This window comes from Raphanus sativus, chromosome 5 (assembly GCF_000801105.2).
Source record: "Raphanus sativus cultivar WK10039 chromosome 5, ASM80110v3, whole genome shotgun sequence".
NCBI classification, from domain to species: domain Eukaryota; kingdom Viridiplantae; phylum Streptophyta; class Magnoliopsida; order Brassicales; family Brassicaceae; genus Raphanus; species Raphanus sativus.
This window is the reverse complement of record NC_079515.1, coordinates 21,483,488-21,551,218: the sequence shown is the minus strand read 5'-3', so window position 1 is coordinate 21,551,218 and position 67,731 is coordinate 21,483,488. Positions and strand designations below refer to the sequence as shown.

The window sequence follows — 67,731 nt, the reverse complement described above, 5'->3', positions numbered from 1 at the left end:
GGGATTTGAACCCGGATTCACCTTATTAGGTTTTTTAAATCTATCAAGCGCCACTAAACCACCACCATCGATTTTGTTGCTCTCACTTACATTCACGTCGAAACAAGAAACTAAAATAGACATATGATAAGTTTTATATAGAGCTATTTTATTTTTATTCATGATTTTTTAGGTTGAATTCGTATTCTACTTAATTTATATTTTATCCAAGTACATATAAAATTGAATTTGTATTCTACAATATGTAATCATCATACATAAAATATATCAATAATCTAGTAAAAATAGTTAAATATATCTCTATAAACTTTAACCAATATATAATATCATAAATGAAATATTATTTTCATTTTCTACATTAAAAATATTTTTAGAAATATAAATTCAAATTTTTTTTAAAACTAATAACTTTACAAAATTACTAAAGTCTTGAAATTCCAACATTATTAATTTATAAATTTGTAGTGTATCTAAATATAAATTTGAATGGTTTAAATAATAGAGGAAATTCCTTGACAAAAATGTATATATATATATATATACATATATATATATACATATATATATATATACATATATATATATATCCGTAAATTAGAGCATCAGTCTTAAAAAATTTAGAAAATCTTAGCCACATTCATTTTATTGTTCATTTTTTCTCAAAAAAACATGAAGCATATCAAAACATCTAATCTATTAATTCCCTGTCTTTTTATTTATTTATTACACAAAAATTGTCAGTTAAATTTGAATATACTCTAGAATCATCATTTGTATTATTAGATCCCTATATTACATTCCTAACATTAATGCGCATCTATTTATTATAATTTGTTATCTACTCTATTATATCTAATTAATAAATATTATTCTTCATCTCTCTAATACTACGTAACATCAACGTTAACATTTTTTGGGTAAAATTAACATTTAACATTTTATTAGTTATGTTTTATAGTATAACATATAGTTTATAGTTTGGTTTAAAATACATATCTCACTTTTATATACATTATTGTATTAACAAATGGAATTTATATTATATGGTTTTTGTCATCATTATATGGTTATATGTACTTTATTATTTATAAACTAATGTTTATTATATTTTCAAGCTTTAGTCTTTTTGACATTTTAAACCAATTAAAAAAATGCATAAACCTCGGTTCCATCATAGTTTATATTATTACTTTGTACTGAATTATATTCATCATAGTTAATATAATTTTTTATATATTTTATGACGTATAAACAAACTAGTTTTCAAATTTCTGATTTTTCATATATAAACTAATCAAATATTAACTGAGTCCTTTTATTAAAGACTAACTAAAAGAATATACTTTCAGTTTTTTCTAATAAAAACTAAAAACTAACTCTTTATCCCGATTTACAAAAATAGTTTAATAAAACACTGTGTATCATTATTTTTTTTATTTTTTTTGATTAACCTGGGGGTATCCCGGGCCTATGGAAGGGTCCAGACTAATCCCCAAGGGGAGGTGCAGCTCACGGATAGACCCTCTCTCCGGGTATGCAAATGGGCCATAAACCATAGGCCCATATCCGTGTTGGTGTCCAGAAATCATGACTTAATTCCCTCCAGCAGGGTTCGAACTCACAACCTAGATGCAGGAAGGAGCCCGTCCTTACCATTGGGCCATGATGTTCTGGACATAAGTTTTTATTAATCAATAGATAATATTAATTTATCGAATCATTATTTAGATTTTACTTTGTATAGAAATATATTCATCATAATTAGTATAACTTTTTACACCAGATCTATAAAGTAGTTTGAAATGTTCATATTTCAATTTCTAAATAAATCAAATGTTAACTAAATCATATCAATAAAATTATATATAAGAGGATATACTTCTACTCTATTTAAATAGAGTTTTTAGACTGGTATTTGACTATTATTAAGGTTATCATTAAGATTATAATACTCCAACTAAAATGAACACCACTATTAATTATGATTCAATAGGTATATATCTACCCAGGTATCATAGGTTAAATTTCAACTCAATAAGTTGAAAGGATATAAAAAGAACTCAATGAGTCGTTTTTTTTTATTTTCCATACGAGGAAAATATAGATGGAATAGACTAGCACATAAAGTGTATTTGATGAGTTGATCTAAATCAAATTTCACATTTTATAAAGAGATTTCTTTAAAATTTGAAACATAAGAATAAAAATCACAATCATTTGAACATCTCAAGGCTAACAAACCCATAGATTGGGGAAACTGACACACACACAATGTCTTACCATATTCTACAAACACTTTAATCTAGGGTACATATTTAAAAGGTTTTAATCTTAGGGTACATATTGAAAAGATTTTAAAGCAAACTATGAAATATTTTAATCTTCACAAAATTTAGATAATTTGGAAAACAAGAAAAAAAATTGCAAAAAGAAAATCCTGAAATGACATCTTTGATTATTGACTTTTACAAAAAAAAAAATTCATATAAATGCTAAAAAGATGGTTGATTGAAAAATATATTATGTGTTTAACGGGGATATCCAAATTTCTTAACTACGAATGGTGATACGAGTAATATATTAATCACTGGTATCCAATTCACAAATATTGAGATCTATTAAGTTTGAGATTCTTCCCATGCATGAGATATTACACATAACACAAGGCGAGAAAAAAACAATAAAGGCGAATCCTAAGATGTGGATAGCTAGGTCCATGCATATTCAACCAAAATTACTGAGCAATTGTTCACTACGATAGATATTTCAATGATGATAAAAAAAGAGAGATATCTCAGTTTTTTTTTTTTTTTGCTAAAATTTGGTGGAAGAGAGATATCTCAGTTAACCAAGCCAGATATATCTATACTATTAAAGTAATATCCTTTATAGTATCCTGCCATTTGTTTTAGAGAAAATTATAAAATTATGCCACTCTTACATTTAAGGCTAACAACATTAATAATTTTTAATATAATTACCATATATTAGAATATTTGCATTCCCTACACACCAAACCTTACATATTTGCACTCCATACACTAAATCTCCACAATTTTCTTCCCCCCATCACTACCATTCTCCCCCCTCTACACCCCCCTCTATGGTATCTGCATTGTTTTAGAGTATTCAGCCAATTAACTCTATATTTTTACTCTCATAAATCGTCACTTTCCAAATTAGCTAAACTACTTCATTATTTTCATATATACCACTTTTCCCTTGCTATATTTACATGATCTATGTTATTTAAAAATTATATTGTAGTTAGTGATGCATTCAACAATTTTGGCCATACTAATTATTATAAACAATATATTTTTCATATACTAATGTTGTAGTATACATAATGCCTTTGATGTTATTATGTCCATTTTGTAAACATGTGAGGAGACAAGTTTTCTTTTAGATGGTCCTTATCTATTTAGTTACATGTATTTTAATAATTAAGTAATTAAAAGAAAAAAAAGTTTAGTTAAGCATAAATTAAATAAAAACTCACGTAAACATTTACTATGTTTGAACTTTGGAAAACATTAAAAATAACATTGTGATCTCTTTGAGGTTTTCTATATTTTTAATTCATAAAAATATAACTTATGAAGATTCAGTTATATATTTATAAACACCTATAAATCTATTTAGTTATTTGATCACACATAAGAATTTATTATACTAAAAATTCCAATAAACTAATGACATAGATGATTTACGTAGAATATTCCTAGATATTATTCTAAAAAATTATATTATTCCATATATATATGAGAATATATATATCAAAATTTGATAGTTTTGTTACTGAAAATATATGAATCATTTAAATTTAACAAAATTCTAACATATAATATCATAATATAAATACTGATCTTAAAATAAGATTGATATTATTTGATAGATTAATATAAATTTAGAATGTATTCTAATAATAATTTTGAAACTATTTAAATATTTAGAAGTGTATAGTTTGTAATTACTGTCATTAACATATTTTAAATTTATTAGAATTTACATAATTATTTTTTAGAAAGCATTATAATATATAAAATAATAAACATAATTAAATTATTATATCAGTTAATAAATCTAGGTAAATAACTTAATATACAAATTACTTTATAGATATAAATTGATATCACTAGTTATTATTTTTTGTCTACTAACAATAATTATACATAAAATAACAAAATAATTCATATTCACTGATTCACATATCTAGATCGAAAAATCGTATTAGATCTTATAACTAAATTAGTGTAACAAGTTCAGGTTTTAAATTAAGTGGCTCCTAAATGAGATGGGTTTAATAGAGTGGGTTACTTATCTTATATATATTTTTATTATATTTTTACAAAGTAGAAAATTCTGTGTTTTGAAAGTACAGATCAAATTCTAGTAATCTTATAAGAAAGCATAAGATTATATATATTCGATCTGTGGAAGACTTTAAAAGCACACTAACATTATCTGTTAAGCAAGCCTACGGTTTTTGGCGCAGGAACTGAGCAAATTTCTTGTCTTATACAATGCAAGTTGGTATAAATTAGTGCCTGCTTTTAGGCCGCTTGTCTCCAATTCTCCCTGGCCAAGTATATGTATATATGTTTGTGTGACATATGTGTGCTGCTCACATGTGCCTGAGAGAGAGATAAGTCTAGATATATAAAAGAGTCGATCGTGTTTTACTTGCATATGATATGTTCTTTTAAACAATCATATGATATGTATATAATATACATATTGCCTTTAATTATGTTGTTAAATGATTACGGTGTAAAAGTTACTCATCAGCCTAATTAAACTAATACATATAGTTGACTGAAACATGTGATGTAGCATATGCTGCAAAGGCGAAAATGGAGAGTTTTTACTTCAACCTTCTCAACCAATGATTTTTAGCAGTCGTTGGTAGATGTATCTCTAGTCAAGTTCAACTTCTAGCTCATCTGGTTACCCTTATTTTAATTTTTGTCAAAATAAAAAATTGAATACACTTCATAAACAATTAAATCCATATATCTTGAAAATTGATGATCTAAAAAATTGATAATCTTATTATATTCAATATATTATAATTTTATGTTTTTTGTTAAGTGTAGTATTTAAAATTCAAATTATTTGGATTAATTGTATGTTCTGTGAGAAAAAATATCTAACTTATAATAAATTAAAGTATAAATTCATAATTTTATAGTGGTGGTTTACAGTTTGAAGATTAAGATTATCCGCAGTGAGGATGGCACAAGCTGGAATAGCTCAGTTGGTTAGAGCGTGTGGCTGTTAACCACAAGGTCGGAGGTTCGACCCCTCCTTCTAGCGCATTTTCTTTTATCATCTTAACTTCTTTATCAATCAAGTCTCCTGAACGAATCAATTTGAATGCATTTCACTTTCACAAAAGCTCTGTCCTCAAACTGTTTGAAAGTTGCAATTAAACAGACGAAGAGCATCAAGAGAGATCTTCTCATGGCTTTGCTCGTCGTGCATTCTTGATTGTGTTTGTGCTTTGTTCTTGGCCACATTTGAGTTTTCTTGATAATATGTAGAAGAGAAGGATGACGCAGAGAAGAATGAGTTGTTAATGCCTTTGTTTGATCCTAACGAGAGAACAACGCCTAGCAAAGACCAAAGAGCTACCCAGAGCTTACTTGAAATCTGCAGCAGAGGCTATGAAAACGATGAGGTATTCACTAAAGACAGTGCCAAGTTTACAAGAATTCTGATGCTGCCAAGGATTGGATTCGTGATTATTTGAGCAACTGGAGAGGGCAAAAGAGCGTAGCTGGAGAAGTAACATTCTTCCTCTTTTGTTTTCATCTTTTGGCAGTTGATAAATGAAGCTGAATGATATTTATAGTAATTTATCTAAATGCACCATGTAGTTTGGGATTTGATCAAATAAGCCTCCTCTGGTGAGGAAACTGATCTAACTACAAAGAATTTACATTGAAAAACTGAAATATTCATGGGCCAACGGAATATACAAATGAAGCCCAAAATTGTTTATTTCTATTGGGAAAATAGGCTGTGGTTTATGCTTATGTGTTTTAACAAAATTAAAATGTCCACGGGCCAACGTAATTATTATGTCTCATTTTACATAATCACCTTCATTTTATTGTTTTTTCATACCTGCTATGTTTTAAACATTATATACATGCTATGTATGTTCGTGTCATATTAATAAATCAATCCCAACATTTACCTTCTCCAATATATATATATGCTTATGATGAATAATTAATTGTAGAACTGGTCATTGTCATTTTTCGAAGGGAAAAAAATCAACGTTTTGTAATCCTTTTTCGGCATATATTAATTATTCATAATCAAATTAAGCAAAAATGTTCAACTAGATGATTAGTATGTGACTGAATTTGTGTTGACTATCTTTTCCGAACGCGTATGGAAGAAGAGAGAACCAATTATAATCCTTTTCCGGAACATATTAATTATCCATAATCAAATTATGCAAAAATATTCAACTAAACGATTAATATGTGACTGAATTTACGTCGACTACCTTTCCGAACGCGTAAAGCCGTAAAGGAGGAACTATGTATTGGCTATCAGAGAAGGCAGAACACTTGATTCATCTGTAATACATTGTTTGATCAGTCAAAGATATGTAAAATGTGAAATGATGCGGAAAAAAAATCAAATGGTTATCAAACGCCACTAACTCAGTGAAAGTATCATTGCTTCTTGTCACTGCTGGATTTCAAAATTTGAAATTAGAGATTAGAACCCAACAGAAAGGAGAAGATAAAATCGAGTTTGTAGGAAGTTTGGTAACATATGTTTATCAAAAAAAAAAAGTTTGGTAACATATGAAAGAAATGTTTTGAGAATGAGAAGAAAGAAGTAAGAGTCTCGAGGGGGTCACGTGAGTTGTTGTTGACATAATGCGTCAGACCAACTTAATTATAATATTTCCAAAAGTGGCTAAGTCAATTATTACTGTAATAATAATGCCACCACTGTTCAAAATCTATAATTAATTCCCATTTGAACAGGTTAAGATTGTAATTCAGAACTAGTCGTACATAGTTGATTGTTTGTACTTTTAACTGAGGTGAAATTCAAATTTTCAGTTTAAGAAGAGAATGGTCTCGTTTTGCCTATTTATTGATAAGTCATAATTTAAAATAATTAAATTTCAAAAAATACTATCAAAATAACATTAAAAGAATTATCATTAAATAAATTTAAAGAACCGGGTGTTCGTGATCTAGTGATAAATGATTTACAGTTATAAATTCTGTCATTTAGGTTTGAATCCCGTCAACATCGATTAAAATGGGATGAAAAACAATTTTATGGATACATTTGGCTGACTTTCCAGCTTAACTCCGATGGACGGTTTATCAGGTGATATTTAAATCTGTTTCAAGAACATCCGGATATCATGGTCATAAAAAAAACTTAAAGAAAACAGTTCATGATTAAAAGAGTTTGGTCAACAATGCATACAGATTTATTTGAATTAAAGGTTATTTACAATCGTCATTAAAAGATAACCACACTTAATAATACTACTTAAATGCAATAAGTGTGTTATAAATGAACATACAAACATAATCATGTGACTTTTCATGCGATTGATAATGAAAAGTTTGAAACTAACTCAAAGTCGTCGCATTGTATAATAAATAACTTCCTCCTCCCATGCAGATTATATTTTATTTATAATCCGCTCTTCCATAATATGGGTAAATACAAACAAAAGATATAAAAGTAAATGGATCACTCATGAATAATTAAATATGTACTTTTTATTTTTTTGAAAAAATATGTATGTACTTTATTTGATTTAAGTATGGTTTTATTTTCATCTAACATATATTTTGATATTCCATTCAATTATTTGTTCACGGGCTTCCTCTTCTTTTCCTCCAGCTTTTCATCTCTGTACATGCCTCTGTTTTCTTATTGATTTCCAAGATGAAGTTATTAGTTTTGATCAAAAGTAAGACTTCTATCTTTTTTATTTTCTGTTAAGAAAAATTGGGACATTTGTTTTTGAAAGAATATATTATAAAGAAAATATTTAGTTTATAAAACAAATATGCATCTATTATCTTGAAGAGGAAAGAACATTTTTTAAAATGTCGAGGATGTGAAGAATTTGACATTTTGCTATTTGGGTGTGACACGATTTTGTTGAATTGGATGATCTCCATCATTAGGATAATATTTTACTTAATTTCTAATTTTTCATCATTTATATTATAATTCTCTTTTTATTCTTTATTGGATAATTCGGTCTGTTTCGTTGAAAAAAATACTTAAGTGATGATTATTTACTTAGATTTTGGATTTTGGTTTTTATTTTTTTTTTATAATTTCTAGTTTTTGGATTTAAGTTTTTTTTTTTGATCTTGTAGTAGTTTTTAGTTTTTTCAAAAGTATAAATGGTGATTTTAGATTTTAGGTTTTAGTTTCTGATATTTGTTTTTAATTTAATTTTAAATTTTCTGTATATTTTTTTCTCTAAATTTTTGACTAGTTGTCTATTATTTTTAAGAACTTGACTTAACTTTACATAAAACTAGTTTTAATAATTAGTTTTATTTTATTGACAAGTTTTTTTAAAAATGTTCTTATATACTAAGTATTATATTGGTTATATTTTATAGGCATGAAATAGTAAAATGATGAAAATTATTTTTTCTAAATAATATTTTTTATTAAAACTAATATTTACGTATTATTTTAATAGTTAACTTTGAATTATTAAATTTATTTTATTGATAAGTTTAAAATTGTATATGAGTTTATTTACGCACTGTCACAATAAAACACAGATTTGAATTTTACAAAACCTTATTTTATAGTAATTAGCATTTAAATTTATTTTTCCTATATTAATGGGTAATATAGGAAAAGAAAAAAAACTGAAACCATCATAAGTAGTGAAAAACTCATGAAAACTTGTTTTTGGTTTTTATGTTAAGAAAACAGTTATTTGAAAAAAATAGTTTTCCTATAATTTAGGGAATTCATTTCTTAAAAAATCTTGATTGGATGAAAAATAGATTTTAGAAAAACAAAAACCAAAAACTAATCCAAAAAACTACAAACAATCAACCTCTAATGATACATAGTTATTGATTATCACACTAACTAATACATATTCAGAATGACTTTTGAGTTTTGACTAATGTGAGAGAGACAATCAAATCGTTTGTTACTAGATTATCATGTAAATGGTTTGAACCAAAAATCCATACTGAAACTTTGTTGCCAGCATAAATAAAAACAAACAAGAGATTGTTTACGCGTGTCTAAGTTGGTATTTACCATTAGGCTATCTCTATTTGGTTAATCTTTTCATATTTGGTTAGTGAAGTTTGAAATGGTATGGATAAGGACAATCAAATGAACCAAGGATTATGCATATGAATTTTTATGGCCAATATGAATAAAATACAAAACTAAACAGAAGCGAATGCCACTATATTCTTCTTGAAGGTACACCTTTGCTGATACGAATATTTGATTTGGTGCTGTTGGCTGTCAAAGACATAGACTTTTAAACTGTCGTTTCCACTTCCTACTGATGAACCTTTGTATTCTTATCAAATACTTATCTTTTTTGAGAAAATATTCTTATCAAATATCACCAAACTTTAATTTTATAACTTGGACCGTAGTGAATTGTACGATATTTTATTTAATAACCATGTGTAAAGATTGTCCATGCCGTGCTATCACAATTTCACAAGATAGTTATTGGTCTCAATTTTCAATGATCTCTTTATTAGTATCATTTTACAAGAGTCTCTTATTCCAATTTTATAAGAAAACCACCAGACTTCAAACTATATTTGGTGGAGAAAACAATAGATCGATAGAATCAAATGATAATCTATACATTATGAAAGCAGAGTTATTACGAGATCAGATAAGCTCGAACGTTTTATTATACAAGTTGGACTATATTTTAAGCTTATATATTAAAACAGAATTTACAAAAACATGTTATAATCATTTCTCAAGTATAGACTTGAAGTATAATTTTTAGATTCGCTTGATGAAAACAATAGATAATTGTATATCACTAGTTAATTTCAAATAAAATATCAATAGATTAATATTTTAATATCAATACTATTAAAAGGGAAGCAGTCTTGAAAAATCTACTTATGCAAGTTGTTTGGACATATTCATTTTGATCTAACAAATTTAACTAAATATATCTAAATTATTAATATGTCGTTTTTTCTTCTATATCCTATTGTTTTTTATCCTATTTTTGTGGACACCATTATTTTCATAAAATATCCTAATAAATGCATGATATCTAGGATTCATATTTTGAATCACTATTAAATTAAGGTTTACGATTCCAAATATGATCATACACTATTTTCCCCTTTATTAAATAAAATTGACATATCCACTTCAATTCAAGTCTTTATGCTAGAGTCCATCGAACAGGTATATGCAAATCAAGCATTGCTCTTTTCTTCCACCTGCAAATAAAAAACATGAACAACTGATTTTAGAGCTGCAACATTAAAATGTTATTAGTAATTATTCAAAATGTCATATAAGAAAGTTTTGCGTTGTAAAAGAAAAAAAAAAGTTTTGATGATGGGACAAAATATTATTACTATTACACGACCACGACCATACTATAGAGTTATTTTATCTGAAGGCATATCATATTAAATTTGGTATACCATATATGTTTGAATAAAATATTTAATAATAAAAATCTTAATTGATCTAGGTTGTTAGAAGATCTCTTAGGATTAAAAGGAATATTATGAAAATAAAATGGCAGTATCTTACAAAATCTTATATTTTTTTCAAATTGATCAAAAATATTTATACAACTAAAGCAGATGACTATTTATGAATCTACCTTTGAAATTTCTAAGTAATTATAAAAATTGTATGTACTTTTTTCATCATTATTTGCAACCAATCAAAAGTCATTATTTTGCAATTACATTAAAGAGTATTTAATATATTCAGTTCTTATCCTTTCTGAAAATTTTGTTTCCTAAATGTTTACACCATATCTTTCTAAAAAATCTTTCACATTATTAATTATTTTAAAACATTTATTAAATGAAACTTCAAAATAAAATCAAGTTGAAATAATAAATGATTAAATCAACAAAATCTTAATACGGGTCTGAATTATTTCAACTTCTTAAAAAATAGTTTCATTTAAAATAAAAAACTAAATCATATAAACTAAATTTAATAAAATTATAGAAAATGTTTTCAAATACACAAATAAATTTTCAATACAAGAGTGTTGAAGATAGAAAATATTTTATTTAAATTAAAAAAATCAGTGTAAAATAATTTTAACTTCAATTTAAATAAATAAAATCATATTACAGGTTAGAATTATTTAAAGTCTTCTAAAATTTAGTCATATTAAAATTAACAAAAATAAATCATATCAGTAAATTTAAGATAAATTTCATAAAAAGTTAAAATATATAATTTATCATATTTTTATTACGTAGAATAATTTTTCAACAAAAAATATACTCGCTCTTTTTAAGGACGTGTCAAAATCTAGTATTTTCTTAATACTTTTGCAGGACGCTTGAAATATCACAACCGATATTAATTGACTTTATTTTACTTTATTTGGTCCGATGTTTGCTCTTTTGATTTTTTTGTCGTTTTTGTTGTTTCTTTAGGAGTGACAAAGTGATTGCATTTAATTTCTTTGAAGATTAATAAACTGAAATTAAAAGTAAATTGTAATGTTAAATATGCGTATTTACTACGCCGGGGACAAAAGTGCTGTGAATTAAATCCGATTCATAGCACGAGATACATCTGCCAGTCAACCTATGGAGTTGACCCTTTCTTGTTTCCTCCTTAAAAGTATGTGATATATGTATATCTTCACATGTACTACAGTACTACGTATATCATCAGTGTATATATATCAAGACTATGGCATTAATATATTTTTTTTCTGGTAAAATGGTGTTAATATTTTTCTTGGTAAAAAATGGTTTTAATAATTTTTTGGTAAAAAAATGGTTTTAATATTTTTTGGTAAAAATGGTGTTAATATTTTTCTTGGTAAAAAATGGTTTTAATATTTGTAGATTCCTTCCCGTTCGTTAGCTTTTACCGTCTTCATCCATATAATGTTATTTTGATGTAAAGGATACTTTCATAAGAAATAGCTTGTGTCTGAAGCAAAGTAACATGTTGATTTAAGATACGATACGATGTTATCGTTTCACAACCAATGAAATAAACAATTGTCAAGTTTTGTTTATATGTCCATGCGAGACAAGTTAGCTAGTTCAATCTGATATAAATATCTATTTTATTAAAATTGAAGTACAAATAAAAATTCACCCTTAATTTTTCTTAATATTTACCAACTTGTGCCATTGATACTAAATATTTTTTAATAAAATCGAAAATTAAGTGTAATTAATGGAATATCTTTTTAGATGTTAGTTACCTTAAATTTCAAAACAAAATCTCAATAGATATGCACAATATCTGACAATAACTAAAAAAATAGAAAATCATTTTGCTAATATTAAATCACAACGTATTTTTGTTACATGCATAAATAAATCATTGATTAAATTGTAGTCTATTTATGACCTGATTGGCTGATTCCACTGCATCTATAGTTTTTATTATAAACGGTGATTTCATAACAATATATAGGAATTCACTATTATTAATTTATATTATTAAAATTGAAGTATAAATTAGAAACATAAATAACAATTTTTAATAAGATGTTTGTTTGGAAACTTGGATATCAATTTAAAAAACATAGGTTTTTTTGAAAACATGAATATCAATTTAAAAATAGGTTTATTTGGAAACATGAATAGCGATATAAAAAATATAATATTGTTTGGAAATATAGATAGCATTCTATTAAAAAAGAATGAATTTATGTTATTAAGAAAAATTGGAAATCTTTTATATTATGAGAAACTATATATTTGTGTCAATTTTAAAATATATGAAAATGAGCTTATCTAATAATCTAAAAGTATCATTTGTCTAAGATAATCATAAAACCAAATTTAAACTTTATGTACATATTTCAAATAAAAATAAAAATTTAAAGTTGATTTATATCAAAAATTGATTTAAAATATATATATATATATATATATTCAAAATTATTTTTACTAAAATATTTTCCAACAACCATTATCAAAAAAATGTTTTCAATATATGTGATTATTGAAAATATAATATATGTGATTATTTATATGATAGTACATATAAAATACTATTAATTATATGTTTGGTGTGTTTTAAAGGAAAAAAATAGATTGTGAATTAGGGGTGGGTATTCAGGTTCGATTTAGGTCTGTTTGGGTTTTAGATTTTCGGGATCAAAGATTTCAGTCACATTCGGATATTTCTAAAATTTTGATTCGGATGCGAATTCACATCTTTGCGGATTTGTTCAGATTCGGATAACCCATTTAAATTCATTATATACTTTAAATTTTTCAAAATATTTAAACAAAATAATATAGTACTTATACATTTCAATAACATATTAGAATACTCGAACTCAACATATAAATTGTTTTGATTTAAATATTTGGATAGAGAATCAATAGTTATGTTAAGTATTTTTAGTGATTTGAGTATACTTTAACTATTTTAGATATTTATATATATTTTCAACTATTTCAACCAACTTATAAGTACCATATATATATTTTGTATGTTTTATATACATTAAGTCAAAAATATATATAAGTATATAAATCTATTTCGAATACATTCAGCTATCTGAAATACTTCGGTTAGGAATGAATTCGTTTTAAGTTATCTAAATACCAAAATTTTGATATTTAATCAAATTCGGTTCGGGTTTTATACTTCTTTTGGATCGAGATCGGTTTATTTTTTAGATTCAGATTTTTGCTCAACTCTAATATTGACATGAAAAACAACATATTTTATAAAAAATATACACCCGCACGGGCGTGCGGGTCAAAATCTAGTATCTGGTTTAAAACCCCAACAATAATACGTTGGTTCTAGACTCGTAGTATACTATATAGAATATACGTGGGAAAAGAAGAATATGTTTGTTGTAGTAGACAGACGTCAACAAAAAGAAGAATATATTTGTTGTGCTAACAACAAGATTCATCCATTTCAAAGGGAAAAGGAGAGATTGATGTGATCAAATGTTATTGCTTTTAGAAACTACTACTATTGAAAGTTCAACGATTTTAAAAAGTAAAGTCGAATCCTTGTAAAAATGCCTGTTCCAACGGGCAAGCAGCTGTTATAAACTCTTCCAGGCCGTTTGAACTCCTTTTCCACCTTCTATCCTTTTAAAACATTGATATTTTCTTACTCCCTTTATATCATGTAAAAAAAATGATTCTATGTTTTCAAATAAAATAATTAAAGGGCTCTGAGTAATATCATGTTAAGTCTATTCACTTTTGTTTTTGCTTGTTAACAAAACAACATTTGAGGAGAAAAAAATTGCTAATTAGATTAATATATCAATAAAATATTCAAGACATGACCATGACATTGTGCTAGAGTACTTTTAACGGCGTCAGCTGCCGTTAACCTCAATCACCAAGATATATACAACAAGGGAATCTCTTTCTCTCTCTCACCATTCTATCACACTTCCATATTTTCAAAATCTCTTTTTCCCACACACACTCTCTCTCTAGCTTGAAGAACAAGCTTGGAATATTTGTTGCAACGGGCTAATTTATCAGTCTCTTTCACAGATAAGGAAGAAGGAATAAGATATCTTTGGGGGTTAATATCTCGAGAAAATGGGGAAGAAAGAGCAGAAGGATCATTCAACAGTAGAGAGCGACAACAAAGTTGAAGCTGTTCTTCATCTCCTTCGTAAACATTCTCCTCTCACTCTTAAACAGGTTTGTTTACTAAATTCATTAGTCCACTAATCTCTTCACTAATCTAGCTACTAGTTTTAATTTTATTGTTTATGAGTTTTGTTTTTGTTTTTGTGGGGTTGAAAATATTGCAGGAGAAGTTCTGTAACAGAGCTTGTGTCAGTAGATTCTTGAGAACAAAAGGAGACAATGTGAAGAGAGCAGCTAAACAGTTAAGGTCTTGCCTTTCATGGAGAACTTCTCTTGGCATCGGTATATTCTCTCTCTTAACATGTTCGTATGTATTTATGCACGTATATTTGCAGTCTTTATAAATATATGAATATATTTTGTATGTTTTTTTTCCTATTCCTGATGTTCTTCTACGTATGTTAATATATTTAAATACACGTATATATTTTTATTCGTGTACTAACACGCGTACGTTACATTTTCAGAGGTCCAAAGCTTTATTTATTAAACGGTCAGAATTGAAAAAAAAACAATGGATAGAAACACATAAACGTAAAGTAAGCATGGTGTAGTGTATAGATAGATGATAGATTTGTTAGTGGCTATAGTTTTGATATTTGTATTTCTTTTGCGTAATTAGAACGGACGTTTCGTTACTTTTTCTCGGGTTTTGATGTGTCCCATGTTTGAACATCGAGCGTTAAAGTGAATATCCACTCATTATGACACCCACTTATTTTAACCTCTTCTATTTGATTTTTCAAGATTCTGTTTTACCTTTTTCTTTTAAAATTTATTATATAATCAATCAATATTATACTATTACAGAGAGCTTGATTGCCGACGAGTTCACGGCGGAGCTAGCTGAAGGTCTTGCCTATGTCGCCGGTCTTGACGACGAGTGTAGACCCGTTTTGGTAACTTAATGTTTCTCACCTTTTAATGATTTTGTTTGTTATTTATTACCAAAAACCTAAATTAATAATTTGTTTTCTCTTAGGTTTTCCGCATTAAGCAAGATTATCAGAAGTTACATACGCAGAAACAGTAAGTATAAAGTACACATATACAAATTAAAACATCAAACATCAAATATAAAAAAAAAATCAAAAATCAAATATAAGAAATTCTCAAAATTAATCTGTATTGCTGTATATATATATTTATTAAATAGGTTGACTCGTTTGGTGGTCTTTACGTTGGAGGTGGCAATCTCAACCATGTCCAGGAACGTCGAAGAATTGGTCATCCTTTTTGATGCTAGTAAGTTTGATATCTATCTTTTGTCGTAGAAAATTTATTATTTAGGAAAACAAGGTTTCGTCGTTCAAAAAGAAAAGGAAAACAAGGTTTCTAAATAGGGAGATAAAGGAGAAAAATTGAATATTTTTTTAAAAAAGTATAAGTAACTATTTTGGTTGTCTTTTATCCTCAATGATAATATTGTCACGGTGAGTGAATATGAAATACAAATGTCTATTTTTAACCAAAAGAGGTTTTGTAAAAATTGGGGACCGGAACATGTCGGAACTCCGGCAGGAAAGTAGGAGAGATAACGATATGAAAATGTCCGTAGTGTCCCTGTTTAGTCACGGCCACACGAATCACAGTCTCAATTATTGGCATTAAGTTATGTTAAGCTTCTACGGTAGCTGCAGTACTTCACAACTCTGAATAGTACTCTTTAGCTTTTCATTAAATGTTCCTCTTCTGATCCTCTGCAACTCCCATAGTACACCATCCATTTTTATTATCATTGTTACTTTTTAATTTAAGATTTTATCAAATATTGAACAAACTTTCTACACTTGTGTTCATATTTATAGCCATCTTTTAAAATGATTAGCTAATATTTCTTCAACATTTTGAAATTGCAGGCTTATTCAAATCAGCATCAGCCTTCATGAACATACTTGTGACTACACTAAGAATAATTGCAGAGTATTATCCTTGTCGTCTTTACAAAACTTTCGTCATCGACCCTCCTTCTCTTTTCTCCTACCTTTGGAAGGTAATTAATTTGACATAATGGTTAACTTAGCTACACATCTAAATTTTTGAAAATTTGAATATACTTAGCATAAGTCAAAGTGTTAGTTCACCTATCTAAAGTAACGTAAGTACGTAGCATCGAGACTTTTAAGTTAAAAGTCAGTAATACTGATCCTCTGCGCTCACGTGTAGGGTGTTCGTGCATTCGTGGATCTGTCACCGACCACGACGATTGTATCGATGCTAGACTTCCAAGACTCGTTTGACTACGACGACTTCTCTTCGTCTTACCCATCACGAGTCTCCTCCCTCCGTTTCGACAAGTCACCAACAAAACCAACGGACAAGATCAGCTCCTCCGCATCCTCTAGGTTCGCCTTCACCGTGTCCCGCGACGGTCTCGACACAGTCAAACCATGGTGCCTCACGCTCACCGACACGTCCTCGTCTAAACTCGGACACACGAGCGCGTACATCTCACCGCTAAACGCGCGTTCTTTCTCCTTCGCGTCACCCGCGGCTAGGCGCGAGCCTATCGATGGACCTAGGAGAAGCTTTTTCGCCTCCACGCCGATGCCAGCTAGGACGACGGACCGTCACTCCAACCGAACCCTCCGTGACCCGCGGATACCTCGCCCGTCCTTCTTCCAGTCTCCGGCGGTGTTTTTCCGGCGAGAGTCGCATGTTAGTAAAACTGAGAAGCCGCGAGATTCGTTCGTCCCTTTCCTCAAGTTCTATCGTAGACCGTACGATGAGTTGACTTATAGGTCAAAGATGCGGCCCCCACTCGGTGGTCTTGTCTCTATTGTTTCTAGCCAGATCAGACGTCGCCACGTGTCTTTATCTCAAAGGTTCTAACTCATGAAGCTATCGACCAAGTTAAAGAAGTACGTAGTAGTATATAACTTTTGTTACCATTTTGTGGCCATTTTTATTATAAAAGTTATCCATTATTGTTGTTTCTATCATATGTATGTTTTAGTTCGTCAAGATGTATTTCTAATAATTTTGATCAATTGTTTATTTATTCAGCAACTTTTTTACTGGTTTGATTTCTACAACTATCTAAATTGTTCCGATTATTTATTTTTGGTAAAAGTTCCCATTATTTTTGAACTTTGAATGCGTTGTATAAGTTTATGATTTGAATTTTAACACTTTAGTAGCTTTTTCAATACGTGATTATAGTTAATAATTACCATGGCCACATTTCGGGATAAGCATGCAAAAAAGTCTTCGTTTTGAAGAAAAGACAACGTGGTCGTGACGGAGAATGGCTCTTTTGGGGAAATTCAAATGAGAAAATGCGATGTTGCCGTTGTTTCTTTATTTGTTAGAGGAGATACAAGTACCTGCATGTGACCCCATTATTTCCTAATCATAAATAAAATAAAAAGCAAACCGTTGACAAAACAATTGACAGCACTACAAAGAATGAGAAAACAAATAATCTTATAGTAGTAAAAAAACTGGAAATAAAGAGACATTAAATCGTCCACTCACCTTTGTTATTTTCTCAGAATCAGTCCCAATGGAGAAAGACTTTGTAAGAAAGCTTTGAGCTACGCATATGTACACATAAACGCTTAGGAATTGTTACTTTGTATCTTTGCTGGATTAGTTTTGTTGTTGTTGTTTAGTTAGATTCTAATCTGCTACTAGTTACTTTGTTACCTTCTGTCAAAAATGTGAAAACTGGTAATAATACTTAACATTTTTACCACAAAATAAACTTTGTTTCTATGTCAAAACCATTTAAGTTTAACGAAAAATGAAATACATACTTAAATGTCATATAAATTAAGAGTGACATTACTTTATACAACTAGTTTCGATATTTGTTAGGAGTATGTGTCAAATGAGCAAATGAATACTAGCTATAATTGATTGGAAAGGTCAATGTGGACTTCCTTCTGTTTTGTAGTAGTTGTGTTTATATGCATGGGTGTTGCTTCTATTATAATAGTGTACTATTGTAAGCAAAATTGACTATTAATCTTAGCAAGAAAATACTTTTATATCTTCATAGAGAAATGCGTATTATGTCTTGGAGCAATTGGCTTCATTGCATCAAGGTTTATAGAGAATCACATTTGTGAAGCGATATGACGTAACCTGGGTTAAGCATTTTCTTTTTGGAATTATGCATATGTATTTTTTATCCAAGTATATTTATTTTTCAGAAAGTTAAATTGTAATGGCCTTTACTTGCATAATTCTCGGGGTCATTTTCTATTTGTTTAACTGTTGATATGTGTGTCTTCTTCGCATGGGGAAAATAACCTAAAGACAGATGAACAGTTTCTTTTTGTTACTCTCTCGACTTTTATTCTTTGTCGATTTCTGCAGTAATGAGTTCTCATTTGTCCCTTTCGTTTGTTACTTTATGTAGTATTTTCCTAAAATTGATTTCTTCTTTTAAACGAAACTATATCTTTGAAGTAAATTGATTTAGCTTGAGGACAAACTCATTAATTTTGTTAGTCTTTTTTTTTGTTATTACCATTATATATCATCATTGGTTAAATGATGATTACTTTTCAGTAACTTTGTCTGCTAGAAAAAGACTAACAAACACTCCTTATTCCGAATTAAATAGAAACTGAAATCCAAGTAATATTGGGAGCATTATATGGATTAGCGACCGTACCCGAAAGTTTCTTCATGATTTAACATATATGCATTTTAATCTTAGAGCTTTTTGTTGATCAATTTATTCCTCAACAACAAAATAATAATCTTATGTTGAAGAGACTATGAACATAATTAATTTATATTCAACGGAAACCAAATCTCTTGATAAAAATAGTTGAAATAATAATGATAAAAGCGAACCTACCAAAAAAAAAATAATGATAAAAGCGATTCTATCATGAAACAATCCACAGTTAGAACTATTTTTAAAGTCTCAACTTTTCTCTTCTATGTTTTCTTCTCAGGACACATATTTTTTTTTTTTTCTTTGGTTCTAAGATGAAAAAAGCAGCACAAGCTTATATGGTTTCTGTAGAAAAAAGAAAAAAACAAAAGTTAGAAATTAACAATGAACTTCTTGGACTAATTAGATTTCTTTGAGACTGGCGGCGACTTCTTCTTGGTCAAGGCATCTAATTCTTTTTCTTGTTGCTTCTTGAGGTATCTCTGCGCAGTTGCAGTCACAATCTGGCAGAAGAAATTCAAAAGCATCAGCCACACGACTCCATTCCACACCGATGCAAATGAAAGATCCCATTTCTTTACCTGAGAACCAAACACAACAATCATCTAATAAACACCTCAAAACACAGAACAACAATGCAATAAACGGTAACTGCTTAAAAGCCAAGAGAAAAACAAGAATCTCTTACATTGATATCAGAAGTCACTGGAGGTGAAGCAACCAAGTACTTCTCTTTCATTAAGCGGAGTTTCGCTGCGAGCGCAGGCAAAGCAGTAGCAAGACCAGGCACAAAGCTCAATATATATATCAGCTCGTTCTCTACCCAGTCAAGAAGCTGATTGTTACAGACACATATAATGAAGACCGTCTGCAAAAAAAACCACAAGAGTTTGAGATCAACCCTGTGTAAGGAGGAGAGTGCCACAAAAACAAAAAGTACAATGGAAACGCTCACAGACCTGTATATGCGTTTTGATGATTGCCTTTCCAATCAACGTTGCAAGGAAAAACTCCCAAAATGGTTTCTCGAATTGTCCACACATGATTCCAGCAAGGTCAAACAATGGGTTAGGTACCTGCGTGTAACGCATATTGCAACAAGGGAATCATAAGCAGTGTTCAAAAAAAAAATTCAGTGTAGACGTCTGGTTAACCAATAATTTCCTATAAATAGAATATGCAAGAAGCATTGAGTTGTTCAGAAGGCATATCAAAAACATACCGAAGCAAGAACCAGAATAGTGAAGAAGTTGAGGTATTGTGAGTGCGACAATAACCAGCCTTTGATCTGATTTACACGTCTACCAATGAATCCAGTACCGTCATCACCACATGTTTCCAGTTCTTCCATTTTTCCACCGGAAAGACTTGCTGCACAGAGACAGAGTATTAGCAATCAATCTTGGTGCTATATTGCACAAACATAAAGAAACAAACATCCAAGTAAGTTTTAGAGTTTTTCACCTGCCCTTGAGATAAAGTAAGGAGGGAGTTCTCCTAACGCGGTTCCTAAACCCCAAAGGATGGCTTCAATCTGAATCTGAGGCAGTATGCTGCTAAGCGGAACTCCTGAAGAAAAAACTGGGGAGCCAAACTCGTGGCAAGGTTTGTCAAGCCAGGAAGGGCTTCTCTTCAGCTGGATTGTGTCATATATTGCAGTTTTTAAATCAACACGCCCGCACGTCATTGCTTTTATGGTGAACAATGCAATGTGAGGACCCAAATAAAGAACAAACGTATGCAAACCAGATCCTGAAAATTCATCAAAAATTATGTTAGTATCCATCAAAACATTCATGCATGTGAAACAAAAACAGCTTTCTATCAAGATCGATACAAACACCAAAAATAAGAAACTGATATCGAATGAGTTAAAACATATTCTTACCAAGACCAATAGAGGATGCAACACCTAAGAAAATCCACCATAGCCCAAATCTAACGTACTCAGAGAGTTCTTCAAGGTGCTGCACGTGGAGAAAAATAAAAGAGATATAACCATTTGTTTCATCTAAATAATGTAAAAATTCAAATAAAGAAGCTCAATGAGCTAACAGCTAAGATCCATTATGGATGTTGATATGTTGTTCCAAGTTTCAATAGCAGTAGACTTAACTAACTCCAACGCAGAGTTCTATTTCCTTTTATAATCACTTCCTTACCTGAAAGCTATACACAGAATTTTACCTTGACATGTGGGCCATCGAGGGTGACAAGCAGAGCTGAAAGTGCCGCAAAAAAGATAACAAAGAGCATAAACAAGCCACCGTTTGCAAGAAGGTAGGAGGCAGATCTTCTAAGATAAAGAAAAACAGCAGCCACAAACAATCTAAACGTCTTGAAAGGCTGCGAGGTCAATGTTAGTTTCTCTAGATCCTGTTGATGCTTCTCACGCAAACCTGTCCAATAAAATAGAGACAGTCACCTAATTAGAAAAACACTCAAAACTAATGAATCAATCAAAACACCAATGATCTGTGTCTAAATCATATCAATCGGATAATCATGTAAGAGAATCGATGAATCATATCAATGGGATCCAATGTAAAGTTTCAAGCTTTAGGTTAGTTAATAAAAGAGCTACAATCGTTCAGACAAACACTATGATGAATCAATTAATAAAAAACCCATGATCTGCTGTCTAATCATATCAATCGGATTCAATGTAGCAATTTTAACCTAAAGTTTCGAACTTTTAGGAAGGAGAGGGAAGAAGGGCACCTGAGATTGCAGGATTTGTTGAAGAAGCACGTTTTCCAGAAGAACCCATCTTTTGCAATTTTTAAGTAGAGTTCTACTGAAACTCTGGGCGGGCTATGATGATGATTCAACGAAATTATGACCGAGGAGACGAGCAGTGGGGGGGGGGGAGCTTGAAATTGAATGGAAATCAATGTCGGATCTGGATGTGGATGTGAAAGTTACGTCTTTTATTCCGATTCCTACTTTCTCCTGTGTTTACGGTGTGTGCGACCCAAAAATATTCAGGTTCCAGTTTTGTTGGGCGTCATGTTTTAGTTTTTATATAATAAGATAATTCAACCTCACATTGGTAATTTAACGGCCGATAGGAATACATAATGGGCTTTCTTTAGGGCCCATTTGGATTTGCAACTTTTAAAAGCCTCTTTTCTCGGTCAAGTTTTATATTTTTTTTTTGTTTTTCCCTTTGCGAGTGTAATAACGTTTTTTTTGTCTTAGAAATTAAAAACCCTCTGTACAACACCTCTAGAGTTTGTCTTTGATTTCTCAAACCAGCATCGCAGATTTCGCAGTGCTATTTGTTTCATCCTAAGAGAGGTGGGTGGCATGGAGGTTGAATTGAAAGCATTGCTGGATGATCTCGATGTCCTCGAGAAATCTCTCTCCGATTCCGCTCCGATCCACAAGGTGTTTTGGTTTTTTTTGCTTCAGATCTCGTTTTTATTAGTGGATTCGTCTATTTTTTAGTGTTTACGTGTGTCATGTATTATGTTTTTCTTTCGTTGTCTTAAAAAAAAAACTGAACCTTTTCACATTCTTTGGTGTTTTAAGAGTTATCCTTGTATTGTGATCTGGATTCTCCTAATTGCATTGCAATCAATCTCAATGCGAATTTCGATTTTCCTTGTCAAAATGTGAAAAGCTTTTGTTGGTGGTGTGTTCTTTGTGTTTTAGAGTTTTAACATCATTTTTCTTTTTTTTTTTGGTCCGGCTCTGCAGCTGCGATCACATGTTGAGAATCTAGCGGCTCTGTCTAAGTGTAACCCTCACCGGCGTTCCAAAGTGAAGGTCTCTGCTTGCTTTTATATAATTCTTCTAAAATTCTTCTAGTTTTAAGTTTGACTGTATATAATCAAAATTCAAAACGTTCTGATCTCAACGGAATTCTATATGGCAGGAGTTAAGTTCGGAAGTGGTAGATAGTAATCCTTACAGTAGGCTTATGGCCCTTCAGCGGATGGGTATTGTTGAGAACTATGAGAGAATCAGAGAGTTTTCAGTCGCCATTGTTGTATGTATCATTCATTCTCAATCTTTATTTCCATGTTTTTCTCGCCATTGCCATAGATAGCTATGGTTATTTGAACAACTTATACATTGACAGGGAATTGGTGGTGTTGGAAGCGTTGCTGCTGAAATGCTGACCAGATGTGGTATAGGTCGCCTTTTGTTGTATGACTATGACACTGTCGAACTTGCTAACATGAACCGTCTCTTTTTCCGACCTGATCAGGTTCTCATTTTTCACTTCTAATTTTGCAATTTAGTCTGTGATTCTGATCTCTGATTAATGGTGACTCTAGGTTGGTATGACAAAGACTGATGCTGCCGTCCAGACGCTTGCTGAAATAAACCCTGACGTAGTACTTGAGGTTGGTGTTTTTGAGATACCGTTTATAGGTCGTTTGTATCATATTTGCTTGTATATGAATGTTTGAATAGGTGTGCTCTATTTGAATTCTCTACTTATTAAGTTGGAGGTCTATGATTTGTATGATTTCGCTTCTTTTTGGCTCTTTTCTACTGTCAACTTTTACTTTCAACCCACTTAACAGATGTCATAATTTCTGCCGTTTCCATCTTTCTCCTAGAGTTTCACAATGAACATAACAACAGTGCAAGGCTTTGAAACCTTCACGTCCAGCTTGAAGAACAAGTCTTTTTGTCCTACCAAGGCCGGCAGTGGCGTGGATCTTGTCTTGAGTTGTGTCGATAATTATGAAGCAAGGATGGCTGTCAACCAGGTATGTGTCTTTTTTTTCTTTCTCCATAAAGGGCCTTCTTTTTGTTACAAATTTTCCACATAGTTTTTACTTCTCCATCAAGCTTTTCCGATCTTTTATTGTAGATGATTAGTTACTTACATAATGATTCAGTTACAACTTTTGGTTTTTGTGAGTGGAAAAGATGTGACAAATGTTCTAGATCAGCTTCTGATTAGAGTTTATCCTTTGATGTATAGGCATGCAATGAGCTAAGTCAGACATGGATGGAGTCAGGTAAATAGTATGCAAAAGCTTATAATTGCATGTCTCTGTGGCTCTTATGCACAAATGGATTATGTTATCTTTGAGCTAACAAAGAATACGATATTTTTGTGCAGGTGTCTCTGAAGATGCCGTTTCAGGTCACATACAGCTTCTGGTACCCGGAGAAACTGCTTGTTTTGCTTGTGCACCTCCTCTGGTATGTTATTTTTTCTTTCTTACATCACTCATACTGTACAACTCGTAGCTTACTCTGCATAAATGCTCGAGGAATCTTATAAGTAGAATATTGGTAGGGTGTTGTTCTTAATTCTACACTTGCATCTCTTCTAAATAATTTATTTGCTTCTGTGGTAGGTCGTGGCATCTGGAATAGATGAACGGACACTTAAGCGAGAAGGAGTCTGTGCTGCATCTCTGCCTACTACTATGGTAATTTTCAATCACCTTGCAGTGCGGTTGAAGAACATTTTGATATCTTGACTAGTTATCATGTAGCAGCCAGTGCTTTTGTTTAGAGCTTTTTGTATATGCTTTAAGACTTGCTTGATTGTCAATTCAGGGTGTTGTTGCGGGGCTTTTGGTTCAAAACTCTCTCAAGTTCTTACTAAATTTTGGTGAAGTTTCTCCCTACTTGGTAAAAGCTCCCCTCATGCATACCACGACCACATATATTATGGTTTATACAAAATCATTTGAAGTTTAATTGTTTTATGGTTCTGCTACTTGACCCCACAGGGTTACAATTCACTGAAGGATTTTTTCCCAACCATGCAAATGAGACCAAATCCACAATGCTCTAACGCAGCTTGTATGGAACGGCAGGTGACTTGAGTAAAATTAACTACATAACCCTCTCAGCTCGTCTTTGTTTCTATGTTGTAAGGTTAAAAAAATTGGAAAACTAAAAATGCAGAAAGAATACTTGCTTGCAAAACCAGCAAGGGACGCTGCTGCTAAAGCTAAGACGGAAGCTGATGCGTTAACAGCCGTTGATGATGGCCCACTCCATGATGATAATGAGTGGAACATAAGGTAACAACAACTCAGTAAATTTAGTTAACAGCCATAAATGCAACGAGAGATCTGATGTGGTATCTCATGTCTTTTTTGTAAGTGTGGTTGACGATGAAAATGAGAAGGATACCGCAAAAGCTTCCTCAAGTTCAGGTAGTTTAAACATGGGGCTCTTATGTACCATTTGTATCAAACTTTTAAGTTTTCTTCTTCTTGTTCTGATAAATCTCTAAATCGGTTTTGTGGTGTTTATATAGATACATTGCCAGAAGGGCTTACTAGGGAGCTTCCAGTCGCAGATGAGTATGAGAAGGCAGTAGATATAGGGTCTGGAGAGGCAGAGGAGGAAGAGTACGACCTTGAAGATCTCAAAAAGCAGCTCGAAGCTCTTAATGCTGCTTGAAGGTCTTTATGGGGTAACAGACAGACTAAAGTTCCTTAGCAGTTTTTTTTTTTAACTTGAAAGAGGCGACAAATGCAATTGTGTGAAAGCAAAGTAAAGAGTGTTTGATGTTTGATAAATTGGATCTCTTAGGCATATAAACTATAAACTTATTTTGAATGATGATTTCTCCTTTTTACTATTGGCTACCACAGATGAAGTTTATACAATTTTGAAGATAGACAATGTTATGTTTTCCCTTAAGAGAGGAAGAGAAAAAGTGGCCTTACTTGGCAAACATGAAAGTGTTAATAATAAAAACGATGGTAAAAGCAAGAAAACACACCAAACCCAAACCACAAGAAATCTTTCATACATAAAAAGAAGAAAAAAAACAATGACACACCAAAAAAACAATGACACACCAGTAAGAATCTTCAATACTTTTTACCAAGAATGATACCTATAATGACAGACACAAGAGCAACTCCAAGTACAATCTTCAATGTCATGAGATGAGATGTGTCAGCTATCTGTGTTGTAACGTTTCCTGAAGAAGACGAATGTGAAGCAGAAGCATCTGACTCCTCCTTGCTCTTACGTTGCTTTGAAGTTGGAAAAGAAAAATCAATATCTCCAGACTTAACTTCTACTTCTCCTTTTCCCATAGTCTCAGTTTCCTGCAAAGTTTGATTTCTACATAAACAGAGTATTTGTATACCAAAGAAACAGTTGAAAATGCGGTTTTGTCTGCATGACAGACCTTAGATTTAGCATCTGCAAGCTGCACTTTCTGTTCAAGATCTTTCAACAGTGATTCGAGATGAACGATCATACACTTCTTAGCTTCAAGCTCTTCTTGTGGACTAGCTTCCAATTCTGAATGCTTCTTAGAGACCGCTTCTTTCTACATCCGCCACAGAGAAATAAAAAGAAGAATCAGAACTCATATTAATCACAAGCTTGAAAGAAATCTGTAACAACAGTTAACCTCTTCAGAAGTAAGCTTGTTTGTTAATTTTTCTACAGCTTCCGTTGAAGCCTCAAGCTCTTTTGCTGTTTGGTCTTTCTCAGCTTCTAAAGCAGACAACATTTCCTGAAAACCACTGGTGTCTGACCCATGATTGGCTAGCTCCTGGTTCAGCTTTAGATTCACCTCAGCTAAAGATCCATTTTCTTTCTCAAGCTCTTTGATTGTATCTTCAAAAGTCTTGAGTTTTAGTAGAGCCTTTTCAAGCTCCATTTTTCTAGTATCAGCAACTTCAGATACTTTTAGAACTTGGCTTTTATGTTCTTCAATTAGGTTTTCATGGGATTGTAACTTTGTAGCCAAGTCTTTAGCTTCTATGTCTCTCTGATTATACCTTTCAGTAGCGGTTTCCTTCTGAGCATCCAGAAAGCCTTCAAGTTCTTGAATCTTGATCTTGAGTTGATTGTTTGTATCTGATAGTAACTCATTCTCCAAGGATGACTTATCAAGATCGTGTTTTAAAGAAAACGAGTGAGCAGATGCCTCAGCCAACTTGTCTTCATATAATCTTATTCTCTCTTTCAGATGTTTCGATTTCTCGGTCAATGACTTGGCCTCTGTGTCTATGATGTTGAGGTCCTTCATCGCCTTCTGAATGCTAAGATCTGAGTGCTTATGCAAATCTTTGATCTCTGTGCTTCTTCTGTTAGCTTCATCTATTTCTCTTGCTTGCTTCTCAAGTCTCTCTTCAGCTGATTTCAGCTTCTCCTCTGATTTCACCAGCTCAGACTGTGATGTTTGAAACAAACCTTCAAGCTCAACACTGCGCTCAGTACTCATTTTTCCAAGATCTTCGTGCTCTGCACCTTTCTGCAAAGCAGTTTTCAAATCTTTTTCAAGATCTGAGATTCTTGCTGATGATTGGTTTAGAGAAGAATCCAGTTTAGTTAGCTTTTCTTGGTACTCTTGCATCTGTCTAGCAGAATCTTTTTCCACCTCTTTAGACACTGCCAAAGCAGACTTTAGTTGAGATACTTGCTCCACCAGAGATTTCAGTTTCTTTTCAAGATCAGAGTTGTTGGACAAAGCTTGGGACAGTAGAGCATCTGTTTTGCAGAACTTTTCATCTGAAATCTTCAGTTTCTTTTCAAGTTCATTGCAGGTCTCTTTTGTTTTAGCTGCTTCACGGGTGATCTCTGCTACAGATGTTTCATGAACTTCTTTCTCTTTCAGCACTTTGGTCAACTTCTCATACGCAGTTCTGATGATTCCTTCTTGGTCTTTAGATAAGACCTTCTCTTTGAGTTTTTCCCTTAGCATTAGATTAATGCTTTCCTGTTCAGAGACTTTACCCTTAAGATCTTTAATAGCCAATAACTCTTGTTCAGACCGGGTTTCAGAAGCTTTGTTCTTCTCAAGTTCCTGGTTCAGTTCCACCTTGAGTGCTTTCACCTTTTCTTGCAATTCATATAGTTCTTTTTGTGAACTTTCACTGCTTGAGCTCCTTTCAATAGGAACTTGCTTCTCTGTTTTCTCACCATCCTTAGTGTCAACCCCTTCTTTGTCAACTTTTATGAACCCACCATCAAATGTAGTATCCTCCTCTTCTTTCTTCATAACTTTATCTTCCTTGGTCATTTCTCCCTTCACATCCTGTAATCAAACCATCACAATACTTAATCTCTTATGCTAACTAGTAAAAATAAAACAAATGATACATTAGATCTTAAAGGCATGTTAAGAACTAAAATATTTCTTTGCCATATCTTCAATCTTACTTAATGTCACCGATACAAAAAAAAACAACTTTCCATGAGTAATAGTTAGGAGTGAACTTGAATATGAATCTTAGAGAGTTTCAAGAAAACTGTAGAGGATAACATCTATGTTCAATGAAAAGAAAAAAACAAACATTAATTTTTTTGTTAAAGTTTCATTATGAACAAACAAATCATTTACCTTAACAGAAACATTGATCGTCTTTACATCCTCAGGTGCACCTTTCACGACATAGACCTCGGAACTCATTTTTGTTACTTTTTCCATCAATCAGTTCCTAAATATACATTTTGTTCGGCCACCGATGAAGATTTTGAAATAGTACTAATGATTTTTTTTTGTAATTCACCATGTTTTATAAGTTTTGTTTCTTGCATAACAAGATATGTGATCAAGTTCAGTTGAACATTCCAACCGCAATATTTTCATCTTATAGAAAAAGGAAATCCTTAGTAGATCACTAAATTGTAAGAAAGAGAAACCAAAATATTTCAACCATTATAAAATAGATTGTAAAATATAATTAGTTAAACAGTGCATGAAAAAAGGTTAAACAGTGTCTCATTATAATATTCAAGTAAAAGGTAGATTTATTTATCCAAAAACAATTTTTTAAATTATTATAAAAAGAACAAAGGCTTTATATGAATTTAACATTTTTTAATTAAATACTTTAAGATCATACACAATTACACATTACATTATAAAGTAAACCAAACTCCAAACAGAATTTGCATCAAACTTAATTTTATTTGGTTGATCAAACCATTAAGCATAAAGCCATAAACATATTCAACTATGTGATCAATGTTCTGTACCGTTTGACATTGACGCACTAATCAAGATTAGATGTACCTTTTTAAGAGTAAGATAACAAGTTAACAGTAGCTTTTCTCAACCAATAAAGAAAATATATACAGGGAAGTATTATTTAATATTAAGGAGTGATTTATGTACAATATATGAACTTACCAAGATGTGCTTAGGGTGTCAATATATAAAGTCAACTAAAAATAAAGGCATGTTAAACCCCACCAAATTAGTATCTTAGAATTGTGTATGCAATAGTTTTTAATTATATGTGTAGTAGTTGACAAGAAGAATATCCAAAAATAAATTTCAAATGAAAACACTAGTATTACTTTAAAGAAATTGGAAACAAATATAATTTGAAAAAAGAAATAAATTCAAGTATACAACTAATTAAGATAAAGACTCACAAAACTATTTCAGTTAACATAATAATAAAAAATGATAAGCAATGCCGACGAAACCAGATGAATAGCTAGTGATGACACAAATATACTAACTAAACAAGAAAAATGGTTAAACACAAAACAAAGAATATCATGGTTATAAATTAGAGATGTGGAAGATACTACTAACATCTTATCAAATTGAAAAATTCTCATTATATAATACTGAACCGGACTTAAAACGATATAACCGAAAAACATTCAGTTTTTAAATGCTATTTATAGATAGATACATATCCTGGAATTTGCAAGTAAGACCTAATTCTGAAAGAGATATCATCAAAAGAGTTACCATGTTTAATGTTACGATCGAATCATGTTTTTTATAGAGAAAAGAATCAGTAATATAAGAATAATCAATGGTTAAATTTTAAAACAACTTACGTATAGACAAAAATTATAATATGCATAAACATAATATGCATGATCTACTAGTACAAGAAGGTGATCCATCAATTGATCATTGATCGATTGAAATCCCTAAGTAGAAGTTGTCATTATCACTATCATATATAGTTATATTTTAAGACAATCTAAAACAGAAAGACGACTTGGACCTATCACCAAATCCAAAAAAAAGACGGTGTATTTTGAAATGCTTACTTGAATCTGCTGAATATGTTTTTCTTTCTCTTTTCTGAACTTTTTGATTTTATTTTAATGTTTCAAGTTCTCTCGCAAATGGGGAAATGAAAATGCATATGGAGAATAAGAATAAGACCAAGAGATGTCAATGGAAAAGATGAAGACAACTCTCTCTCTTTTAATTGTTTTAGAGTTTATAAACGTGGATAGCAGCAACTTAGGTCTCTCTTTGTATTTTTGAAAGGCAACTTTGGTGGATGAATTAACTGTCTAAATTCATCTTCCACGTTTCCACCCCTTATTTTGGTTTTCCCTGTTTGAGTTGATACAATGTCAGATCCAGATTTAAATGGTTCATTGTTGATAATTGGTTTATTTTTTTGTATCATATAGCCTTATCCTAGTTTTCATAAAGTTGAAGACAATATAGTCAACTAGTTAATCAATAACTTTAAATGTGTACCCAACTTCCAAATAATGAGATATTGAAAATGCATATCTAGAATTGAAGTTTTTCTGTCTTTGGTATAACAACAACAAAATGTACCTGTATATGATTTATCCATCTAAATGATTATCATAAAATATATGAATAATCCTTTTTATTAGTTATAGACACTATATATATATATATATGTGTGTGTGTATATATATATATATATATATATATTCTTGTAAAAGTTATGAGCATTTTTGGTTGGTCGATTGAGATTGTTTAATATTATAAGAAAGCAAAGATTAGAAAAGGGTAATTTGCAAGGCATTCCAACAAATCCTTATACTTCATGCAATTTCATGTTTCTCTTTACTTTGTTCGTATAAATATATGTCTATTTTTTGTATTCTCCTATTCATTAAGTTCCTTTTACCCCTTCCTTCTCTCAAAAAAAAAAAAAAATTCCAAATGCCATTTTTCTCCAAGTATCACTTATTCCAAAATATGAAATTTAGAACAATTTCATTACCTATATCTATAGGAATTGCCATAATAGCCATTTTAGCATCCAAAACTCTATTTGACACAGATCCTAGAGCCTTCATGCACAATCCTTTCAATGTTCTGCATACAATCAAAGCTATATCATATTCAGCTATAACTTCCGTTTACAGCCGCTGCCACCACCACTACCACCACCATCATCATCATCACCCTCAAAAACCATCTGATACCAAAAAGAAAGTAACAATATGCGACGATTTCCCCAAAAATATACCTCCACCTGACACGGACACGACTTCATATCTCTGCGTGGATAAGAAAGGCTGCTGCAATTTCACGACCGTGCAATCAGCCGTGGACGCAATCGGAAATTATAGTCAGAGAAGAAACGTGATATGGATCAACTCCGGCATGTACTAGTATGTTTTCGTGTAAACCATATCTTTATTTTTTGCCACTAATTGTCATAACAATCAATTTTGTTATTAAATTTTAGAAAACAATCTATACGTAAAAGTAAATAAATATACTTATTGCGTGGCAGTGAAAAAGTGGTGATTCCGAAGACTAAGCCAAATATCACGTTACAAGGACAAGGGTTCGAGACGACAGCCATAGCTTGGAACGATACGGCCTACTCGGCTAACGGAACTTTTTATTGTGCCACGGTCCAAGTCTTTGGTTCTCAGTTCGTCGCTAAGAACATTAGTTTCATGGTAATTTCATTATTTTTGACAAATAAAAGCAACTAACATACTTGAATTAAAAAGAGGCTAGAAAGCCTAGGATAAAAGATAGTAGTATTTAATAACATCAAGCCTAGCTAGGTTAAATTTTTGGGTATAGTTCTATCCGATGAAACCTGATTAGGTATCCATAATAGGCTAATATCAAAGAGTATGGTAAATAACTTTTGGTGTTGTGCTATATTTTGTGACAGAACATGGCTCCGATACCGAAGCCTGGAGATGTAGGAGCTCAGGCGGTGGCGATAAGAATCGGGGGAGATCAATCTGTGTTTTTGGGATGTGGTTTCTTTGGAGCTCAAGACACTCTTCATGACGATAGAGGTCGTCATTACTTCAAGGATTGCTACATTCAAGGCTCTATTGATTTCATCTTCGGCAACGCTAAATCTCTCTACCAGGTACATATATATTTACATTCTCAGCATCATTTTAGAGGGAATTTAAATAGACTTAATTTATCGACGTCACTATAAACAAATATATATATATGAGCCCCGAAGTTCATATATACAAGTTATATGAAGTTCACGTTAAGATTTGGTTCGGTACTATAATAAGTTTTCCCCTAGTAGGACTGTCGAATAATATCAATGGCGAACCAAGTGAGCCCAGGGTCAAAGTCGGTCAACGGAGCCGTGACTGCAAATGGACGTAACTCAAAGGACGAGAACAGTGGCTTCTCCTTCGTCAACTGCACAATAGGCGGCACTGGTCACGTGTGGCTAGGTCGTGCCTGGAGGCCTTACTCGCGTGTCATCTTTGTCTCAACTTACATGACTGATGTTATCGCATCTGAAGGCTGGAACAACTTCAACGATCCATCTAGGGATGCGTAAGCACATATACTAAACATGCTTTAATTTATTTGTTTTAGCGAAGGATGATTTATTAAGAATAATCCTAATTCCTAAGAGACATGTTTGTTTCTGTGGTTAGGACAATATTTTATGGAGAGTATAACTGTTCGGGTCCAGGCGCTGATGTTTCGAAAAGGGCACCATATGTTCAGAAGCTTAATGAGACTCAAGTTGCTCAGTTCATTAACACAACTTTTATTGATGGAGATCAGTGGTTACAGTTCTCTGATCTTTAGATGAAATCATAATCTCTAACCATATTGTTTATAACAGTAACCTATTGTGTTTACGAGACTGAAATGAAAAATGTGAAATGAGTTGTACATGTAAACTTGTTGAACATAGTAATTTGTTGCAAAAAATAACTTGTTAATATGAAAGAATAGTTGCAACGTACACCTACATGCTGTGACACACCTATACGACAATAATATATTACTAACTACATGAATTACGTGGATTAAGATGATGAAAAATTAACATAAATTATAAAGTTCATACAATAATCATTTTTTTAACTGGAACTTCCAAATTGGAAACAAACTCCTCCTTCGCAGCCACCTCAACCGATCCTTCAATCATTACACATGTATTTTGATGTCGACTACACTGAGAGACATTAGATATTCTACTATTTGAAAACAAGACTAGCCTTTGCACAATGAAGCTTCCATGGGCCTCAACCTGCAGCTATCACTGAAATAAACAACCATACTACAAGAGGTTACCATACGAATCTTCTTAAACTGTTAGAAATTCATCCTGACACTTAACAGAAGTAAAGACAATTTTGTTGTTGATACCTCCTCTGATCTTTGTAGGTTGATGGAAAGCCTAGCCTTGGATCTTCTACTTTACATGATCAATCAGCTATAAGAAAAAAAAAAGCGTAATGCCTTGTTACTCTGTGCGTTTGTTTGCTGTGAAGAGAATGAAGGTTGGTCACTTCCAAGCTCAAAGCCTGGTCAATCCATCCTAAATCAGAAAGAGAAATCAATTGAGTGAGTCAAGAAGGTAAAAACTTAGCACAGCCGAAGCAACATCTGAGCTGAAGAAGTAGGATCTTCGAATAGATATAACGAATTTGAAAGCAATCAAGAAAACCAAAAAGAGAAATAAAAACTTGTTGGCTCTGTATTCAGAACAGAGGATTGAAAAGATTGAAACCTAATCTGCAATGGTAATCAAAACCAAAACTCAGAACTTTTATTTTATTTTATAAGGAAACAAAGAGCAATTAGCCATCAAGCAATTCCATACGATCATGTATTTGTAAATCTTACATTCTTTAAAACGATTATTTATACACAAGTTTTACTAAGACTCGATTTCTAATTGTCAGGATACTTTTGGAAACGATTCCGCTTTCCTCAAGAAGACAAGACAAGTAAAGGTCAAGACTTTATAGAGAATCAAAGACCACCAAACAATTCTACATGATCTTCCACTTAAAAAAAGTGTAGACATGTTTCCTAAATCATACACAGAGAAAACAACAACAAAACAAAAAGATACTAGACACTAAACGCTTCACATTCCTCAGGATCATCACGCAGATCATCATCACTGGTTAATACTGTTTATATGCAATGTTTACTATGATACTACGTACTAGTAGTCTAAACGATCTCACCTTCCTCAAGATCATCAAGAAGAGCATCATCAATATCAGTTTTCAAAACCAACCCAAACTGTTTAAGCAAAGATCGATCTCTTGCCTTACGAGAACCGCCAATGAGAATTAACAGTTCTTTTTCGGCAGACAAAGGATTGAAGTACTTACACTCTGATCTTGCTTCTTCTTCTTCCACCTTCAGCACCGCAAGCCTTGCCTCTTGTCTCATTCTCATTCTCATTCTTGCTTCGATTCTTGCCTTTTCTTGAAGCTTCTTCTTCTTCAGAAGTTGCTTCTCCCTTTTGATCTTCATCATAGCTTCAGACTTGTTTCTACTCGATTTGACAATGATATCCGCAAACCTAATCTTTATCGCTGCCGCACGATCAGATTTTGAGGAAGACGAGAACAGCGGAGGATCACGACCCAGACTTGTTGCTGTCGCCATTGCTAAAAAAAAACCCTAGTTTTCGGGATTGGAAACAGAGAGGAAACGAAATCGAACAGTGATGTCAAGAAGAAACCCTAATTCTCGGATTTTGTTTTTCGCTTACGAGAGAGAGAGAAGAGTGTTTATTTTGTTAAAGGACTGAGTGGGGATTATATAGAGAGAGCGACTGATGCTGCAAAATAGTAATACGCTACCAGATCGAATTTAAAAAAATATTTTTTATTTATTTAGAAAAAAATATAGCCATATTCCAAACTTATATGGTCTCGCCTTGGCGTGCGCATAATTTAGTTTACGTTTATTTTTTCTATAATTATCTTATTTTTTGTCAACTTCTATCATTATCTCAAGGTGTATAACATTGTCATGTTTGGACTAAATTATCTAATCTGAATGAAATAATATATATAATGTTTCTAATATTAAAAATCATTTTTTTGTAACTTAATAATATTAAAAATTATTTTTTCTATAATTATCTTATTTTTTGTCAACTTCTATAATTATCTCAAGGTGTATAACATTGTCATGTTTGGACTAAATTATCTAATCTGAATGAAATAATATATATAATGTTTCTAATATTAAAAATCATTTCGTTTTGAAGAATTATATTTATAAAATTGTAAGGATAAAATAACATGTTAGAAACCACCTCTTTCAAAAATAAGTTGTATACATTAAAGTAAATAAACACAAAAATCAAAACCAATATATTTTGTTGATTTACACATGTTTTTGGTAAATAAAGAAAAATAATTATTTTATTTACTTTGTATGATATATAACTAAATTTTAATGATATTGACAAATATATACTGTATATTTTAATATAAACATTTATTATTGACACTTCTTACTCATATGATTTTATTAACATTTGTATATTTACTGTAATAAAAGTGTAAACCGTTAATTACAAAAAAAATTGAAATTTTAAGACTTCAATAATTTTTTAATTCAAATTTTTTAAATTAACATATTTTTATATAGTATATAACCAATTACTATTTATTTTTAAAAAAATTATATCCGTGTATGCACGGAATAATCACTTGTGTACTTGACAAAGAATTTTTCTTTTAATTAAATGCAGAGTTCATAACTAAAAGGTAGATTTTGTTGCTTAACCAAAAGTGGTAATGCAAATGTATGTTGATAATAATACCCAAAAACCCTAATCGGACCGGCCGGTTCGGTTCAATTTAGAAGAAAAAAACATTAATTGCAATTGCATCTTCTTTCACATTCGCATATTCCTCGGGGAAAATGCTGCTCAAGAGAATAAAGAGGAACAACACACTCGCAGTCCCTTTGTGAATTTCGCAACCTATCGGAAAAGATATGACTAACGTCGACGGCGATCGCGACGGAGACGGACGTTCAACCGCCGTAACCAACTCCGTCACGGAGAGGAGTTCGCCTCCGTCGTCTGATCCTCCAATCCGTGTCTACGCAGATGGGATCTACGATCTGTTCCATTTCGGCCACGCTCGATCTCTCGAACAGGCTAAGAAATCGTTAGTTATACTTTGTCATCTCTCCCGCGAATGTTTCCTCCTCATTGTTTCAGTCTCGATTCCGAATTTGCGTAGCTGTTAGAGTGTGTAATGTTTTGTGGAATCATGGTGATAGGTTAGGATTGATTTTGATGAGTCTTCAAAGCCTTATTCCTTGTAGGTAGGTAGACTCGTTTCGTGTGATTTACATTGTTGGTGGTATTTGGCCCAAGCAGGTTTCCAAACACTTACCTTCTGGTGGGATGCTGCAACGATGAGACTACTCACAAGTATAAGGGAAAGACGGTGATGAATGATCAAGAACGATATGAATCTCTTCGACATTGCAAGTAAGAAGACTCTTCTCCCACTAATTTAATGTTTGCTTGTGCTAGTGATGCTTATGGTTAACCAATTGTATCATGTATGCAGATGGGTGGATGAAGTTATCCCTGATGCACCGTGGGTGATCAACCAAGAGTTTCTTGACAAGCACCGTATTGCCTATGTGGCCCATGATGCTCTTCCGTAAGCTACCTTATATCACTTGTCTTGTTAAAAGATATTGAAATTTGTGAACTTTGTTTCAAACAATTAGCTTTGTTCTTTCTCAGTGTCGACTAACCTTATTTGAATATATATATTTATCCACAGGTATGCTGATGCCAGTGGAGCTGGAAATGATGTCTATGAGTTCGTGAGTCTGAGTTGATGTTAATATCTCATTTTTTTCTGTTGCCGTTATCTGTGACTGATAGTCACTGAGTTTTCAATCCATTGCAGGTCAAAAAAGTCGGGAGGTTTAAGGAGACTAAGAGAACTGAAGGGATATCTACTTCGGATATAATAATGAGGATAGTGAAAGATTATAACCAGTATGTCATGCGTAACCTTGACAGGGGATACTCAAGGGAGGATCTTGGAGTCAGCTTTGTCAAAGTATGGACATCATTTCTCGACCTTTTTCATCTTGTTGTTTTGAAATTTTCCCTACGAAGGAAGGAGTAAACTTTGGATTGTGTTGACTTGCAACAGGAAAAGAGACTTAGAGTTAATATGAGGCTGAAGAAACTTCAGGAGAAGGTCAAAGAACAACAAGAGAAAGTTGGGGAAAAGGTACATATTTTCTCACATTTCCTTTGTAGATTGATCATACCTGAGTCCGTTGTTCTGATTGTTAGAGGTTATCTGCTTATCTTAGTTCTGGAGACACCATTTAGATGAAGAGTAGGCTAAGCTTAGGCCCATTTAGATGAAGAGTAAGCTAAGCTTAGGCCTTTTCTCTACCAATTCTAGTCTTCCCCCTTGAACTTTTGTAGAACGGCCGTATAAAAAATGAATTGTGAGTTAAGCCCTGGAGAAATATAACTGCGTCTTAAACAATTGTAAATCTAAAAAAATATGACGATACTGTGTAACTTAAACTAAAAGCTCGTCAACTTCCGTTTCTGGTTCAGTAGGTATCCTTCTAGGAATGTTCCAGTTTATACCTATTTGTGAGAGTCTGTTGTCAGGATTCTTCTGTTAGATTATGGCACTGCAAGTGGTTGAATTATCTATCTGTAGACTGTAGTAGCATACAGTTCGTGTGTGTGGCTATGAAAACAGTATTCTGTCTTGTGGTGGAGCTCTCTCTTTAAGATCTCTGATACCTGATATCGAAATTTATATGATATGGTTAAGTGGACATAGATTTATTAGCCTCTAATCTATCAAATACACGTTCTAATTCTTGCAGATACAAACTGTGAAAATGGTACGTAATGAGTGGGTGGAGAATGCAGATCGTTGGGTAGCTGGATTCCTTGAAATGTTTGAAGAAGGCTGCCATAAGATGGTAAGTTAGCAAACCTAATACAATCCCCTTTTTCGTGATTTTGGACTAATCTGTCATAAAATAACTTTTATTAGGGAACTGCCATCAGAGACCGAATCCAGGAGAAGTTAATGCGACAAGAGTCCAAAGAATTGCTCGAGAAGGATCAAAACAATCAGCATAAAGACACAGAGGAACAGTTCTATGAAGAATATTTCGAGCATGACATTGTTGACAGCTGTGAAGACGATGAAGAAGAGTACTATGAAGAGCAATGTAGTGCCTCAAAAGCCATAAAAAGTAACTAGAGGAACACAAATTTATGTTGTTTTAGTGTCTATTGTTCACTACTTTTGCAGTAAAATGCTTATCAAATGACTTATTAGTTAGCTACAAAACTTTAGAAAATGTTTGTGTGATCTATTTTCTTATACACGCAATCTTTTTGCCCCCATTTTCTTAGATTTTTGTTGTGGGTTAATTTTTCTAAACCTTCAGTTATTTTTTTTTTTTGGATATTGCCGTAAGATTCCTTCGATGTTCTAATATGTGATTTCAGTAAGTTCTGTTTTTGATTAGGCATATGATAAAATGACAATTTCAAAAGATACTATTTTCTATACGTGACATATACGCCACTAATGTTTTCGACTGTGGTATAACATGAATAAAGATTTAGACCCAAAACAACCCATAATTTTGAAATATAATCCTGTTAATGTTATATTTAGATTCAAAAGCTAAGATCCTTAAAAACAAATCTTATTCTAAAAGTTGAAAAAATCGAAAGCAAACGGAATATCCCGATCTACATGCCTTGCAACCATCCACATTTACCACGTGCTAATTCACTTAGTATGATCCTGAGCACGTTAACTATAAATTAAGAGAACACAAGCTGGGAAAAGCAGAACCTGTTATGTGTGCGATCAGGCTGTGTGCGATCCTAATCTGAAAATCTCAGATCAGATTAATAAATTTTGTTCGTTTGTTTGTTTTCGTTTTTTTTTTTTTTTGAAAAATGCATATAATGAGTCCACCAATGTGCGACCATTGCAACATGGGAAAAGCCATTGTTTATTGTAAGACACATTTGGCTAGTGTTTGTTCTCAATGTGACCGGAAGTTTCACCACTATGTGACTATGGATAGTCCCGATCACTCCCGGCTTCTGTTGTGTGAAAAATGCGTTTTGCATGCCGCAGATGTCCAGTGCCTTGAACAAGGATTGTGCCTATGCCAAACATGCGTTCCAAACGCAAACGTCACCTCAGGCATTCATTTTTGTAACGTTCCTAATAATCATTCTGGTTATAGTTTTCCACGAGATCTCGATCTTGATTCTTTCTCCTCCTCTTTGTCATCTTCTTTAACTGATCTCAGTTGGGGATATCCCTTTGTTCCATTACCTCCAAAAAATGGGGACTCATCATCCTCTTCTTCTATTATTTTTCAAAATTTTGATAATCATACAAAGAATATTAGTGATCAACGAGGGCAAATGCTTCAGCCCGATGATATGGACAATTCTAAGGTATATTCTTATGGTTAGTTTAGATGGGAGTGGGATTTTATTAATATGACGATAAATTTGTGTTCTTATTTTGATGTGTCACTCTACGCAGGATTTTTCATATTCAGGCTTCGAACCTTACAAAACTAAAGATATAGAGAACGTTTGGCTGAACAATTTTGATGACGACAAGTCAGTATTAGATCAAAAAGAATATTTATCCAGGGAAGAATTGATCCTAACCGATCAACTCATCGATGAAATAATGAAACACAATGAAGTAACAACAACCGAGGTATTAGCATACCTCAACATGACTCTGTCGCAAATTGATGTTTTGATTAATTATCTTTCTTGACTTTTTTTGGGTTAAAGATTATATTGGCTTCATCATCGAGTATGTCATAGGTTATACATCAAGATTACAACATCGAAGCTTTGGCTAATGCAAGTTGTGAAGATTACATCACGAATCAAATGATTCAATCAAAGGCAAAGGAGGAGACCAATAACAACGTTGGAAATTTATTCCCTAACGCTCATATTCATGATGAGTGTCGACCATCGCAGTTGATTCTGACCGATGTCGATGAGATGTTAACATGGGAGGAACAATTACTTGAATCTCCTATATACACACCGCAGAATCGATTAGAGGCAAAGAAGAGATATCTTGAAAAGAAAAAGAAACGCAAGTAGGTATTATTTTATTATTGTATCTCATGAAATATAATATTGCACTTAACGTATAGATAGCACCCAAAAAAGTTATACGTACAATCTTAAGGTTATAATGAATGCATGCAGGTTTGGGAAGAAAATTAGATATGAATCTCGAAAGTCTTCAGCCGATACGAAGAAACGACTGAAAGGAAGATTTACAAAAGCTGATGCAGAATATGATTATGACCCACGAGCTAATAATACAAACAAATAGGCTAATAAAACCATGACCCAATAAAAAATGGTTGCAACCATTTGATAATCTTCCTTATGTACGTTTTCAAAATTTCATAAACCAGTCAAAATGCGGGCGTACGTGAAGACGTACGGGGGCACGTGACCCCATCTGATTTTTGTTTTCCTTAGTAATTTCTAATAGCTTATGTAATGGTTTCCTAAACAAACAATTATACATATTGAAAAAAAATTACGTGCTCCCGTCTACATGTAATCTTAGATCCGCCATGAGTAAAATACTCCATATACAGTATTCGATTAATTGAGATTTGAAAGCTTTTATTGTCAAGGGATAAGCTTTTTACTTTTATTAGTTTGATGTTATTAGTTTTCTTTACCAAATGATGCGCACTTTTAGAATTTGTTTTGGTAGAAATCTTTTTTCAAGAAAAATTGTTTGAAATATTATAAATTGTATACTAATTTTCAAAAATACACTCAAGCAAAATATTATAATATCGGTTAAGGGTTTAATAATTATTTTTTGGAACTAAGGGTCGTGACCAAATAATGAAAATGAATAATGCATTTTTTACTATTCTTAATTTGTTTTATCATTATAAGGAATAATTTTTATTTTCCATTCATTCTCATTCCTTTATTTTAGAAAAATATAGAACAAATTTGTTCATCGCCAAAATTAATAAAAATAATATTTTTCTATGTTTTTTAATTTTATTCTTCCGCGTTTTTTCTCTACTCATTCTTAATGTTTCTATGATGGTCATCAGTTACATCCTAAATATTTGAGTGGAGTTAGATTTATAAAGTTCTACAAATAATTATTATCATTTATAAAATATTTATGAGAGTTAATTTAGTTTTTTCATCACAAAACTAAAGTATTTATGAAAATAGTTATCATTTGAAAATAAATTTGAAAAGTGATATCAATTTTTTTTTGTAAACTTAGAATTCTCGCTTTTTTCAACTCAATGTTCAATTCATTTATATATTATGTTATATTTATGAGGATTTTTTCTAGCATGTATCTATTCTATTAAAATGAAGTCACTAAAAATTTACTGTGCAAAATCATAATATGATCATTTCATTAATTACGTAATATGATTTATTTACATTAATATATAACATTTTATAGAAGTTTAAGAACTAACCCACCCCTAGATACTAAATCCTAAATAAAAATCACTAAACCCTAAATTCAAGTGTCATTTTAATTTTGATTGAATTTACTTTTGGAAAATAGTGGCCAACTTAAGGTATTTAAGCATTTTCTCTTAAGAAAAATGAAAATAGAGCAAATTAGGAAAATGACTTCTTTTGTAGCACGACTATTGGTTATGGATATAAAATGATCTGAAAGGGTGGTGGCTCTTCACAGTTGACGGGCACTGAAAGATGAGCTTCGGTTGGCCGTAGCGTTGGGGGTTGTTACTTTGTTAGTTGTGAGGATCAGCCGGTGATTGTACCGATGATCAAACCCAAAGGACAATCAGGAGCGAAGCCACGTTGATCATTATGGCTGTAAGTGCATCCAGTATATTTTAGATATTTTACATTTTACATTGGAGAAATAAGAAGAAAGTGGCTATTTGGTCAAGTTGCGCCCATAACTTCACTCCAACCTAGGTTCAAACCCTTTTACGCTATTTTTATCAATTATTTTGCACCCAGTTTAAAAAACCCCTGACTTCGCCCTGGGGTACAATAAGGGGCGGTTAGGAGGGGAGCAGGATGAAACAACTGTCTATGACCCCTATTTTTTAAAAGAAAATTCAGCAAAATAATTATCAACAAATGGCCCCCGATTTCTTCATTTATTGTACTTAGACCCCCAATTTTTATATCTCTTCAGAGATAAATCTTTCTGTGTTTTAGGCCCCTAAGATTGAGGGACCACTATTTTACCCTGAGTACAATGGCAATTTACCACCGGGATCAATGGGTTCAGGGCCATCCCAATATATCTAGTGGCCTAAAGCATAACTATAAAAAGTGGTCTATGATGTTTATCAACTACAGTATATTTTATATACAACTAGGGTCAGCCCGCCCTACGGGCGGATTATATTTTATTTTTGTGATCTAAATTATTATTTTTGTATGATTAATTGTTATAGTTATTTTTTGTTGTAATCAAATGATTTTAGTGAAAGTATTCTTTTTCTTAAATTGTGTAAGTACTAAAACATCAAATAATATATTTTTATAATATATTTTCTTGTGCTTATAATATATTTTTTATAATCATAATAATTATAGCTAACTCATATATTCATTGTTTTCAGTAAAATAAACCGTATCTCATATTTAAAAAAGAAATTTCATACAAATAGGTAAAACAGCTCTTATGAAAAATGTTGCATGCATACCAAAACTTTTATGAAAATATTATTATTGAATATACTATTTTAATATAAACAAAACAATATATTTCAATTTAACTTTAGTTAAAATATTATTCTAGAATAAAACTCAGTGTAAAAGATAATCAAGATATTCTCAATAGATATGGTTGAGGTACGTTAGATTTCTGGTTAGTGAATATTGTTCTCAATAGATATTGTTGAGGTACGTTAGATTTCCGGTGAGTGAATTTTGTCCTGGTAATCCCACCAGAGACAGAATTGTTAATCTGCTAATGTGAGCGTACTTTATAGAACAGTCTATTTATAGGGGTTCAAGTCATGGTTTTGTTGCTAAGAGCTGCAATGGTCAAGTCCTATTAAAAAAAGAGATGAATGAGCTGAGCTGAATCTTAATCAATTAACATCAATGTGTAGGAATCTCTATTCCATATAGGGGTCACTATTTACATTAAACTTGTTTTCTCTTCACTCCATTTCAGAATCTCCATAGCTAACTTGAGAGATGAATAGGTACCATAGCTAACTTGAGCACACTCTTGCTCCAAGAAATATACAGCTTTTCCCGGTCAATGAAGAGTAACCCACTTAAACTTAACTGCCATGTAATGGAACGCTAGCTGAACCAAAGTGGGGATACCACTGTTGAAACGGTGGCGACTGACCACGTGATTATAGGTTCTGGAACTCATAGGACGTAAAAAGTGTTACATCCCTTCCGCCATGTGGAAACTTTTTGAATTCTGAGAATGATAGATTCTTATCACATAAGGTTTTCAATATACTATTACATAAGATAAAAAGATAGTGGTACTTAAAACTATACAGGGTAAATATTTATACCTTGGAGAAAGATTACTGGAACCAAAACTTTTTTAATATTACTACATATATTTACTCGAACCGTTATAGCTTGGCTCACAGATGGCACCTTCTTTCATCAGGTGCTTCAAAGTTTTGAGTCAATGAGTCCCGGTAGTATCTTGGACCAAGGTGGACCGTAAAAATTAGGAAAATTCCTTGAAGAACGACTTACTTGGTTCACCCTGTCGATCACAAAAAAAGAGATATAAGGGTCGAGTCAATGCAGAATCAAAAGCCTTGAGTGAAATCATATAAATCCAAGAGTATAATCTAACTCGATAAACATGCAAGAATATTTTCTCTTATAAGTAAAAGTATTGCATAATATAGAATGTTAATATTTGCGAAGTGGTTTAGGTAAAGTACAGAACTTTATAGAACTCATTGTGATGAGAACCGCTCCAAAAGGTTTTCAAAGGTGAAATGCAAGTATGATCGATACATATTACTGAAATCTGCGAGTCTCAGCTTGTAATCTTCTTTCTATTGATCAAACCACATCAATTTTATTGAATCCAATCAAAAACAGAAACTCTAACTATGTTCTGTTAAATTCCAATGTCTCTAATTCACCTATTTGGCCAATTACAGATTTCTGTAATTACTGGAAAACAGTATTAGAAAACATTGTTCTCTCAAGGTAACGATTGGATAGTCATACCTGGGATTTTAATAGCAATCAGAGATCTGGATTTTGCCACTGTATGTGGAAGAAGACGACGCCGGTGATGCTCTCCAACAGAAGAACCTTCCCTTCAATTTAAAACAAACAAACACGAAGTGGTTCGCTGAAATATTGTTAGACACGTAACTTTAAAGATCTGGAAAAACTAAAACATGAAGAGAGTCACCGGAATAAAAATCATATAAACTTAAATACCAAAACGAACAAACACGAAGGGGTTACACAGTATTTTGCAAACTCAACAATCAGTAGAGGTTTTATTCCTAAAATCAAAACCAGAATTTAAAATCTAACAAAACATAAAGAGGTTCGCCGGAATCTTTATATATAAAACGAACAATCATGAAGAAGCTCGCCGGAAACACACAAAATTAAAAAAAAAATTGACTCTAACAAAACACACAAAATTCATAGAAATTTTTTGTTCAACCACAAACCGTAAAAAAAAAGCTCACATTGACATCCACAAAGAGCATGTCGACCCACATCAGATCCCCCCACGTTTCACGTTTCTTGTATCCCAGAACCTCAGGAGCCGGGCCTCCACGACGGAGGAGCACTTGCCGGTTTTGATGTCGGAGTAAAAAGCTCTGGAATTCGCCATTTCAATTTTTTCAGTCCCAGATGAAAGAGATAAGAAGAGGAGATGTGATCCCACCTCTATTTATACAAATCTTGGCACCGCCTCTAAGATCATTAGGAAGCTTTGAATACATCATGATAGAGCCACTAAAGGATTTAGAGGAAGCCATTAATCACACCGTTGCAAGACATAAAAGGAAGCCCAGAAGTCATCGGATCACCGCAACACATAGAGAAGAGACGAAATCCATTTCACCGCAACACATCTTTCTTCGCCGGTATTAGAATTTTAACTTCCAAAAAGCCTATTAAAAAGGAAGACAAACGAAGCCCATCAAGACAGTTTAATGACTCGCTGCGTTTTAACTCTAATGGACACGTGTCACAAAGAAATTGAGCGAATTTCTGACGTGGACGCTTACGTGTCAGCAGGAGAGAACCAACTCTCTTTTATATATATAGATATTTTTTGTTTAATTCTGTGTATGAATATTAGACCATTAATGATACTTTATCTATAATGTTTAGTGTTTTCATCAAATAATGGATCACATTTTAGTAGTTACTTGAACCATTATTACATCCTAACATTGAATAACAAAGATAATACTTATTCTGTTTTATAATAAGTGTTATTCTAACATTTTTTTTCATTACACAAAAAGTATTTTTTTACAATTACAATGTAAATTATACTTACTTTCAAATGAAAATTAATTGTAAATTGCATTGATTTTATAAATAATTTTATTTATCTCAAATATTATTAGTTAAAGAAGTGTAATTAATAACAACTTACATATATTTTTACCATTTTTTTAATTTATGTGAAAAATATCAAAATGATACTTATATAGAAACGAAGAGAGCAGCAACAAAAGATAAAATACAATGCCAACATAAAACAAATACAGAATCGTTCAAAAGTCTAAGAAAGTCACAATATAGAAAAAATAAGTTGACTAAGAAGTTAAGACAATATCTTTTAGCCACTGAACTATATTAATACTTTAAAAATGTGGTCTCAAGAATTATAATTTTTTCGTGGCCTGAAGCTCTTGCTTCATCAGGCACTGGGATAAATAGGTTTTCCGATCATTGGAGAAACAGTTGACAAGCCTTATCGATATAAGGAGATCTCACCATTCGTCAAGAAGAGGATGTTTAGGTCAGACATACACGTACTCTATGTAAATTCTTATTTTCCTGGCAAGATGTAATTTAGTATGACTTTATATGTATTCAAGTACAGGCCATTGTTTCGAACGAACAAACTTGGACCCAACCTCATATTTTAAGTTTTAACATCTATTATTTGAGCTTGGAAACTGCAGTTAAAGGAGATTTTTGGAATTCCAAGGGACATTAATCACTTATCCTCTGTTTTCTCTGACATCTCTTTTTCTTGCATTCCTCGTGATAAAAAACGAGAGACTGACTTTATTAAACGGGCACTAGTCCTTTCTCTTCCTTTTAGTGGAGTGTTGTAATGAACCCATAATTGAGTTTGTTTGGGCTCGATTTTAATGAAATATTAGGTGCACAGAAAAGAGTAATTTTTGAAGTTCATCCACCAATAGGAGTTCACCATTTTGTATTTAATATCTTAAAAAAAAAAAAATATTGTCATATTTTTAAAATTAAAAAATAAGAATAAATAAAAAATAATATTAGTTGGAAACAAAAAAAACTTTAAAAAAATAATTTTAATATCATCGACAAAACACTAAACCCTAAACCCTAAATGTTATATCCTAAACCTTTAGATAAATCTTAAACCCTTGGATAAATCTTAAATTCTAGGGTTTATGATTTATCCAAGGGTTTAAGATTTATCCATGGGTTTAGGGTATAGTATTTAACGTTTAGGGTTTAGTGTTTTGCTGACGATACTAAAATTATTTTGAAAAAATCAAGAATTTAGAATTTATCCATGGGTTTAAGGTTTACCCAATGATTTAGGGTTTATGATTTAGGGTTTAGCTTTTTGCTGATAGTATTAAAAGTGTTTTAAAAAAAAAAAATCAACTACTATTATTTTTTATTTTAATTATTGAGTTTTATCTTTTTTTTTTGTGTCTTTGAGTTTTATCTTTTAATTTAAAACAAAACATAATATAACTTGATAATATTTTATTTTTGTTTTTAGAAGATATTAAATATAAAATGGTAAACTTCTATTGGTGGGTGAACCTAAAGGTTCATCCTAGGGATCTAGTAAACCCAAGAATTACTCCAAAAAAATAAGTTCAAACCCAAAATGGTAAAACTACAAATTTTACAAAACATAAAATCACAGATGTTAAAATATCAACTCTATTAAAATAGTCATTCTAATTGAACAATACTTGGGTTCGCCCCTGAGGTAAACTTATGAATTCACTTCTTTCCTTATTTCAATTATATTGCCATAAATATTAATGTCACATAAATAAATAAATTATAAATTACAAAAGAAGTAAACTTTAAATCATAAACTCTAAATTCGAACCCTAAACCCAAATCTTAGATTTTTAATTTTAAACTATACCCTAAACCCAAACCTATACCCTAAACCCAAACCTATACCCTAAATCTTAAATCTAAATTTAAATCCTAAACCCTAAATTCAAACCATAAACCCTAAACCCAAACTCTAAACCCTAAACACAAACTCTAAACGTTAAATCCTAAACTTTAAACCCAAAATGTAAATCATAAACCCAATTTTTTCAAATACCTTTGGGTTAATGATCATCAAATGTATTTTCAAATACATTTTAGTGTATAAAGTTCGGGTTTATGGTTTACAGTTTGGGTTTAAGGTTTAGGATTTAGGGTTTAGAGTTTGGGTTTAGGGTTTAGAGTTTGGATTTAGGGTTTATGGTTTGGGTTTAGGGTCTAGGATTTAAATTTAGATTTAGGATTTAGGGTATATAGTTTTAGTTTAGGGTATATGTTTGGATTTAGGGTTTAGGGTTTGGTTTAAAATTTAAAATCTAAAATTTGGATTTAGGATTTGAATTTAGAGTTTATGATTTAAAATTTATTTTTTTGTAATTTATAATTTATTTATAATGTGATATTAATGTTTATGGCAATTTGATTTAAATAAGAAAAGAGGTGAATTTATAAGGGTGGGTGAACCTAAGTATCGTTCATTCCAATTCTCATTTCGAGTTCATAATATAATTTTTTTTTAAATGAGGGGAAAATATCACTACGTAACCACTTCTTTTGCAGATTAAAGATACGTTCTCGTGGTGTTTTAACTTCACCTATGGACGTAAGTTATTTAATCGTATATATATATATATGTATGTATGTATATTTATACATGTCTCTAGTTACAAGAAAATAAATATATATATAATATTCTATATGGCTCGGATCTTGTGACAATGCACATGTTGAAGGCAGCAAAATTTACGTTACTAAACGTTGCTTGTTTCGTTTCTTCTCTATATTTTAATGTGTAATCGTATATGCTAACCAGAGAATCAGTGAAAAAAACAAGCACATGACAAATCAAAACAACGTATTTATTGAACTAGTTAGATTTGTTAAAAAAATTTACGAACGCGATCTAGTTACGCATTTACTAAACCTCCAAATAATTTATTTTTTGTCAACGAACATCTAATAATTTAATATATCGTCATTAATCTAACAGAACAACAACAATATTTGTTGTTAGGGAAATTAAATTGTATTCCATTTGATTTTGATAAACACGTATAGTTACCATTTGATACACACGTCTTCATTATCAGAAAAGTTGTGTAAACTTATGGAGATTAGTTTGATTATCAAAATACAAACATCTTGAGAAATTTTATAGTGGAGAAAGACCTAACGTACGAGTCCAAAAAGGCTCCCACACGCAAATGACTTATATATTAGGGAAATAAAACAAATAAGCTCCTTCTTTGTCTATGCCTTTTACATTACTTCATTAACTCTCCCCAAGTGCAACCTTCCTCTTCCGCAGCCGCTACAACCGCCATTCTCCACCGTGAGCACCACTTAAATATAGCCACCGTTCTACCATAATACATATGTTTTGAGATCTTTCGATCTATTATCTTATACGTAAACGTAACCAACCAAGATATATCATTCTTTGTATATATATATTTTTCTTCTTTTTCGACCCCTAAGTCCAAGGAAATGCGTCTCTTTCGACCCGCATCGAAAACTCATCCTTCCTCTTCTTCAACTGTGTCGGCTCGTATGATAAACTGTATACTACTTTCTGTTTTGATTTCCTTGGTCTACCTTCTCGTCTCCCTGTCGGTATCAACGCTTCAGCCTAAAGACACTATTAAAGCCTACTTCTTATCTTCTCAAGATCAAGATCATAGCCTAACAAAGATCGATCACATCGTCTTTGGGATCGGATCGAGCACGAAGTGGTGGCCTAAACGTAGAGAATATGTTAAGCTTTGGTGGGATGCTCAGAGAATGAGAGGGTGTGTCTTTGTTGACCGTCCCTTGCCATATTTGGAGAATCACACAGATTCTCATCTCCTTCCTCCGATTTGTGTTTCCGAAGATACTTCAAGGTTCAGGTAACTAAGCAGACCATTAAAATAGTCGTTGATTGTTTAGCAGAAAAAGAGTCACTGACTAAAAGTCGTAGGAGCAATTTTTGGCTTATTAAATTATGAACAATACTTGGGTTCACACCTGAGGTGAACTTATGAATTCACCTATTTCTTTATTTCAATTATATTGCCATAAATATTAATGTCACATAAATAAATAAATTATAAATTACAAAAGAAGTAAACTTTAAATCATAAACTCTAAATTCGAACCCTAAATCCAAACCTATACCCTAAATCTTAAATCTAAATTTAAATCCTAAACCCTAAACCCAAATCTTAGATTTTTAATTTTAAATCATACCCTAAACCCAAACCCTAAATCCAAACCTATACCCTAAATCTTAAATCTAAATTTAAATCCTAAACCCTAAACTCAAACCATAAACCCTAAACTCAAACTCTAAACCCTAAACCCAAACTCTAAACGCTAAATCCTAAACTTTAAACCTAAAATGTAAATCATAAACCCAAATTTTTCAAATACCTTTGGGTTAATGATCATCAAATGTATTTTCAAATACATTTTAGTGTATAGAGTTCGGGTTTATGGTTTACAGTTTGGGTTTAAGGTTTAGGATTTAGGGTTTAGAGTTTGGGTTTAGGGTTTAGAGTTTGGGTTTAGGGTTTATAGTTTGAGTTTAGGGTATAGGATTTAAATTTAGATTTAGGATTTAGGGTATATAGTTTGGGTTTAGGGTATAGGTTTGGATTTAGGGTTTAGGGTTTGGTTTAAAATTTAAAATCTAAAATTTGGATTTAGGATTTGAATTTAGAGTTTATGATTTAAAATTTACTTTTTTATAATTTATAATTTATTTATAATGTGATATTAATGTTTATGGCAATTTGATTGAAATAAGGAAAGAGGTGAATTTATAAGTTCACTCCAGAGGTGAACCTAAGTATCAAGGCGCCTTTAATGTTGTACTACCAAAATAATGTTAAACTCCGCGTTTGTAAAAAAATAAAATTACAGCTACTTCATATTAGCAAGAAATTTATTCCTACAGTATTACTTGAGTTTAACCTTTTAAACAGAGGGTAACTGGTTAGCCCAGAAAATGAGTATAACTAAATTAATTAGCCTATAGAACTATTGATCATGCATGCCCTACAGATACACTTGGAGAGGCGGTGACCGAAACGCGATTCGAATCGCGAGGTGCGTGTTAGAAACCGTAAGGATGTTCAATTCCTCCTCAGAGGAAGTAAGATGGTACGTTTTTGGATACGACAATACTATATTCGTCCCGGAAAACCTTGCAAGAACGCTCTCCAAGTACGACCACACATCATGGTATTACATAGGAGCAAACTCAGAGATTTATCACCAGAACTCTAAGTTCGGACACGACATGGCGTTTGGCGGTGGAGGGTTCGCTTTAAGTAGCTCGTTAGCCAACGTTTTAGCTAAAAACTTTGATTCTTGTATCGAACGGTATCCACATTTGTACGGAGGAGACTCTAGGATTCATGCTTGTGTGCTTGAGCTTGGAGTTGGATTGTCTAATGAGCCTGGCTTCCACCAGGTTTGATATACTTTTTAAATTTTAAATGCTGATTCTTTTCTCAAAAGTATCCGTTATTTATTTAATTTATGCAGTTTGATGTGAAAGGAAATGCATTGGGAATATTGACATCACATTCAACGAAACCATTGGTGTCTCTACACCTTGTGCCCCACATTGACCCAATTTTCCCAAACTCAACAACTTTTGGCGCAGTACGCCACCTCTTCTCTGCTGCAGAAGTTGATCCTCTCCGTATACTTCAACTCTCCGTTTGCTACGACCGTTGGTACTCTTGGACCATCTCTGTCTCTTGGGGCTACAGTGTTCAGGTTAGTTAATAATCATTTTCTCTTTTTATATAAGAAATGTTAACTTAACATCCATATAGATATGACTAGTTGGAATGTTGCTTTAGTTTATTAAGTTTAAGAGCTTTAGCTAGGTCAAAATGCGTAGTCCTAGCTAGATACATATGATTTTAAAATAAAGTTGCACTACAATATAAAAACGGTTTCTGGATTGAATAAATTTAACATTATTTTTTAAAAAAATTTATAGATGATTTTGCATGCAACATTGACTAATTCGGATTTGGAACTTAAGTTAAAAACCATTTTTCGTCTTTCAAATTAGAGATTAAGCTAGACGTATAATTAAGGCCACTAAACCAAATGGATTTGTTGTTTCAAATGTCAGATTGAGGGTAGGCATATGTATCTACGGGATGTTTTGAAAACACAAGAAACGTGGAAACCATCCGGGGGGTTGGCAAGTGTGTACACATCCAACACAAGAGAGGTTCATCCTGATCCTTGCCAAAGACCAGTCACATTCTTCATGGAACATGTTTCTTCTTCTCCTGTTGATGGAACTATTAGAAGTGTGTATAAGCAAGCTTACGAGAATTGCACTTATGATCCCATTTCATCTCCTCGCAAACTAGAAGAGATTAGAGTGTTTTCTACAAGACTCGATCCCAATATGAGACAAGTAAGTCAATTTACCTTATCTTAATTTTTGGAATATTTTTTTAAAAAATACAATTTCGTTCTTCTATATTGATAGTTAGGAGGATGAATAGATTTTGAAAGAAATATAGCGTGTTAAATATTTAAATGATACCATGGAAATCTAATCTTGCCTTTTCTATTTATCTTTAGTTTACGATTTTAATTAATTTATATTTATTGGATGTGGTAGTTGAAGGCTCCGAGAAGACAATGTTGTGATATATTACCAACTTCTTCCACCGGTGGAAAAGTAATGGAAATTGGAATTCGAGAATGCAAAGAGGATGAGTTGATTTATATACATTCCTAGTAGCAATGTACCTAATATTCCCTCCTTTTTGTTTGTTTACGTTGCTATCAAATTCTTGCAAAATAGTTTTTAGTTATTAAGCTGCTAATTTCATAACAAAATCAAACTGTGTTGTTATTCAACTTTCGAGATTGCAGTTAACTATTTTTGATATATCCACCGGCTCTACTCTTATACTATAGAGAAACTATGAACATATAAAGTTATTGTTTTTGGTAATTATGTTAAGGAACCTATGAATATCCAACAAAAGATGAAGTAAATATATTATAAAGTTACGAGAACTGTTGAGAAGAGATTTGAATGATAGGAAAAGAATCAGTAAAAGAAAAGACTTTTGACAAATACAAATGATCGATTATTCACCTAAAATTATTCTATCTGAAAAAGAGTATAAAATGGTTCAAGAATGATATTTTACTTCTGTCACAAGAAAAGAATACAACATTTTGTTTTAGAATTTCTCACTTTTATAAGCCTTTTAAAACCTAGCGTATTATAGACAATTTAACGTGGGCCAAATAAAAGTCCACTGCTAGGAATAAAAAAATAAATATTACACTTTGTTTTCTTTAAAAACAAAATTGTTTCACGATATAATTAGTTTAAACACTTCAATGCAATTTTTATTCACTAAATAATGTGTGACAAATTAAATTATGTTGGCTATTTTATAATTGGTTAAAATTTTATATTAAATGATATTTTTAATAAATAATCACTTTCTTAATATTAATGTTTTTAGCCAAATCTATCTGCAATTTGAAACAGGGAGTAATATTTTTTTGGGTCAAATATTTAAATGTGTTAATTAAGTACTGGTATTAATTAAGGAAAATGAAACTTAAATATTTATATACGACTTTCCCACCATTTATACCTCAAGCCTAGTAAGCATCGCGTGATCCCAATCTTAATACTTTCGCCATCGGCAATCCCTCGAAATTACATCTCTGCCATCCAACCTCCTCCTCCTCGATTCGATGGAACCGACGCAATCGCCGTCGGAAACGGAGGTTCACTCCGGCGAGGACTTCGTTCACATCGAAGAACACTCCAAGCCTGCCGGCGATTTCACTCTAAGCGACAGCATAGTGAATGTGGAGAAGGAGGACGCGGTTGAGGAAGAAGAAGAAGAAGAAGAAGAAGAACAGAGAGACTCCGATTCCGTTGCTAGCGTCGGAGATGCAGCCGGTGGTGACGGCGGTGGCGAGTGTTCATCGTCGGAGAAAGTGGAGCTGCCGGAGGAACTGGCGAAAAGCGTAGTGATCCTGACGTGCGAGTCGACTGGGGAAAGCGGAACATGCGATGTGTATTTGATCGGGACTGCTCATGTATCGAAGGTATAAGGAGCTGTTTGTGGATTTGGAGACTCTTTAATTGCATATGTTATTAGAGTGTGATAGAATAGTATTCAATCAATTGATCATGAAGGGATGATCCTGCAATGTTGTTGTTGGTTACAGGAATCCTGTCGCGAAGTTAAAGAAATAATCAGCTTCTTGAAACCAGAGGTTCGTCGTCTCTTTACATAATAATGTTCAACGAGAGCTGAAGTTTGTTATCTTAATTGTTTTGGTCTAACCACGTGGCTGGCTGATGATTTGATTAATAATAGGCTGTCTTCGTGGAGCTGTGTGCAAGCCGAGTGTCTATTCTCCAACCCCAGACTATGAAGGTTTGCTTTCTTTGCACTTGTGATTCTGCGTCTTCCTTGCTTACTTTTCGCGTGTTATTGTGGCCATCTATCATTGTGTGAGATCCTGGAAAAGAATGTGCATAGCTGTTTTTTTGGTTCGAAGATGATAGACTTTTTGTTGTTGTTTGTTAACGATAAAGAGTGATGCCAAAGTTCCTTTATAAGTCTCAAAACAGAGGATTCCATTTATCAAATGATGCATGGGGTCTCACTTGTTTTATGTGCTAATGCTTTTGTTGATGATATATTAGAGAGATACACGATTCTCACTCTTATAACCCTTTTTGCTTCTTCTGAAATCCTACTCTGTTTTGGCTTCTCTAGATTCCAACCATGTGGGACATGATTGAAAGTTGGAAGCAGAAACAGAACACGTTTGGAATACTCTATGGCTGGTTTCTTGCAAAGGCAAGTTTCCTTAAATCGATGTATTCTTTTGTTAGAAGCTCTGACTTTCTGAACTATATCCTGCCCTTCTCTTAGATCGCAAGTCAGCTGGAGGTTTTTCCTGGTACTGAGTTTCGTGTGGCATATGAAGAGGCCCTTAAATATGGAGGCGGTGTGATACTTGGGGATCGTCCTGTACAGGTTTTATGTTGGTCTACAGTTTCAAAGCATTCTCTTAGTAACATGGGAGTTGCATTCTCTTACATACTCATTTGATTTCAATATGTTTTCCGACGCAGATCACGTTAAAAAGAACATGGGCAAAGATGCCTCTATGGCACAAGGTAAAGTTTCTTTACTCCTTGATGTTTCAAGCTGTCTTCTTGCCGAGCGCTGAAGAACTCGACAGAATGGTAAGCCTTACTGTATACATGTTTTTTTGTTATGTAATTTACTGTGGTTCATCGTATCTTTGTATATCTCAATCTATGATAAATTTGGATGGCTTCAGCTGAAAGAAATGGACAATGTGGATATGGTGACTCTGGTGATTCAAGAAATGAGCAAGGAGTTTCCATCTCTCATGGAGACTCTTGTACATGAGCGAGACCAGTTAGTGTTCTTCAATCCCTCTCTATCTAGTTTCTCGGATTCGTTAATCTTGGCTTATCATGATCCATCATTCTGAAAACTGCAAATATAAATGAAACTCTCAGGTACATGGCATCCTCTTTGCTGAGAGTTGCAAGTGAGCACAACTCGGTCGTTGCAGTTGTCGGCAGAGGGCATATTAATGGAATCAAGAAGAACTGGAAGCAACCTATAACGGTTTGTTATTGTATAACTTGTCGTTGACAGTCTCTGAATTAAGGAAGAGGAGTTTAATTCATTTCATTTTCATGAAATCTACAGATGAAAGATCTAATGGAGATACCTAGCGACGACTCAGTGTTTACAGTGAAGAGGATAGTATCATCAGTGGCGATTGCAGTAGCAGGAACAGCTATAGTTACTGGCATACTTCTATCAAGAAGAAGGTGAAAAAGATTATGATGAGGGGCAGAGTTCTTCTCTTCATTCTCCTGAGCCATACAAAAGGAATGATACAAACTTTTACAGTCATTACTCTCTTTTTCTTGTCAACCGTTATTTTTCTTTTAAACAGTCAAATGTATCAACAATGGTTATATTTTCGGCAAATCTCTAAAATAGCACTTTTTAAGTTTTTGTCAAAAAAATAACACTAAAAAAATAAAATGACTAAATAACAGTTTTTTGTTTTGAAAATTTTAATATTCTTTTTAATTTTTAAATATTTAAACACATTCCTAAAATCTCATCCTTTGATTTTCTCTTGTATATTCACATAGTAATTTTCTTTGATGTTTTTGGATCTTCTCGTTTGTAGATAAGTTTATCTACAAAATGGAAATGTACTCAAACCAACTTCAGTGTGGTGATTTCTACAAGACAAGAACAAAAAAAAACTGATATATCTTTATCATTATCAATGTCCACACAAATCTGAAAAGGTCACATAACAATCATCGTCATCATCATCCTCATTATTTTGCGCGTTGTGGGATTTGTGGCGAGGGCAGTGTCTGATTGAAATATGCTATAGAGAACCTATGAATATGCAACAAAAGATTATGTAAATATACTTAAAGTTACGAGAATGGTAGAGAAGTGAATCGAATAATAGGAAAGAATAAGTAAAAAAGAAGAAGACTTTTGACAAATACAAATGATCGATTGTTCACCTAAATTATTCTATCTGAAAAGAAATGTTTGAAGAATGATATTTTACTTGTCTCACAAGAAAAGAATCCAACAATTTGTTTCACAATTTCTCACTTTTATAAACCCGTGAATTGCAACAGATTTTGTTTGATGTTTTAATTTAATAAAAATTTAAAATAATAAATCATTTATATTTTATACTCAGGTAATATTTATATATTCAAGTAATATTTTCATGTAAATATTGTTGTGTTTTGTAAAAATAATATGTTGAAGCTTAAACCTATATGTATATATATATATGTGTGTGTGTGAAATATTGGTAGCTATTTTTGGTTATAATTTTTAACATAAATTATCTACTGAAAATGGAAAGTTAGTTATTTATAAAAAATAATAAGAGTATTGTTACAATTTTATTTTGTTTAGACTTTTAAAAAACAAATATTTATTTATTTTATAGTTAGTTTTTTTTGAATGATTTAATTAAATATTTTTTTGTACTTGTAGGATTTTATAATTTATTTTAATAACTTTTTCTTAAAATTTAATATTTATCTTATTATATAAATATTGGTTCATCAAAGTTGCTAACTAATGCATTAAATATTGATAGTAATTTTCGTTTTTTAGTTATAAACAAAAAACAATTGTAAAAGTTATTTGAAATTAATTTTTTAATTTTTGAAGAAATTGTGACATGTATCAAAAATATGATACAATTCTCTTTTGTTTAGGGCTTAAAAGAAATTTTGAAAAGGAAAATTCTCATTACAAAAATAATATTTTACAGTTCTTTTTAGGATTTAGAAATTTTATTATTATTACATAGTCTTTTACAATTATATATTGCTAAAAATAAGTGATGGTAATTTTCATTTTTTTAAATTACACAGAAAATAATTGTAAAAAGCTACTTAAAAGTATTTTTTCTTGTTTTTGTCATCATGTACTTTTTTCTTTTTTACAAAAAAAATAATTTTTATTTTTAAAAATATTACGAAGAGAATTATAAAAGAGAATCTTTATTTTTTACACATGTCACAATCTTAAAAAATTATTTACATATGTCACAATCTTAAAGGAAATAAAAAATACTGTCAAATAGATTTTTACAATTGCTTTTTCTTAGAAGCTAAAAAAAAATGAAAATTACCATCAAATAGTTTTAACAATATATAATGTAAAAAATTATGTAATAATATTTTTCTATTTCTAAAATCCTAAAAGTAACTTTAAAGATTACTGAAAAATTTGTCCTTTTCTTAATCTTTTTAATTATTAAAAAAATATAATTTTTGACAATCTTTAAAAATTATTGATACATGTACAATGTTATTTGGCAAACTTTGAAAAACCAAGATTTAACGTGGGCCAATAGAAGTCCAATGTTCACTTTTATAAGCCCCTTAATAAAACTAGAGTATTATAGACAATTTAACGTGGGCCCAATTGAAGCACAAAGTTGGGAATAAAATTGATTAGTGTATTAATTAAGGAAAAAGAAGCCCATTTTGTTTGGTAATAAAATTGATTAAATGTTAAATACGGCAAGTATTACAGACAATTTAACGTGGGCCAAATAGAAGCCCATTGGTGGGAATAAAAATGATTTAAATGTTAATTAAGTTTTTAATTAAGGAAATGGATTTTTAAATATTTATGTACGACTTTTCCCACCAAACCATAGCACCATGCTTTTTGCCTTAGCTAGTAAGCTTTGCCTAAGATCTCAGTCTTATTATACTTCAGTTCGCCCTCCGCAGTTACATCTCTGCCATCCAATCCACCTCCTCTCCAAGTCGATGGAACCGAGGCAATCGCCACCGTTGTCGGAGACGGAGGTTCACATCGAAGAAGACTCCAAGCCTACTGGTGATACGTCCTTAAGCAACAGTATAATGAATGTGGAGGAGGAGGAAGAAGAACACAAAGACCCCGATTCCGTGGTTAGCGGCGGCGATGCACTTGCAGCTGGTGATGATGGAGATGAGGAGAAACTGGAGGTACCGGAGGAGTTGGCGAAAAGCATTGTGGTCCTGACGTGCCAGTCCAATGCGGAAAGCCGATCTTGCTATGTGTTTTTGATTGGAACTTCTCATGTGTCAGAGGTATTCTCTGAAGCTAAGGATTGAAATTGAATTTGCGAGTTTCAAGACTGATGGTTTCCTCTGAGTCTTAGCTCTTTGTTTTTTTTTTTCTTTTTTTTTTGAAATTATCGTTTTGGTGTTCAGGAATCTTGCGAATTAGTTAACTCAGTGATCAGCGGCTTGAAACCTGAGGTTCGTATTTTTTACAATATATGTTTCACCACAAAGCTGGAGTTTGGTTATCTTAAGTTTTGGTCTAACTCTCTAACCACGTGGCTGACGATGATTAATAGGCTGTCTTCTTGGAGTTGTGTTCAAGCCGAATGTCTATTCTCCAGCCTCAGACTCTGAAGGTGTGTGCCTTTTCGCACTTGTTATTCTGCTATTTGGCTCTCGTGTGAAAATTTCTGGAAATCCTACTCTGTTTTGGCTTCTCTAGATTCCAACCATGTGGGACATGATTGAGAGTTGGAAGCAGAAACAGAACACGTTTGGAATACTCTGTGGCTGGTTTCTTGCAAAGGCAAGCTTCCTTAATTGATAATATTCTTTTAATGGACAAACAAAAACTTTACATCCTGTCCTTGTGTTAGATCGCCAGTGAGCATGAGGCTATTCCTGGTTCTGAGTTTCGTGTGGCATATGAAGAGGCTCTTAAATGTGGGGCCAACGTCATACTTGGTGATCGTCCTGTAGAGGTTATTTCAGTTTCATTTAGTATTGTTATGCATCATATATTACATGGAGTCGCATTCTCTCACATTGTTCCAGTATATTTTCATTTGATTTCAGTATTATTTCCGATGCAGATCACGTTTAAAAGAACATGTGCGAAAATGCCTCTATGGCACAAGGTAAAGCTTCTATACTACGTGATGTTTCAAGATTTCTCCTTGCCTACCTCTGAACAACACGACAGAGTGGTAAGTCTTTTTTTTTTTCTGTGTCTTTCTACGTATGTAATTTACTGCGATTAATCATATCTAATATATATCTCAATCTATGATAAATTTGAATCGCTTCAGCCGCAAGAAATGGAAACTTTGGATTCGGCGACACTGTTGATCAAAGAACTAAGCAAGGAGTTTCCATCCCTCATGGAAACACTTGTGTATGAGCGAGACCGGTTAGTGTGTTCTCTTGTCATGATTCATAATCTGAAAACTCAAATAGGAGTGTTGGAATTAGGCTATTAGCAAATATAGGGATGATTAATGATTTGATTGGTGTGGCAACATAAATGAAACTCTCAGGTACATGGCAACCGCTTTGCTGGATGTTGCAAGTAAGTACAAATCGGTTGTGGCAGTTGTCGGCAGGGCGCATGTTAATGGAATCAAGGAGAATTGGAAGAAAACTGCATCGGTTCGTTGCTGTGAAACTTATAATTGACAATCTTAGTATTCGTTTTCGGTTTGTGGTTTATTTCATACTTTCATGGAATTTACAGATAGAGGATCTTATGGAGATACCAAGCGATGGGTCAGTGTTTACAGTGACGAGGATAGTATCATCAGTGGCGATCGCGGTGGCTGGAACAGCTATTGTTGCTGGCATAGTTCTTGCAAGAAGGAGATGAAGTAGACTGTGATGAGGGCAGAGTTTTTTCTCTTCAATTCTACTGAGTGAGCCCTATACAACGTAATGATACAAGCTTTATACAACAATGGTTATATTTCAAATAATAATTTCTCTTTTTCTATTGGCTTTTATTTTTCTTTTAAACACTCAAATGTATCAGCAATGGTTATATTTCACATAATATTTTTTTTTTTACTGAAATATTTCACATAATATTTTCTTTAATGCTTTTGGATCCTCTCGTATGCAGATAAACCCTATCTACAAAACGGCAATGTAGTTAAACCAACTTCATTGTCATGATTCGTACAAGACAAGACAAGAAAAACTAATATTTTTTTATTGATGAAACTCTATAACCAAATGCATACACACAGATCTGTAAAGGTCACATCACAATCATTACAATCATCATCATTATCCTTATTATTTTTCGCAAAATAAACACACAAACTCCCATACTCTTAAGTTTTGCACCACTTAACTATTTGCAACGGAACATTGCCTTCTAACCACTCCTGCTGACCCAGTCTTGACATTGATCCGACCCATTTTCTCCATTGACTTTGCAAACTCAGAGAAGAAGCTCTCAACCGAACCTTTCAAGATCTGGTTTATGTTTGAGAGCGTTGTGGGATTGGTGGTGAGAGCAGAGTCTGATTGAAAAAGACCTCTACGCTTGAGAAGGAGCTGGTAATAACTAAGATCAAACGTTTTACGGCTTCCTGGATCCATCTCCACTATGGTCGTGTTATCGTTGAGGCTAGGACATTTCCTAGACTTGAGATTGGCTGCGTATTGACTGTCTAAGGCCGGATCTTGGTCTCCACGACCCGTGAAGTTGTAGAGACGGTTTGTGAAAGACGAGCAATGAGATACACCGATAGTGTGAGCCCCTGTTATAACACAACACATTATTTTAAGAAAAAGCTTGAACCGTATGCTAAAATGTTGTATAAACAAAAACGTAGGTCAAATCTTTTGAGACAATATAGTTGCATTTGAGATTTAAAACTTTAACCAGTTTTCTAAAGAGCAGTGTAAATGAGGCCATAGTATCCATTATAGCAGCAAATCTTCCGAAACTATTTTTCAAAATTGATTAAAAAAATATCGGTATAAACGGCGCATAGGTGCCATTTAAGCACTAGTCCACTACAAGTCGCTTAACTAATATTTAAAGATTTTTGAATATTAAGGTTTAAACTTTACCAGAGAGTAAGACAAGGTCCTTAAGATCAAGTCCTTGGTTTGCAAAGAGTGTCTGAAGATTGGTGAAGTTACTGGTTGGAGGAGGAATGTTAGCTAAGGCCTCTGATGCGTTCGATATCCTCCCATCTCTTCTTCCGGTTGGTACACTCCAGCTTGGTCCTCCCTACAGCATACCATAGTTTATGACGACAAATACTAGAAATAGTAATTTACAATTATGTTTTGTGAATCTATATGTTGCTTACGGTGAAAACTACGGCGTCTCGAGATGCTAGAGCGATAATATCAGCGCAAGAGACGACTCCAGGACACTGAGCTTCAAGCACAGTTTTGATTGCCTCGATGAAGCCAAACCCTCTAACCGTTAGGTTAGGCGTTGCGTCTCTCTCCGCATTTCCTGACGTTGAGTTTATAAGCACTGATCCATCACAGCCCTACATGTACATATATTGTATATCCTTGTCACTAATTCAGTAGCCAAATAGCATGCTCTATAAAAAGATGAAAATGGTTTTTACCCGAACAAAACAATCGTGGAAATGCATCCGTAAGAGAGCAGCGGCAAGAGAAGGAGCATTAGAAATGTGGTTTGAAACAAAATCTTGAACAATCTTTTCGGCGTTTGGACAAGTGTTGGCATAGAAGTTCATCTGTAACTGAGCTTGGATTGGCCCGACCAATCCCACAAGTAAAAGAGAGAGGGACAGAGCAATAGTTCTCTGGCAATTCATCTTTATATTTGTGGTTTTTTGAGACAATGTATATTTTGGGAGGACTATGTTCAATGTGTGGTGTATTCAAACGTTGGAACTTGGAGGTTGTTATATAGAACATTTTGAATGGTTGGTAATGCGTGCCTGGGTGCATGGGTCCATCTAAGCTAACTAACATGTGCTCTTACGTGTTGTCTTTTTTTCTGTTATTTTCTGATTCATAATCAGCGTCACTCACAAAAGAAATTGTGGGGTTTGAGACCCATCAATATATAAATGTTGCGACAAAAAGGAAAAAGAGTATATAATGTTTCACCTCATTACATAAAAGTCCTCAGAAAAGATTTAAATGTTTGATTCTTGATGATGTTTGGACAATAGAACTTTTGTTTCATTTCACAAATTTGCCAGTGTACTATTTGGGTTTTTTCTTCTCAATTCTAATTTTACCAAAAACTTGATGCTATTTTCAAATTATATAACTATTTTCATAAATACCTTAAATTTGTGATCAAAAATATTAATCTAATCCTGCTAAATCATTTTAAATGTTTAATAATCATTTATAAAACATTTATAGAGGTAAATATAAAGATAAACACTAAACAATAATCATTGAACCCTAAATCTAAAATATTAAGGTATTTTGATTAAATATATTTTTAAAGTGGTATCTAACTTATGGTATTTCAAATAATTTCTCATTACTTTTTGCTTTAACTTTGACACACTATATTTATTTATTACAATATGAGGATATCTGGATAATTTATTTTCCTCATTCATGATGTTTTAAAACACTTTGGTCTTGTTGTTATTTTTATTTTTTATTTTTTTATTCGTGAATATATTTTTAGTGACTAATTATTGCAAAGTGAACTCCAAAGTATATCTACTAATAGGGATAAAGTAAGAATTAGATATGGTACAATGAGGGTGTATGTTTGGTCCATTAATGGAACTAGAGTAAGTTGTAAGTAACATATAAAATTCGAGCAAAACCTTTTTTTCTCGAGCAAAACTTCATTGATTGTATTTAGCGTTATAATGTCACAATCAACAAAAATAAAGCTAATTAATTCGCAAATTTGAATAAATATAATTTTTCTGTTATTTTCAGTTAATATCCTAGTTGAACAATAGCCCTCATATGAAACGAGTTGTTCACTTCGTGATTCCACTGATCTTTCTTTATGCCAAATTTACAGCACTCACCTAATCCCCCTAATAGTACAGCTAGGGGAACCACAACGAACAAATTACTAACAGGCAAGAGAGTATTCCACGATTACAATCGTTTTTTAATAATTTTTATAATTCCTTAAGGTGTAAATAAGATTAATTAAGGGATTTGGTAGCGACATCGATTTCAATATGCCAATTGCCAATATCATATGTTAAATGTATAAATATAAAATTATTATGAATATTCCAATTCTACCACGTACATTCTTATCTGGAACTTTTGTTCTGTCCTTTACTCTTGTTGTTTATATCTTGAGCCTATCTTTCTTGGTAACATACGATTTAGAAACATTTATTATGAGGAGAAATGAGAGCATCAAATTAATATTCCATCCGTTTTAATTTAGTTGCTATGAAATAAAATATTTGTTCAAAATAAGTATCAGTTTTATAATTTTAATTAAAATAAATAAACAAAATTATCAAAAATCATGGAGAGTGTGACAAATCAGTAAAATTACTTCATAAATAATAGTGTAGATAATGTTATTCTATTTTTTAATTAGTTAAAATATAATTAAAATTATAGATAATAATATTTTATTTTTAAATATATAAAATTAATTTTTTTTTAATCACTGTACACAAACTTAAAATAACAATCTATATATAATAACAAACTGTTTTTTTTGTAACTGCTGAAGTCATCACTTTTTTATAGGAAAAAAAATATTGTATCTAATGGTCAAGCTTGTTTTAATTATGCAATCTAGCGGACAAGATGTAGTTTCCTTTAAAAAGATGATGTCATCTTTTATTAAAGCAAACGGCGTCTTTTGTCTTTCCGAACGAACGCCTTCCTTCAAAAGACAATGGCACCTCTTGAAACAAATTATAAATGTCATCATCTTGGTTATTCTCTTCCTTCCAATTGATCTCTTATACGGACTAATTTTTCGTCGAGAAGAATCCATGTAAATTTTCATTTGAACCAGTCCAATATTTAAGTTCTATTGATTTGGTCATTTAGAATTACAGATTGCAGTCTCTGTTGGTCTAGATTTATGTTTTCGTGTGATGTCATAACGGTGTCGATGGTGTAACTCTAAAACCAACATGTGGTCACGAATTTAGGTTTCTTTAACAATTTGATCTGATAAAAAACACTTTGCCAAGTCGTGAACGTTCGAATGGTTCTTTATTATTATGATTCACTTGTAAAGGAAGATATATTTTCCTTTAAGATCGCTATTATACCTGTCTTTACGGTGTTTACTGTCCTCAATTTCAGAAAATAAATATCTCCTTGTTAACGAGAAATTTACTCTATAAAACACATTCTAAATTTCCAATTACATAAAAGGACACTTTGAACTTATAGGACACTTTCTCTTAGTGAATTTACCAATCTAACCCTTAACTAATGAGATTGTGTATTGAATTAACCAATGTTCCGTTTCAAAACAAATAATATATGAGGATATATGAGCCTCATAATATATTATCGCTTTTAAAACAAATAACTTTATTTTTCATTTAGAAATTTCTAAATCGAGTCAAGTCTCACGAACGAGACCAAACCATAATACTTTTTTCCCTTTCAATATCTTCTTGAACTACAAATCTGGGCGGCTAGACACTGATTGAAGGTTAGAGAAATTGTTTCTGAATCCCTGTCTCTCTTTCTCTATTTCTTGTTATAGAAATTTTTTTTGTTTTCTTCCCCCGCATGTTCTTTCCACCGATTCATTTCATAGGCAACCACCGACATGAAAGTTTATTTTTTGATTTCACAACCAAACCCTTGTCTCTTTTTCTCTGTTTCCACTTTCTCAATCCAGAAATTGGGTCACCTAACCTTCTCTAATCAAGAATCTTAGCTATTCTCCCATCAGTTTCTTTGTCAACTTGAATATACGCTTTGAATGGTTCACATGGTGAGATGGAGATGTCTTGTGGTCTTGTGGATGGCATTTGGTGGATGGGAGATATATGAATGGGAGTTGCTTGGATTGGATAATGGTGGGCGTGAGTTTTGTGGATGGTGACCAACATGGAAAACATCACAGAGCCCAATGTGTTTCGATGTGTAAAGAAGATGGATGGACATGAGCTTCGTGGAAAATAGATCGGTGGATAGATATGTGGACAACAGCTGTGACAATAAGATACATGGATAGACAGGAGATACATGGAAAACATGAGATAGGACAACATATTTGTAGAAGATGGATGGACATGAGATCCGTGGACAACATATATGTGGATATCATGAGAGATATTTTGCTGCTTAGCCCTTGTCCCATCAGTTTCTTTGTCAACTTGAATATACGTTTTGAAAGGTAGACATGGTGAGATGGAGACGTCTTGTGGTCTTGTGGATGGGCATTTGGTGGATAGGAGATTGATGAATGTGAGTTGCTTGGATTGGAGAATGGTGGACGAGAGTTTTGTGGATGGTGACCAACACGGAAAACATCACAGAGCCCAAATGTGTTTCGATGTGTAGAGAAGATGGATGGACATGAGTTTCATGGACAATAGATTGGTGGATAGATATGTGGACAATAGCTGTGACAATATGATATGTGGATAGACATGAGATACATGGAAAACATGAGATACGTGGATAACATATGTGAAGAAGATGGATGGACATGAGATCCGTGGACAACAGATATGTGGATAGCACATGAGATATTTTGCCGTGACCATAAGAAATCAGCATCACATCTTTATTGTTCACTCTATCATTGTCCGTACATACATTCGTAAATAGTTTTAAGTTCGTTAAAACGAAAAGAAACTATAACTTATCTTTTAAAAATTCAAAACTCGATGAGTCTTTATCAAACAATTGGTTTTGTACTGTCATTTTTTCAGCCATTAGATGTGATTTATTAGCATCTCATCTAAGGGCTTAAAATAGACTCATTAATCGATGAACCTACTTCTTCAAACAAATAAGTAATTCTTAACTAAACACACATCCATGTTTTTTCTCTACCAAAGGAAAAAGCAAGGTTATTATCGTCCACAACAGTGACGCCCGTACACAAAAAGTATGCCAAATTCAGAATGTGTCTTTACAAATAAACAAAAGACAGAATGTGTCTCTATGTGTAACTGTCTCCTATTTTATCCATAGCGTAAATAGAGTTTACTCATGGAGGGTATGTCTTTTTCAATGAATCGAATTCATTTATGGCTAGTAAATGTTGTGACTACAGTTGCATTTTGTTAAAAAACTTGGTGACACTTGTTATTTGTCAGTCCAGCAGAAAAAATAAACTTTTTGATGTTGGATTCACATGTGTGTTTGACTGCTTGATGTGTTCTTTCTTTTTGTTGGGTTTCTATTATTTGAGAAATTTACACCCACAGACACATTTCGACTTTTGAATAACACAAACAGACACATTCAATACCTCAGACACTTTTTACATGTGATTTGTCTAAACTAACCTCACCTCTTAGTATAAGGTGGTTTCACATTTTTGTCTAACTAGAAAGATCTACTAACTAGATGAAGAGAAACAAGAAAACAACGGTGGCTAACTAGATTCCTACTAACCAAAAAAAACCAATCAATTAAAATTAATAATTGAAATTTTGGGTTTTTATCTATTTTGAATTTCGAAAATTTGGTTTTCCCGACACACCTGATCTCCCTTTACTCACTTCGTTGTTTCCTATAGAGGAACCCTAGTTTCCCCCATTCTCCAATCCGCTTTCCAAACGACGACATTCTTTCCGACAGCTGTTGTTTGTTCTCTGATTAGTGATTTCCTCCTCTGTACCGTTCTTCCTCTGTTCCCCTCCTCCTCTGTTAGACATGGAAGATCTGTTTATCTCCTATGTTCGACATAGAAGATCTGTAGACCACCGACTCCAAATTTCCGACATAAAGATCCGTTTCTCTCTTCTGTTTTGGTGGTGGTGGTGGTGGTGGCTGTGGTAGTGGATGTGGATACGAAGGTGGAAGACGTGAAGAAAAGGAAGAGGCGGTGGTTGATAATGCGGTGGTGGATGTGGATATGGAAAGTTGAAGACATAAAGAAGAAGAGGCGGTTGTGGATGTTGTGGCGGTGGATGTGGATACGAAGGTGGAAGACGTGAGGAGGAAGAGGTGGTGGTGGATGATGTGGTTGTGGATGTGGATACATGGGTTGCAGATGTGAAGAAGAGGAGGTGGTGGTGAATGTTGTGTTGGTGGATGACGTGGCGGTGGATGTGGATATGGAGATGGAAGGCGTGAGGAGAAGGAGGTGGTGGTGGATGATGGATGCCGTGTTGATGGATACTATGGTGGTGGATGTGGATACAGAAGTGGAAGACGTGAGGTAGTTGCATTGGATCTAAGTCTTTGATCTTCATGAATAGTTAGTGTTGTGGTTGTGAT

General features: G+C 32.5%; 11 protein-coding genes, 1 long non-coding RNA gene and 1 other non-coding gene across 13 annotated transcripts; 9 read left to right on the top strand and 4 right to left on the bottom strand.

Moving 5' to 3' along the window:
- The first annotated feature begins 5,245 nt into the window (after positions 1-5,245).
- On the top strand, positions 5,246-5,319 carry TRNAN-GUU (transfer RNA asparagine (anticodon GUU)). The gene has a single exon. It is a non-coding gene; the product is annotated as a tRNA-Asn (tRNA).
- A 9,288-nt stretch (positions 5,320-14,607) lies between these two features.
- LOC108857796 (phosphatidylinositol/phosphatidylcholine transfer protein SFH6) lies at positions 14,608-17,862 on the top strand. Its single transcript, XM_018631808.2, has 7 exons — positions 14,608-14,897; positions 15,011-15,128; positions 15,657-15,745; positions 15,829-15,875; positions 16,003-16,091; positions 16,706-16,839; positions 17,013-17,862. Exons 1-7 carry the CDS (start codon positions 14,793-14,795, stop codon positions 17,676-17,678), a joined length of 1,248 nt encoding a protein of 415 aa, XP_018487310.1. The 5' UTR covers positions 14,608-14,792; the 3' UTR covers positions 17,679-17,862.
- Positions 17,863-19,715: 1,853 nt separating this feature from the next.
- LOC108857416 (vacuole membrane protein KMS2) lies at positions 19,716-22,475 on the bottom strand. The gene is made up of 8 exons (XM_018631402.2): positions 22,201-22,475; positions 21,667-21,878; positions 21,368-21,446; positions 20,944-21,231; positions 20,702-20,850; positions 20,439-20,555; positions 20,168-20,347; positions 19,716-20,060 (listed from the first exon to the last, which is right to left on the bottom strand). Exons 1-8 carry the CDS (start codon positions 22,247-22,249, stop codon positions 19,878-19,880), a joined length of 1,257 nt encoding a protein of 418 aa, XP_018486904.1. The 5' UTR covers positions 22,250-22,475; the 3' UTR covers positions 19,716-19,877.
- A 181-nt stretch (positions 22,476-22,656) lies between these two features.
- On the top strand, positions 22,657-26,060 carry LOC108857293 (ubiquitin-like modifier-activating enzyme 5). Its single transcript, XM_018631255.2, has 14 exons — positions 22,657-22,869; positions 23,182-23,250; positions 23,360-23,473; positions 23,567-23,695; positions 23,766-23,834; positions 24,054-24,206; positions 24,425-24,461; positions 24,566-24,648; positions 24,807-24,881; positions 25,012-25,086; positions 25,188-25,274; positions 25,366-25,484; positions 25,567-25,619; positions 25,724-26,060. The coding sequence occupies exons 1-14, from the start codon at positions 22,789-22,791 to the stop codon at positions 25,867-25,869; spliced, it is 1,290 nt and encodes a 429-aa protein (XP_018486757.1). The 5' UTR covers positions 22,657-22,788; the 3' UTR covers positions 25,870-26,060.
- Positions 26,061-26,114: 54 nt separating this feature from the next.
- LOC108858514 (uncharacterized) lies at positions 26,115-29,511 on the bottom strand. Its single transcript, XM_018632431.2, has 4 exons — positions 28,778-29,511; positions 26,840-28,471; positions 26,612-26,755; positions 26,115-26,528 (listed from the first exon to the last, which is right to left on the bottom strand). The coding sequence occupies exons 1-4, from the start codon at positions 28,862-28,864 to the stop codon at positions 26,286-26,288; spliced, it is 2,106 nt and encodes a 701-aa protein (XP_018487933.1). The 5' UTR covers positions 28,865-29,511; the 3' UTR covers positions 26,115-26,285.
- Positions 29,512-31,315: 1,804 nt separating this feature from the next.
- On the top strand, positions 31,316-33,364 carry LOC108857534 (probable pectinesterase 8). The gene is made up of 5 exons (XM_018631527.2): positions 31,316-31,797; positions 31,923-32,094; positions 32,319-32,525; positions 32,700-32,959; positions 33,064-33,364. Exons 1-5 carry the CDS (start codon positions 31,343-31,345, stop codon positions 33,218-33,220), a joined length of 1,251 nt encoding a protein of 416 aa, XP_018487029.1. The 5' UTR covers positions 31,316-31,342; the 3' UTR covers positions 33,221-33,364.
- A 63-nt stretch (positions 33,365-33,427) lies between these two features.
- LOC108857535 (uncharacterized) lies at positions 33,428-35,188 on the bottom strand. Its single transcript, XR_001950363.2, has 3 exons — positions 34,768-35,188; positions 33,788-33,959; positions 33,428-33,680 (listed from the first exon to the last, which is right to left on the bottom strand). It is a non-coding gene; the product is annotated as an uncharacterized LOC108857535 (long non-coding RNA).
- Positions 35,189-36,299: 1,111 nt separating this feature from the next.
- On the top strand, positions 36,300-38,866 carry LOC108857042 (choline-phosphate cytidylyltransferase 1). The gene is made up of 8 exons (XM_018630964.2): positions 36,300-36,570; positions 36,786-36,899; positions 36,982-37,077; positions 37,204-37,246; positions 37,333-37,488; positions 37,585-37,665; positions 38,288-38,386; positions 38,461-38,866. The coding sequence occupies exons 1-8, from the start codon at positions 36,395-36,397 to the stop codon at positions 38,671-38,673; spliced, it is 978 nt and encodes a 325-aa protein (XP_018486466.1). The 5' UTR covers positions 36,300-36,394; the 3' UTR covers positions 38,674-38,866.
- Positions 38,867-39,274: 408 nt separating this feature from the next.
- On the top strand, positions 39,275-41,030 carry LOC108858513 (putative zinc finger protein CONSTANS-LIKE 11). The gene is made up of 4 exons (XM_057010390.1): positions 39,275-39,899; positions 39,991-40,173; positions 40,287-40,573; positions 40,686-41,030. The coding sequence occupies exons 1-4, from the start codon at positions 39,387-39,389 to the stop codon at positions 40,813-40,815; spliced, it is 1,113 nt and encodes a 370-aa protein (XP_056866370.1). The 5' UTR covers positions 39,275-39,386; the 3' UTR covers positions 40,816-41,030.
- Positions 41,031-49,233: 8,203 nt separating this feature from the next.
- Positions 49,234-52,901, top strand: LOC108858512 (uncharacterized). Its single transcript, XM_057010693.1, has 5 exons — positions 49,234-49,849; positions 51,006-51,417; positions 51,492-51,728; positions 52,096-52,389; positions 52,600-52,901. Exons 1-5 carry the CDS (start codon positions 49,449-49,451, stop codon positions 52,717-52,719), a joined length of 1,464 nt encoding a protein of 487 aa, XP_056866673.1. The 5' UTR covers positions 49,234-49,448; the 3' UTR covers positions 52,720-52,901.
- Positions 52,902-53,599: 698 nt separating this feature from the next.
- LOC108857274 (uncharacterized) lies at positions 53,600-56,030 on the top strand. Its single transcript, XM_018631232.2, has 9 exons — positions 53,600-54,062; positions 54,186-54,233; positions 54,338-54,397; positions 54,743-54,826; positions 54,902-55,006; positions 55,105-55,218; positions 55,317-55,417; positions 55,522-55,633; positions 55,718-56,030. Exons 1-9 carry the CDS (start codon positions 53,703-53,705, stop codon positions 55,844-55,846), a joined length of 1,113 nt encoding a protein of 370 aa, XP_018486734.2. The 5' UTR covers positions 53,600-53,702; the 3' UTR covers positions 55,847-56,030.
- A 2,245-nt stretch (positions 56,031-58,275) lies between these two features.
- LOC108857824 (uncharacterized) lies at positions 58,276-60,412 on the top strand. The gene is made up of 9 exons (XM_018631845.2): positions 58,276-58,659; positions 58,783-58,830; positions 58,932-58,991; positions 59,078-59,161; positions 59,232-59,336; positions 59,448-59,561; positions 59,664-59,764; positions 59,892-60,003; positions 60,089-60,412. The coding sequence occupies exons 1-9, from the start codon at positions 58,354-58,356 to the stop codon at positions 60,215-60,217; spliced, it is 1,059 nt and encodes a 352-aa protein (XP_018487347.1). The 5' UTR covers positions 58,276-58,353; the 3' UTR covers positions 60,218-60,412.
- Positions 60,413-60,542: 130 nt separating this feature from the next.
- Positions 60,543-62,240, bottom strand: LOC108857825 (peroxidase 3). The gene is made up of 4 exons (XM_018631847.2): positions 61,950-62,240; positions 61,677-61,865; positions 61,432-61,594; positions 60,543-61,115 (listed from the first exon to the last, which is right to left on the bottom strand). The coding sequence occupies exons 1-4, from the start codon at positions 62,160-62,162 to the stop codon at positions 60,700-60,702; spliced, it is 981 nt and encodes a 326-aa protein (XP_018487349.1). The 5' UTR covers positions 62,163-62,240; the 3' UTR covers positions 60,543-60,699.
- Between the last annotated feature and the right edge of the window lie 5,491 nt (positions 62,241-67,731).

What these genes read in the sequence shown, in the direction of transcription:
- LOC108857796 (XM_018631808.2), top strand. Translation starts at nt 14,793, where the DNA reads ATGGGGAAGAAAGAGCAGAAGGATCATTCAACAGTAGAGAGCGACAAC. An exon ending in ACGAGTGTAGACCCGTTTTG is followed by an intron (nt 15,746 to 15,828) that starts GTAACTTAATGT and finishes GTTTTCTCTTAG; the next exon opens with GTTTTCCGCATTAAGCAAGA. An exon ending in AAGTTACATACGCAGAAACA is followed by an intron (nt 15,876 to 16,002) that starts GTAAGTATAAAG and finishes TTTATTAAATAG; the next exon opens with GTTGACTCGTTTGGTGGTCT.
- LOC108857416 (XM_018631402.2), bottom strand. Translation starts at nt 22,249, where the DNA reads ATGGGTTCTTCTGGAAAACGTGCTTCTTCAACAAATCCTGCAATCTCA. An exon ending in CTATTCTGGTTCTTGCTTCG is followed by an intron (nt 20,556 to 20,701) that starts GTATGTTTTTGA and finishes CGTTACACGCAG; the next exon opens with GTACCTAACCCATTGTTTGA. An exon ending in CAGTGACTTCTGATATCAAT is followed by an intron (nt 20,061 to 20,167) that starts GTAAGAGATTCT and finishes TTTGGTTCTCAG; the next exon opens with GTAAAGAAATGGGATCTTTC.
- LOC108857293 (XM_018631255.2), top strand. Translation starts at nt 22,789, where the DNA reads ATGGAGGTTGAATTGAAAGCATTGCTGGATGATCTCGATGTCCTCGAG. An exon ending in ATTCCGCTCCGATCCACAAG is followed by an intron (nt 22,870 to 23,181) that starts GTGTTTTGGTTT and finishes CCGGCTCTGCAG; the next exon opens with CTGCGATCACATGTTGAGAA. An exon ending in CAAGGATGGCTGTCAACCAG is followed by an intron (nt 24,207 to 24,424) that starts GTATGTGTCTTT and finishes TTTGATGTATAG; the next exon opens with GCATGCAATGAGCTAAGTCA.
- LOC108858514 (XM_018632431.2), bottom strand. Translation starts at nt 28,864, where the DNA reads ATGGAAAAAGTAACAAAAATGAGTTCCGAGGTCTATGTCGTGAAAGGT. An exon ending in CGATCAATGTTTCTGTTAAG is followed by an intron (nt 28,472 to 28,777) that starts GTAAATGATTTG and finishes GTTTGATTACAG; the next exon opens with GATGTGAAGGGAGAAATGAC. An exon ending in ACAAGCTTACTTCTGAAGAG is followed by an intron (nt 26,756 to 26,839) that starts GTTAACTGTTGT and finishes TGGCGGATGTAG; the next exon opens with AAAGAAGCGGTCTCTAAGAA.
- LOC108857534 (XM_018631527.2), top strand. Translation starts at nt 31,343, where the DNA reads ATGCCATTTTTCTCCAAGTATCACTTATTCCAAAATATGAAATTTAGA. An exon ending in ATCAACTCCGGCATGTACTA is followed by an intron (nt 31,798 to 31,922) that starts GTATGTTTTCGT and finishes ATTGCGTGGCAG; the next exon opens with TGAAAAAGTGGTGATTCCGA. An exon ending in ACGCTAAATCTCTCTACCAG is followed by an intron (nt 32,526 to 32,699) that starts GTACATATATAT and finishes TTCCCCTAGTAG; the next exon opens with GACTGTCGAATAATATCAAT.
- LOC108857042 (XM_018630964.2), top strand. Translation starts at nt 36,395, where the DNA reads ATGACTAACGTCGACGGCGATCGCGACGGAGACGGACGTTCAACCGCC. An exon ending in AAGAGAAAGTTGGGGAAAAG is followed by an intron (nt 37,666 to 38,287) that starts GTACATATTTTC and finishes TAATTCTTGCAG; the next exon opens with ATACAAACTGTGAAAATGGT. An exon ending in AAGAAGGCTGCCATAAGATG is followed by an intron (nt 38,387 to 38,460) that starts GTAAGTTAGCAA and finishes AACTTTTATTAG; the next exon opens with GGAACTGCCATCAGAGACCG.
- LOC108858513 (XM_057010390.1), top strand. Translation starts at nt 39,387, where the DNA reads ATGCATATAATGAGTCCACCAATGTGCGACCATTGCAACATGGGAAAA. An exon ending in ATGATATGGACAATTCTAAG is followed by an intron (nt 39,900 to 39,990) that starts GTATATTCTTAT and finishes CACTCTACGCAG; the next exon opens with GATTTTTCATATTCAGGCTT. An exon ending in ATGAAGTAACAACAACCGAG is followed by an intron (nt 40,174 to 40,286) that starts GTATTAGCATAC and finishes AGTATGTCATAG; the next exon opens with GTTATACATCAAGATTACAA.
- LOC108858512 (XM_057010693.1), top strand. Translation starts at nt 49,449, where the DNA reads ATGCGTCTCTTTCGACCCGCATCGAAAACTCATCCTTCCTCTTCTTCA. An exon ending in GAAGATACTTCAAGGTTCAG is followed by an intron (nt 49,850 to 51,005) that starts GTAACTAAGCAG and finishes CATGCCCTACAG; the next exon opens with ATACACTTGGAGAGGCGGTG. An exon ending in TCGATCCCAATATGAGACAA is followed by an intron (nt 52,390 to 52,599) that starts GTAAGTCAATTT and finishes TGGATGTGGTAG; the next exon opens with TTGAAGGCTCCGAGAAGACA.
- LOC108857274 (XM_018631232.2), top strand. Translation starts at nt 53,703, where the DNA reads ATGGAACCGACGCAATCGCCGTCGGAAACGGAGGTTCACTCCGGCGAG. An exon ending in GGACTGCTCATGTATCGAAG is followed by an intron (nt 54,063 to 54,185) that starts GTATAAGGAGCT and finishes TGTTGGTTACAG; the next exon opens with GAATCCTGTCGCGAAGTTAA. An exon ending in ACTGGAAGCAACCTATAACG is followed by an intron (nt 55,634 to 55,717) that starts GTTTGTTATTGT and finishes TGAAATCTACAG; the next exon opens with ATGAAAGATCTAATGGAGAT.
- LOC108857824 (XM_018631845.2), top strand. Translation starts at nt 58,354, where the DNA reads ATGGAACCGAGGCAATCGCCACCGTTGTCGGAGACGGAGGTTCACATC. An exon ending in GAACTTCTCATGTGTCAGAG is followed by an intron (nt 58,660 to 58,782) that starts GTATTCTCTGAA and finishes TTTGGTGTTCAG; the next exon opens with GAATCTTGCGAATTAGTTAA. An exon ending in TTGGTGATCGTCCTGTAGAG is followed by an intron (nt 59,337 to 59,447) that starts GTTATTTCAGTT and finishes TTTCCGATGCAG; the next exon opens with ATCACGTTTAAAAGAACATG.
- LOC108857825 (XM_018631847.2), bottom strand. Translation starts at nt 62,162, where the DNA reads ATGAATTGCCAGAGAACTATTGCTCTGTCCCTCTCTCTTTTACTTGTG. An exon ending in TCCACGATTGTTTTGTTCGG is followed by an intron (nt 61,866 to 61,949) that starts GTAAAAACCATT and finishes ATGTACATGTAG; the next exon opens with GGCTGTGATGGATCAGTGCT. An exon ending in GGACCTTGTCTTACTCTCTG is followed by an intron (nt 61,116 to 61,431) that starts GTAAAGTTTAAA and finishes GTGTTATAACAG; the next exon opens with GGGCTCACACTATCGGTGTA.